The 72,089-nt window shown below is 32.1% G+C and overlaps 4 protein-coding genes, 1 long non-coding RNA gene and 1 pseudogene across 9 annotated transcripts; 1 reads left to right on the top strand and 5 right to left on the bottom strand.

The window, feature by feature from the left end:
* Window positions 1–5,183: 5,183 nt before the first annotated feature.
* Window positions 5,184–13,108, bottom strand: LOC107939625 (sugar transporter ERD6-like 15). 4 transcript variants are annotated; one of them, XM_016872973.2, is made up of 18 exons: window positions 12,739–13,108; window positions 12,596–12,658; window positions 12,429–12,518; window positions 12,296–12,355; window positions 8,341–8,406; window positions 8,182–8,247; window positions 8,035–8,110; window positions 7,887–7,951; window positions 7,533–7,625; window positions 7,363–7,443; window positions 7,193–7,277; window positions 7,055–7,098; window positions 6,906–6,968; window positions 6,764–6,823; window positions 6,388–6,441; window positions 6,199–6,306; window positions 5,852–5,966; window positions 5,184–5,763 (listed from the first exon to the last, which is right to left on the bottom strand). In XM_016872973.2, the coding sequence occupies exons 1-18, from the start codon at window positions 12,928–12,930 to the stop codon at window positions 5,639–5,641; spliced, it is 1,506 nt and encodes a 501-aa protein (XP_016728462.2). In that variant the 5' UTR covers window positions 12,931–13,108; the 3' UTR covers window positions 5,184–5,638. The 4 variants fall into 4 exon arrangements, with proteins under 4 accessions (XP_016728462.2, XP_016728463.2, XP_040960578.1 ...); XM_016872974.2 differs by having other exon boundaries at window positions 6,250–6,306; window positions 12,739–13,066; XM_041104644.1 differs by lacking the exon at window positions 8,341–8,406 and having other exon boundaries at window positions 6,250–6,306; window positions 12,739–13,063.
* Window positions 13,109–15,381: 2,273 nt separating this feature from the next.
* LOC107939617 (sugar transporter ERD6-like 15) lies at window positions 15,382–25,586 on the bottom strand. Its single transcript, XM_016872958.2, has 18 exons — window positions 25,142–25,586; window positions 24,982–25,044; window positions 24,720–24,809; window positions 24,584–24,643; window positions 24,331–24,396; window positions 24,165–24,230; window positions 24,006–24,081; window positions 23,856–23,920; window positions 23,519–23,611; window positions 23,353–23,433; window positions 23,181–23,265; window positions 23,043–23,086; window positions 22,895–22,957; window positions 22,754–22,813; window positions 16,307–16,360; window positions 16,162–16,218; window positions 15,768–15,882; window positions 15,382–15,679 (listed from the first exon to the last, which is right to left on the bottom strand). Exons 1-18 carry the CDS (start codon window positions 25,325–25,327, stop codon window positions 15,555–15,557), a joined length of 1,449 nt encoding a protein of 482 aa, XP_016728447.1. The 5' UTR covers window positions 25,328–25,586; the 3' UTR covers window positions 15,382–15,554.
* Window positions 25,587–48,219: 22,633 nt separating this feature from the next.
* On the bottom strand, window positions 48,220–52,116 carry LOC107939618 (sugar transporter ERD6-like 15). Of its 2 annotated transcripts, none has more exons than XM_016872962.2 (17): window positions 51,702–52,116; window positions 51,541–51,603; window positions 51,376–51,465; window positions 51,240–51,299; window positions 50,934–50,999; window positions 50,768–50,833; window positions 50,610–50,685; window positions 50,463–50,525; window positions 50,128–50,220; window positions 49,961–50,041; window positions 49,791–49,875; window positions 49,653–49,696; window positions 49,505–49,567; window positions 49,040–49,422; window positions 48,903–48,959; window positions 48,706–48,820; window positions 48,220–48,616 (listed from the first exon to the last, which is right to left on the bottom strand). In XM_016872962.2, the coding sequence occupies exons 1-9, from the start codon at window positions 51,891–51,893 to the stop codon at window positions 50,204–50,206; spliced, it is 693 nt and encodes a 230-aa protein (XP_016728451.1). In that variant the 5' UTR covers window positions 51,894–52,116; the 3' UTR covers window positions 48,220–48,616; window positions 48,706–48,820; window positions 48,903–48,959; window positions 49,040–49,422; window positions 49,505–49,567; window positions 49,653–49,696; window positions 49,791–49,875; window positions 49,961–50,041; window positions 50,128–50,203. The 2 variants fall into 2 exon arrangements, with proteins under 2 accessions (XP_016728451.1, XP_040960580.1); XM_041104646.1 differs by having other exon boundaries at window positions 49,980–50,041.
* On the bottom strand, window positions 48,492–50,002 carry LOC107939620 (sugar transporter ERD6-like 5). The gene is made up of 9 exons (XM_016872964.1): window positions 49,961–50,002; window positions 49,791–49,875; window positions 49,653–49,696; window positions 49,505–49,567; window positions 49,363–49,422; window positions 49,040–49,093; window positions 48,903–48,959; window positions 48,706–48,820; window positions 48,492–48,616 (listed from the first exon to the last, which is right to left on the bottom strand). Exons 1-9 carry the CDS (start codon window positions 50,000–50,002, stop codon window positions 48,492–48,494), a joined length of 645 nt encoding a protein of 214 aa, XP_016728453.1.
* Window positions 52,117–59,105: 6,989 nt separating the features above from the next.
* LOC107939619 (sugar transporter ERD6-like 5) lies at window positions 59,106–64,697 on the bottom strand (annotated as a pseudogene).
* A 2,239-nt stretch (window positions 64,698–66,936) lies between these two features.
* Window positions 66,937–69,849, top strand: LOC121223351 (uncharacterized). The gene is made up of 4 exons (XR_005920699.1): window positions 66,937–67,044; window positions 67,193–67,287; window positions 68,467–69,067; window positions 69,149–69,849. It is a non-coding gene; the product is annotated as an uncharacterized lncRNA (long non-coding RNA).
* Window positions 69,850–72,089: the final 2,240 nt, after the last annotated feature.

Raw genomic sequence — 72,089 nt, 5'->3', positions numbered from 1 at the left:
CAATAAAGTTCCCTATTTGTCTCGCCATCGCCTTAGAGAAATATCCTTGAGGCACATCATGAATTTAGACCTAAAAATTTGCAAAGATTAGAGGCCTCCTCAGCGGATCCTCTCCCTCCTCCAAAAAATGAACCAACAATAAATGACTGTTAAAAGTCTATGGAGATCCTTTCAGCACCCTTTCAAGATCCATTCTATGAAAAAATCTAAACAAAAATATTTTCTCACCCAAATTTGAAATTTGGACCCTTTTAACTGGATGCTAGAGATTAGCCATTGTGCTTCTCATCGCTGGAAAATGGATAACACTTGTTGTTAAAAAACACACGACCAAACAAAAATCCTCTTCCGCAGAAACCGGATCTGACTCTCTCTGCACCTGAACAACTTCTTCTTCCTCATCGTCCAATGATAGCGCAACAAAACCTCTTTCCATTCCCCTATATCGTCCAGCCAAAAGTCCCCAAGTTTAAAGAAATCAAGCGATTAATCTGAATGGCTCCACCCAAATCTTAGTAAAAAACCACAAAAACAAACTGAAACCCTAAAAGAAACAAAACCCTGCTAGACACAGTAGACAAAAACGTGCAAGGAAAGCAAATTGTATATTTACATAATTTTTAAACAATCAATGAAGTGCAAATTAATTTTTAAACAATGGCAATATTTTCTTGCTTTTAAGACAAATTATTCCCACTTATTTTCTTCTCATTGCAACTACTTAATTTTCCCATAGCAAGATAATAATTGAAGTTGCTTAACTTTTAGCCTCGAACTTGAGATTATTACTTCCATATCTTACCATTACACTACAGCGGAATTTTGTTTAATAAAGTCTGTAAATAAGTTTTATACTATTTTTCTTAGTAATTGAAAATAACACAATGACCAACCATCAATGGTGTTCTATATTTTAAAATAAGTTTATAATATTTTTCCCAACAACTAAATAAAATAATCGCAATAAATCATGCAAATGCAAAAATATAATTCAAATTAACTATATATACAAGAATATAAATAAACAAAATCATCATATGAAACATAAATGAAATTCCATAATAAAACAAATCAAATTAAAAACATTGATTAAATTAAATAAATTAAAACCAAATTAACATACCTTAAAATAAAAAAAAAACCAACACAAACAAATTCTGATTTTCGGATATTTATCAAAAAAAAAACTTTTCAAAATTTTTTTTGTAATACAACTCTAGTGGGGGACCAAGTAAAATTTGGGGGGACAATTTATAGGTGGGAACAGTTGGAGAGAGTAAGAAAAGAGAGAAAAGAAATAAATGAGGGAAGGAAGGAAAGAAAAATACAAATAGGTTGACGCCAACGCCTAACGGTAGCGCGTTCGGACACACGCGTCAGCTTCTTTTTTCCTTTTTTTATTTTTTAAAAATTGACCAATTTTTTTCTTAATTACGAAATTTATTTCTTTTTTTTTCTAATTTTATTTCTCTCCTTGCTTTTTTTTCCTCAAAAGTTGTGTATGTTAATTTTATTTTAATTATCATGTTGTATTAAAAACATATATATATATATATACTTGTCAAATAAATAGATGCAAAACAAACAAGTGCAATAAAAAATCATCTAGCATAATAGAAAATTCTTGGCTTCCAAATATTTCATTATTATGTAATCATAAATAATTTAAATAGAAAATATTTAGATAATAAATTATTCAAATAACTATTATTTTCCATAATTCAAATCAAATAAACGAAAAAATACTTGAAAATTAAAAAAATTACTAACTCAAACAAATCATGCATCAACTCTAAAGTAAAATAGATTTCATATCATACAAATTTAAAGATTTCTTAAACAAATCAATAATGAAACCAAATCACACTTAAAATTTAAGCATTCTTCATTAAAAAAGTATGAATGAAATGCCATATCTTTCATCTCCATCTCAATTTTTTCTACATGGTCTAAAATTCACCCTTTTCTTTTTTTCCTTTTTCTTCCTTTAGTTCCATCATCTTCTACTTGAATTAGGTCCATCGAGAATCCCATCATATTCAACTTTACTTGATTTGAGTCCACAATAAATTTTTTAATTATGAAAATGACCCAAAAATTCCATACTTTTCACCTGTAGTATTTAACTTTGCTTGAATTAGGTCCATCACAAATCCTGTAACCCAAGGGTGCTTGTACTGGTGCAATATTTGGTTGGCTAACTAGAACCGCTACCACACTTATATTGCCATCAACTTGTGCCCACCATAATGAACACCTCACTTAATATGTACATGTAGATATACTGGTGCTGCCAATGTCAGCGACGGCACCCCGAGAATTTTTTTTTAAGAAACTGACCAATGATTGTGGAATTATTAGGGGTGGTGCCGTCAAAGGCAATGACGACACCATGGTTCACCATAGCAAACGGGTCATTTATATACATGATTCTGAAAATGAGTCACTTTCGTAATTAATAAAAAATTTGGGTCAATTTAAAAAAAACTTTTATATATATTAAAAATATATTTTTAAAGATTACTTTAAAAGGTGGAAACATATAAATTAAATTATTGGCAAAAAAGTTGGCACGTTAATATGTAGATTTTTTTTTGAGTTGATTGTTGTTGGTTCAATGTGGGGTAGATTAAACGATGGGGACATGCACTTTATTGCATTTAAGACCACGTGTTATTATTTGTATTAATTTTAAAAAAAAACTAAATTATATTTTATTAAGCTTAAAATATGTTCTATATTCTGTACTTTTTATACTTTTATTTTAAGAAATGCGTTTGATTTCAGGGAACGGCGTAATTTTTATTTTAAAAAATAATGAAAAAAAACTTGTTCGCCTAACAATTTTGAAAATGATCTTTAAAAAACAAAAACAAAAATATGTAGAAATTAGAGAATAAAAAATGTTTCGGGAAAATGGAAAATGTTGAAAACTAGGAATTATTTTAAGCTTCATTTTATGCATTAAAATTATCCAAATTCAAATTCTTTTAAAACAACTTTTTATTTTTATAACTTTAAATTTTTTTATTTAATTATATTTTATAATTTTAAATAAATTATAATTTAATTTAATTCTTTTTTCATTTTTATTTTTTAAAATACGCATCAACCGCATTTTTCACTATTTTCATTATTGAAAACAAATTTTTATTTCCATTTATCAAACATATTTTTCACTTTTAAAAATAAAAAATGAAAATTGTTTTCTGAAAATGAAAATAGAGAATGTTCTCTGAAACCAAACACACTACTTTTAGTTTTTTTTTTAATTTTTTTTAATTTAAAAAATACAAGTCAAACGGTTAACATCATTAAATTTCTGTTAAATTCAAATTTATTATAATGTTATTTTTCTGATAAACTACTAAAATTATCATTTATGTATAGTTTAAATTACTTTTTAATCATTAAACTTTAATTTATTACAAAATGGTCATTAAATCACTACCCTACATTCAAGACTTATCAGAAATATCATGTGTCACAAATACTACTATATTACTTTTTAATCATTAAACTTTAATTTATTACAAAATGGTCATTAAATCACTGCCCTACATTCAAGACTTATCAGAAATATCATGTGTCACAAATACTACTATTAAATAGTGACATAGAATCCATCTTCCTCCATTAAAAACACAACCACCCCCCCCCCCCTAAAAAAATAGAAAAAGGCTAACTTGACCCTTAAAATAGATGGGTTTTGGTTTGGTTCTCAAGTGACCAAATAAATGGGCATGGCAGAGGTGGGAATACCTTTGTTGGTGTTGTATGTTAAGTTCCCTAAGACTCAGATATGAATCTCCAAGTCCCCTGTTCTTGTAAGAGTCAAAGTTCCAGCTAAAGGACCCAAATACGGTCTATTAGTACAAATTTCCGGTGAAGAAAATCTCGAACACACGAACGAAACTCGAACAGAAAAAGAAGAAATATGATAAGGCTCCAAGGCGTGTATCAAGTCACTATCTTTAAGGTTATATTCGCCCCCACCTATTTTCGATGTGCAAATGAGTTCCAAACAAATTAACCTCGAGGATACAATGAAGCCAATGACTATTTGCGTTTTGCACTAACAAGAGTAGCCCACTACACACTGAGCAATGTATGATAAGAAACTTAATTTCCATAAAAGATTTCTGCGATAATACTTTATATAATAATCTAATAATATTATAAAAATGAAGGAAGGAAAGAGAGAATATTAGAATTTGTTGGTATGTTTTCTAAATGAAATCTCATTCCTATTTATAGAAATTTTTATGTCTCTTCATAGAAACATTTTTCATCAATAGGTGTCTTTCTGAATAATAATGTCTTTAAAATAAACACATAATTATTCATTTAATATTATAACTACTCAAATAATATTATTTAAATAGTTATAATTCTTTTTCAAAAAATTAAATAATATAACTTTTGATTAATTACACCCATTCATTTATAGTTATTGGAACATTATAAATATTTGAAAATGTTCCAACAATCTCCCCCCATTTTCAAAATTTTTTGGATTTTGATATTCTTGGAAATCAATTTGCATAAATGAAGGCCTAAAAAACGCTGTTAAAAACCTGTTTTGGTGTAGTGATTTATAGTTATTGGAACACTATAAATATTTGAAAATGTTCCAACATAGTCCGCTCGAGGTGATTCTACTATAAGGCATCGTCGAACTGCTTTGGCTCTCATTTATGCAAACAGATTTGGACATTGAAGCCTCGAAAGCTCGAGCCTTGGCTCTATGGACATTTGGTAGCAGTGGAATTGCACCGAGAACTGTATAAGGTTCATGAAAGAAAGGTTTTGTTTTTGTTTAGAATTTCTTTCGACTTACGTGACATTCACCTGAATTACTTGTTCACAATAAATAGAAATATTAGATTTGTGTCACACATCACATGTTCAACAAAGGATAATGATTAGTCATAAAAATGTTAGAAATCAACAATGTTAATAATTATTTTGTAACAAATTAAAATTTAATAACTAAAAATTTTAATAATTATTTTGTAAGAAGTTAAAATTTAATAACTAAAAGCATAATTTAAATTATACATAAATGATTATTTTTAATTTTTTTTTAATTTCATGGTTATTAAGTGAATATTTTTTATTTTGTTTCAAAATGTTACAAAATTAAACTATTTAACTTTTTTTTTTCTCTTTTGAGTTCTAAATCATTAAAATTTTAAAAATGTATAAATAACTTGGCGAAATTCACATGTGAACCTAAGAAGACACCGTTTTTCCCATGGCTAAATATTTTTCATATATATGCTAGTCACACCACCCACATACCAATAACCCCATTTTAACAACGTCAACCAATGTTCTAATTGGTCAACCACAAAAGCAAGTGGCTCACTTGTTAATCAAGCAATCCTAATTAAATTTCATGCTTAATAAGTAAGCTAACAGGATCCAGATATTGCCTAATGATAGGGACAGATACACTAGTGTTGCTGGGTTTTAGCCTTGTCAGGTCCCATCGTTACCTATTCGTATCGATGGTATGTTGTAGTATAAGAGCAACAATGTCGCTAAAGAGTTTGGCATATGCAACAGCAAGACAGATCAAGATTTAAAGCAAATTGCTGATGATGAAATAACTTTTGGAAAAGCCGCTGCTGTTTCAGTCTGAAGAGGGAGTAATTGATGCTTGGATTTCCTCCAGTGTTCGTCCTTTAGTCTCGGGTACCATCGTCGCTATTAGGATGAAATTTGCACAGCAAAATGCTGAAAATGTAAAGAATATCCCTGAAACAATGCCAAAAGAAATGCAGTCATTTCTAAGGTCTAAAAGCTTGAGAAATATTATGGCAAAAATGAGTAAGGCATGAATGACCTGCTGAGCTCCATTCAGTTAGCAAGTTAAAGTAGTATCCAACAACCCAACCAGTGGAATTGCCCATAAAATTACAGATGCTTCCTGCTGAACCTTTTACATTTATTGGGAATAACTGTGATACAAGCAAATATAGTTCAATAATCACTATGATGCAAAAATGGATGACCGAATAAATAAATAAAGGCGAACACCTGTGTTACTTAGAGTGAAGTGTGAGTGTCGGATGCAGATATTTATCCGACGGAGGTATATCCAACTTTTTAACAAGTTTTTTAATTTTTTTGGAGGGTTTTTGGAAGATCATATCTTCAAACACATGTCCCGATATGGTTGGATATAGTTACTTGGAGAAACATGAAGAGTTGGAGCAACATAGGTGAAAACAGTTTGCAGACCTCTGATACTAGCAGCCATGGTAGTCCTCCGCCAAGTGCATACGAGCCCATATACATCTGAAAGCATAATCCAATATTTAGAATTGCTAAAGAAAAAGAGGAGAAAAACAGAATGGAAGAGAAAAATGGATGACTTACCAATAAGCCAATGAATGCCAAAATAGGACTACCTTGATCCCACCAATTAAAATCCTGCTCAATATTGATCATTGTATCTGATATGTTAGGACATAGTGAAATGCAGTAATAAGATCAATGGGGGGGCAAATAAAGGCACATTTTTAGTTATAATGACTGAGCTTCGAATGTTTCTCCTGCATCATTGCACGATATCCCATCGCTTACGCTTACATTGATTCAAAATGAGGGAGAGATCATTGGTACTTGTGAGGGCAATAGAACTATCTTATGGGATAATACCTTTGATGTAAGCATACGCGAGGGTGATGAAACAAATCTTGCCACGTGCAGTGACGAGGGGGAGATATCCGAATCCTGGTCATCACATTAGTACCTTTAAGAAGAATGATACTCCTGTGAGGAAGCTACTAAAGCATAATCCAGCTGATGAAACCTGATGGACACAGTTAAATCATTGTTCAGTAACAATGCATTTTACTTGGCAGATCATTACAAAAAGTTTATCCTTGGCTGACCAGTAGGAGTGGTCGCCTTCCTAATTTATCAATTATGGTTGTACCCAAAATACCAACTACTGTCTGCAAAACAGAACAATTCTTTACTTAGTGAGACATTAATCCCATCAATAGAGAATTTAGCTCCCCAAAATGACAGTGAAGCAAACCTGAGTAGCAGCTAGTGTGATGAGTCCTACCATGCTCGATATACCTTTCAATTGTCATAAAATAGAACTTTATATAGTTGAAATTTTCATAAGTTTTCTTTTGAAGTTCTAGGAGATTGTTAAGATCAGTAATATTACCAGCTGAGACAAAAATAGCACCAGAATAGTATGCAAATGCATTTATTCCTCCCAAATTTGTTAGGACCATCATTCCAACAACAGTCTATAAGGAAAAGAAGAGATACATCAAAGGATTATATAGCAAACGTAGAGAAATTGATCAATTTCAACCAAGTTACGTGTCTTACAAGCAATGGCCGAACATACTTCTTTTGAAATATGTCTACAATTCCTCCCCTTGAGGAACTTTTAAGAGACTCCACATGATTCTGTAAAAAGAAAAAAAAAGCTCAGAGAAGCAGAAATTGAACCATTATAAAAGTTTTTACTTTTTTCCTAAGAAAAAAACAAAGGCTACTTTTATTTCAATTGCTTCATCAGAAATATCAGCTTTATCTCCCCTGAGGCACAACAAAGCGGCTTCAAGCTCTTTCTCACGACCAACTTTTGCCTGCACAGAATATTCTCGGTAGCTATAAATCACAGAGCAGATTTGAACCAAAATAGAAAACTTATGATGATCTGCTATGATATATTTGTAGAAACTCAAAGCCATTTTGTAGCTGCAGGACAAAACTAGAGATTTCCATATCAAAACGGACAATATCTTGCAGGTTAGTAATGAGTTTTTCTGTTTTCTTTCAACTCGAATTTTTAAGATAGACACTGAAAAGTAGCTGTAAAATTTAAGAGAAACTCGAATTGGATTCACCAGCCATCGAGGAGATTCTGGTATGAAGAAGATGAGTAGGACTTGAAGCAGACCGGGAATCGTAGCTGTATGTAAAATCATTCAATAACTGTTACAAAACTATCTGATTGCCTAACCAATTTCCAATGCAATTCGAAGTTTTAGTTACCTAACAGAGCCAATGTGCGCCAATGGACAAAGGAACCAACAACATACATGAACGACGCGCCCCAACCAACCATCAACTGCAGAACTAGCTAGTAGTATAAGAACCATGAGGCAATAAGTGTATTACAGGCAATGTTTGATTAATGACCTGCAATATGGTTGTAAACCTTCCCCTGACATTCTTTGTTGTTATTTCTGCAATGTAGATGGGCGCCTGTTTGAGATTGAAACGGTTATCCATTGTGATTCAACATTTAAAAACAAATGGATAAAAAAAATGTATCAAAGAAGACGTCAGATGAGTTACCAAGTAACCGGAAATTCCATTTGTGAATCCTAGTGATATTCTTCCAAGGTTAAGCAACCAAGGGGCCTTTTGAAAACAAATGAAAGCATGGTATTATGAAATGAAAGCAAGCAATTGCGAATTGATCATGACAGCAACCAATCCTGAAAATCCTCTAATGGATCCATCATTGTCTTACAGCTAGAATCCTATATTGAGAATGTGACTTAGATTTGCTGAATAATAGGTTTGCAGGCCAAGTCTTTAGGGATTTTTAATTTTGTCACATGACTTTAGGGGTAAGTAGCAGGATATATCTTCTGTTATTTTTTTAGCTAATAATCTGAATAATACAACAGATTATAGTGTGTTTCCAATATATTTTTCTTTTACATTTTTTGTGTTTCACATGTTTTTCTAAAATACTAATAACTGGTATCTAAGCTCTTATCTTATCGGATATCTGAGTTAAGAGAAACGCATAAACTTTAGATATGGAAGTTGACACAATGTTTTCTCATATTGTTCCACCAATTTTTGATGGTCATAATTATCAAACTTGGGCTGTTAGAATGACAGTCTATCTTGATGCAATGGATCTTTGGGAAGCAGTAGAAGAAGACTATGATGTTCCATCATTGCCAGCAAATCCAACAATGAATTAACTACATTAAGACTCACAAAGAGAAGAGGACAAGGAAGTCCAAAGCTAAAGCATGTCTTTTCTCTGTTGTTTCAAGCAAAATATTTACAAGAATCATTAATTTGGGATGAGCAGATGCAATTTGAGACCTCAAGAAGGAATACCAGGGCAATGAAAGAACAAAAAATATGCAGGTGCTCAATTTGATCATAGAGTTTGAAATGCTAAAAATGAAGGAGGTAGAAACCATTAAAGACTATTCTAACAAGTTGGAGGGCATAGTAAACAAGGTAAGATTGTAAGGTAAGGATTTTTCTGATGATCAAATAGTGCAAAAAATTTTTGTCACTTTGTCTGAAAAATAAGTCTAAAATTTCTTCATTAGAAGAACCTAAGGATTTTTCAAGTATATCCTTGACAGAATTAGTGAATGCTCTAGAACAAAGGAGAAAGATGAGACGAGAAGCATCAATAGAGGGTGCTTTTCGAGCAAAGTTTAAAAATTCGAGAGGTAAAAACAAGAAAATTAAAGATAAGACCTGCAATAATAACAACAATAAGATATATCCACCATGTCCATACTATAAGAAGACAAATCACTTGCCAAAAGTGTTGTTGGAGGCCTGATATCAAATGCAAAAAATGTGGCAGTATTGGGCACTTAGAGTGGGTCTAAGTCTCAACAACATGAAGAGGCAAAAGCATTTATTGAGCAACAAGAAGATGAGTTCCTTTTTGTGGCAACATGTTTCTCTAGTATCCATATTGTAAGAAGACAAATCACTTGCCAAAGAAGTATTAGTGGAGGCCTAATATCAAATGTAGAAAATGTGGCAATATTAGGCACATAGAGTGGGTTTGTAAGTCTCAACAATATGAAGAGACAAAAGCATTTATTGAGTAACAAGAAGATGAGTTCCTTTTTGTGGTGACATGTTTCTCCAATGATTCCTGGTTGATCGATAAAGGCTGCACAAATCACATGAACAATAACCCAACAATTTTCAAAGAACTGGGTAAAACTATCATTTCCAAAATAAAAGTTGGAAATGGTGAGTTTATTCTAGTTAAGGGAAAAGAAAAAGTGACTATTGAAAGTTTAACAAGTTTGAAACACATAATTGATTTTCTATATGTGCCTAACATTGACCAAAATCTTGTTAGTGTTGGGCAATTGATTGAAAAAGATTTCAAGGTCATATTTGAAAATAAATGGTGCTTGATCAAATAATCAAAAGGCAAAGATGTATTCAAAGTAAAAATGAAAGAAAAAAGCTTTACCCTAAATCTAATGAAGGAGTAGGGGTGAGAATTCTATCGAATCGAATCGAAGATTTTCGAGTTAATCGAGTTTTTAAATCTCATTTTATCATCCTAACTTTATTTGAAGTTTTCTCGAATCGAGTCGAGTGAGATGGAATTCGAATCGAATCGAATCGAATATATTTGTTCGAGTTAATTTTTAAAAAATAATTTTGGGTCGTTGTAACCATTGTCACCCATCGTAATAAAATTTGTCCACCTTAATCAAATTTTTTATTAACTTTCATCACTTCATAATTTATTTATTAATTTTTTATATATTGGTTAGCTTCTTTACTTGCTTAGTTGTTTCAATTATCTTCAGATTCTTGTCACTATGTATTTTAGAATTAAAAAATATATTAAATGTAAAAATATGATTTTTTAATAAAAGTTATTTTAAAAATAAAATGTGAAATTGATACCAATATAAAATTTTAACACGAATATTTTATGGCATAATTAATAATTCAATTTTAATATAAATATTCAATATGACTAAACAATTCAATAATATAAATAATATAAAATATGAAATTTAATTTAATAATATAAATAGTAGATATAAATAAAACTATTACTATTTATGTTTAGTGATTTTTTTTTGGATAATTTTAATTTTTTATTTGAGAGTAAAGGGTGAGAAGTAAAAATTTAGGGGAAAAATAAAAAAGTTTTGGGAATAAAAGTTTGAGGGAAAGTAAATAGAGGAAGTAAAATTTTGGAGGGAAAATATTTAAAAAAAATTGGAGGGGGGAGGGTTTGAGATAGATGAGAGGTGAGATGGGAAGGGAATAAAAGTTTTAGGGGAAAAGTGGGAGGGAGTAAAAATTTTGGGGGAAAATAAAAGGTTTTGAGGGTTTTTGGGAGTAAAATTTTGAGAAAAAATAAATGGGAGAGTAAAATTTTGGTGGGAAATGGATTTTGGGTAGATTGGGGGGTTGGGAGGAGAGGGGAGTAAAAGTTTTGGGGGGAAAGTGGGAAAGAGTAAAATTTTTGAGGGAAAAGTAAAAAGGTTTGGGAGTTTGGGGTAAAAATGTAAAATATTATAGTTTGATATTCGAATTATTCGAGTTATTCGAATTCGAAAACTCAACTCGATTCGAACTCGAAATTCGAAAAAAAAATTCGAGTTGATTCGAATAACTCGATTAACTTGAATAACTCGATTCGTTTAACTCGAAATTCGAATTTTTTTCGATTTTTTCGAGTCGAATCGAGTTTTGCTCACCCCTATGAAGGAGAAGCCAACAGCGAAGTAATTGCTAGAGACTCCTCAGTACTTTAATGACAACATAGATGATGTTCCGGTTTGTGACACAATATCTTTATCTAAAATTTATGGAAGGTGTACTGTTGGTGTATTTGAGTCTGCTCAATTTAAAGAAGCTGAAAAGGATGACAAGTGAATTGAAGCAATGAGAGAAAAGCAGTCCAAGGGATTCCAAGTTAAGAGTGAGGAGGAGAAAGTCTACATATTAAATAAGGCCTTATATAGTCTTAAACAAGCTCCTAGGGCTTGGTACAATAGGATTGATGAATATAATTTGAAAGAGGAATAGAAGATTAGTAAAATCAAGTCGATTTTTTGCAAGACTGAAGATCAAATTGCAAATACGTTAACCAAGACTCTTCCAAACCTTAGATTTAAATTTTTAAGAAATAAATTAGGCTTTTGCAATTATTAAGGCAATGAAGAGTGTTGAGAATGTGCCTTAGACTTGGTGAATAATAAGACTATAGACCAAATTTTTAGGGATTTTTAATTTTGTAACATAATTTTAGGAGCAAATTATGTGGCTGAATATTAGTAGGATACATTTTCTGTTGTTTTTTAGCTATATAATCTAAACAATACAATAAATTATAGTGAGCTTCCAATATATTTTTCTTTCACATTTTTTCTAAAATACCAACATCCTAGTTAGCATTGTGATGGAAAAAAACAATGCAAGTTTATATCCAACTTGGTAATAACTAGAGCATGTCGTAAACAAATGCTTATAAAAGAAAAAGCAGAAGAGCTGAAACCTTTGTAAATGCTATGGCAAGCCATCCACCGATGTAGAACAAATTCAAAATCCACATGGTCTGGTTCAAGGCATCGGAGTTAGTTTGTAAGATTTTAGCAAATTAATATTCAATAATTCTTGAGAAAGCTTACCAGTTTCCGACCAAACAAATCTGTTATCTTCCCACTTATTGCAGCACCTATTAGTGATCCAATACTCAGAATTGAACCAAAAAGTGAGAACTGCAGAAACAGAGAACTGACTGTCAAATTGAAACCTCTTAAAAATCGGAACATAAGTAGTGGATGGGTTGTTTTACCTCAGCCACAGAAAGTCCCCAGTCTTCCATGATTGAAGATTGAGTAGGCGATGAATATCCTATCTGCCATGCGATCCAAGAAATTAGTAAGCTCCATCTTTTTTAAAACTGTTAAAAAAACAGCTCAATGAAAAGGCACCTACGGCACAGCCAAAACCAAAGGTAATGCAAGCAGCCATGAAGATGCTAAGACCAAGAATGCTGGTAAAATTGGAAACAGCCACCAACCCTCCATCCCCGACACCGACACCATCATTTTCTTCACTGTAAAAAAGGTTGTCGTGTCCTTGAGTGGAAAGCAAACGCTCAGTTGCTTCTTTTCTTTGCTGCTCCATAGATTGTTCCTCTTCGAGGATGCTAACAGAATCAACAGCGAATTTCAAGTAACTATTTATAAAAGAAAAAAAAAGGCAACTAACTTTAGATTTCAAAATTAGTGCTGTAGGTACATGTATTTTATTCGGGAGGTATCCACTTAAAACTTAACCCACCTCATTATTTTTTATACCATCCAACTCAACATTTATTCAATATGTTTGTACTTGTTATGCAGATAAATATTTTAATCGATATGATATCTCTGTCATATCAATCTAAATATTATCTATATTAATATATATTTAACTGTTCAATTTGTTTTTACATAGAATGAATGTCAAATTTACATATGGAGCATGAAATATAATGTTTGGATTGTTAATATATAACGAGAGATCCACTTATACCGATGTAAAATTTAAGTGGTTTTACACCTTTTTGTAACTTATTATACGTTTAATATTTTAACAATCCAACCAATAAATTTATCAAAATTATACTTGTTATGTATGTAAAATTTTGAATTAATTCAATATTCATATCATATCGATCTAAAATGTTATCTATATTAATATATTTTTAATGGTTGCAAGTTTTTTTATTTACATAAAATGAATAGTTAGAAAATTTTGATTTATACCAAATTTGACATGCATGATCTATATTATTGGAGCACGAAATATAACAATTAAGTTGTTAAAATATTAAAAACATAAAAAAGTATAAAAAGTATAAAATTACTTAAATTTTACACTAATGGAACTCGATCCCTCCCTTGTAAATATATATACAGGGACGAAACTAGGAAATTTTTAGGGGGCTGAAATTAAATTGTATATTTTCACTCTAGTAAAAAATGTAATCTTACTATTTTAATAACCTATATTTTTTTATAATTTTTAAAGAATTAAATCAAAATTTTATCATTTGGAGTTGACAAAGTATAGTTTTATTATTACAATATTAAAATTTTAAAAGACTTGAACAAAAATTTTCTATTTTAGGAGACATGGGTTCGGCACAGTGTATATATATGTATACATTAAAAAAATGATCTTTTGTTGCAATTCAGACAAGGTGCAAAATACTAATTTTTTCTTGAAGATTACTATAAAAATTAAATAATTGGCAGTAGGGTTTGGGAAAGGGGTTGGAACGTCACTTCAATCTTACGTAGATATTTTTTTGAGTTGAAATTTTTTTTGTTTTCTTTTTAGTTCAACCGAGGAGTACATTAAACGATGGGGACATATACTTTATTGCATTTAATTATTTTTTATTATTTAAAAAGTTTTAAGTTATATTTGTTATAAAATAAAATATAGAGAACAAATAATAAATAAAATTAGAGAACAGAAGAGAGAGCGTATTTTATTGATTAATTAGAATATTTATAAATCTTCTCCAAAATATCTATTTATAGGCATAATAATTATAAATGGAATAGATATCTACTTCTAATGACTATAAGAATTTAAAATACATCAAAATTTATCTTAATCTTAATGAACATCCACTTAATAAGATATTCATAATAATATTTTATTAATATGCTTTTTAAGTTTTGAAATTTAATCCTTTCCTTAATTTTAAGAAATGCCTTTAATTTAAGGAAACAATTCTAATTTTCATTTTCATTCTCATTTTGAAAATAAAAACAAAATAAAAAATAGGTACTTTTAGTAAAAATGTTTGGAAAAATTGAAATAGTTAAAAGTGATTTTTTTAAGCTTCATTTTATGCATTAAAATTATCCTGGTTTTAATCCTTTTAAGAGAACTTTTTTTTATAACCTTTAGACTCTTTTTAATTACATTTTATTTTACTATTGTAATATATTTTAAATGAATTATCCTTTATTTAATTTTTTTATTTGTATTTTTAAGAATATTTTCACTATTTTTATTATTGAAAATAAATTCCTATTTTTATTTATCAAACATATTTTCTAATTTATGGAAAATAGAAAGTGAAAATAAAAATTAAAAACAGGGAATGTTCTCTAAAATCAAAGGCACTTTTAGTTGTTCTATTTTTAAAATTTAAAAAATGCAAGAGTAAACTATTGAAATAATCATTTATATATAGTTTAAATTACATTTTAGTTATTAAATTTTAATTTATTATAAAAATGATCATTAATATTATCCATTTTTTAGATTTTGTTCACTGAAATGGTCACAAATACTACCGTTAATTGCTTACATGGAATCCTGTAAAAAAACAGTGAATGGGTCAAAGGGTTGTAGCTTTTGTTTCTTTTTTATTTCCATTCAAAACGTCAATGTCGACACTATCCCACCGCATATTTATAGATGCAGATTCTAAATGAAGAAAAATATAGTTTAAATAGCTTCAAGGATAACCAAAGCAACCACTTCATGATGAAATGTTTTGGTGCTTTTTGGAAGCAATGAAAATAAAGTAATCAACTAATAACCTAACATTAATCAATACAGAGAACCTTATAGCCAAAGCACAAATTCATTCATTACTTGTTTTTTTCTTTCATTAATGAATAACACAGGACAACAGCAGGGAGCAAGCTATGACGCTAAAGAGTTTGGTAACTACAATAGCAAGACAAGTGAGGATTTAAAGCAAATTGTTGATGATGAAATAACTTGGAAAACTTGTTATTTCAATCTAAAGACTGAGTAATCGATGCTTGTATTTCCTCCAGTGTTCGCCCTTTCGTCTCGGGTACCATTGTTGCTGATAGGATGAAATTTGCAGCGCTGCAGGCTGAAAATATAAAGAATGTCCCTGAAACAATGCCAATGGATATGCAGTCATTTGTAAGGTCAAGAAGCTTGTGAAATATTATGACAAAAATGAACAAGGCATGAATCACCTGTTGAGCTCCATTCAGTTAGGAAGTTAAAGTAGTATGCAACGACCCAACCAGAGCAACTGCCCATAAAATTACAGATGCTGCCTGCTGAACCTTTTACATTTATTGGAAATAACTGTGACACAAGTTCAATATGTTGTTGAAATCGATGAATGAATAACTAAACAAAGGCAAAATCTTATATTACTCGGATTCGGGTGTGAGTATTAGACGCTGGTATATTTCTCGTGTAGATATATTTAGTTTCTTCTAAAAGTTCTTTCATGTATTTCCAGCATCATATCTTCACACTCGTCCTAATGTCCCGATGTAGTTAGACATTGGCGTTGGATATGATTACGTTGAGAAAATAAATGAAGAACTAAAGCAACAAAAAGGAAAACAATTTAAGGACCTCTGATAATAACAGCCATGGTATTCCTGAGCCAACTATGTAAGATCCCGTGTACACCTGAAAACATAATCCAACATTTAGAATGGCTAAAGAAAAAGCAAGAAGAAAAAAAAAAAAAACTGGTAGGGGAAAATGGATTACTTACTAATAAGCCAATGAATGCCAAAGCAGGACTACCTTGATCCCACCAATTAGATTCCTGCTCATTGATCATTGTATTTCAGACATCATGACAGAGTAAAATGCAGTGCCAATATCAAAGGGAAGCAATAAAGGAAGATTTTAGCAGTAATGACCAAGATTCAAATATTGGTATGTGGTCAAGGCGTATAAACATATGCAGTAATTCATTATAGAATAATTTTTAATTTAAAAGATGGAGGAGAAGAAAATGATATTTGATTAAGAGTTTTCGGTATAATGTTCTAGGTAAAATATGAGTCGTATTTATAAAAAGCCTAATGCCTGTTTATAATTTATCAAAATAGATACTTATTTGGATAGTAACACCAGGTATCTAGTTTTTTAAATTTTAAATATATTTTTATAATTTTTTTAAATATATTTACAACTTTTTTATATTTTTAGTAAATTTTAAATAATTTGTTACAAAGTTTTATAATTTTTACAAGTGTTTTTTTAATATTTTTATAATATTATTAATTTTAACTAATTTCTTTTCGTTTATCATTTTTTTATAATTTATATGTTTTTTTTATAGATTATATATATTTTTGAATTTTTTATTTTTATATTTTTTAATGTTAATATACATTTAATAAAAGAAAATACTTATTTTTTAAAAAAGACACCACGTGGCACTATATTATTAGTCACCAAATATTTTTCAATGTCGGTTAAAAAATAGATTAAAAACTTTAATTGAGGAAAACTTGAGACACCAAATTAAAAAATGAGTGTACTTTAAGCACCAAATTGAACCAAAAAAAAATTAAATACCAAAGTGAAAAACGGATATACTTTTAAGTTTCAAATTTTGAATTGAGTTTTTTTTTTCTTACTAAACTTGAAGTGTTTTTTTCTTCATCATTTTTGTTATTTGGATTTTGTTATTTGATGATATTTGAAGATATAATTGATGAATTTACTTGAAATAACTCTCTTATCTTTTCTATAATATTTTTATATTATGCATTTTAATTGTTAATGTTTTTTTTTTGTAATTTACCTTAATAGTTGATTTTATGGTTAAAATTTATAGTTAAGTGAATGGATTAATAGGAATGTTGAGTTAGTTATATTTACTTAATATATTGTTAAGATTTTGTTTAATAATGTTAAAAGGGGATATTATTAGTGCCAACTATAATTTAAGGAATTTTTGGTGAGACATTATAACTTGTGTTGTTTGATTGATATGTTTTAAATAAATTGATTTGAATTTTTAATTGCTAAATATTGAAGACTATCATTAACTTACTTGAGAATACTTTATGCACAGGACTCAACACAAGTAAGGGTCAAAATTAGACTTTTTACGTGTGTTTGGTAGGTAGAAAAGTGGAGGGATGGAAGGAGTGAGTAAAAAAGTGGAAGAAAAATAAATTTTGAGTGTGCTTGGTAAGGAAAAAAATGACAGGAAAGAAAATAGGAGGGATGGCCGTTTTTCATCCTAATGTATAAAAATTAACCTTTTCAAATTGAGATGATGAGAAGAGAGAAAATAAGAGTGGAACGCATGCTAGTTTAAAATTATGTATTTTTTAAATATTTTATTTTCTTTCCCATCAATTTTTTATCTTTCTATTTTTCTTTACACTCTACCAAGTAAGCCTTAAGGTGTACTTAGGTGGAAAAGTAAAGAAATAGGAGAGGGGAGTGGAAAAGTGGAAAGAACATAAATTTGGAATGTGTTTGGTTGGGAAGAAAAGTGAGAGTAAAGAAAATAGGTGGGGTGATCATTTTCCATCTTAATGCATAAAAATTAATCCTTCCAAATTATATAATTTTTAATTGTTTTATTTTCTTTCTTTTCACTTTTCAACTCTAATAAGCAATGGAGGAAAATAAAATTGTTTTTTCTTTCTATTTTTTCATCTTTCCTACCAAGCACACCTATGACAAGAAAATTTATATTTTTCATCCTTCTAGTTTTCCACCCCTTCATTTTTCCATCTTTCCAATTTTCTTTAAATGGAAAATATGATCTTTAAAAGAGTTTGATTACTAGAAGATCTCTACTAGTATGCTGAATGTTGAAGATGTTGAATCTGGTGCTCCAAGTGTACGTAGTATATTCATTTGTATATTTGTAATTTTTTTCAAACAAATTGCTTAATAAAATTATACATGAGTTACATTAGTATCTTTTGTATATTGTGTTCAATATTTTTTGCGTGCAAAGTAAAATAGAAACAAATATTAGCTCACTAGTTTTCTAATGTTTAACTAATACTAAGCGGTATTATGCGGTCGTATCGTAATATGAAAAGACAATTTATATTAGTAGACGAACCTAAACATGTCCTTAGTCTAGTCAGAAATAAGAAAACCAATTGAAAGACTAATATGTCTTTTATCAAGTCCAATTAGGGAGATGCTTTGTCTTGAGCATTGGAGTGAATGACTCCTAAAAGGTAGAGACATAAATGTGACTGACTAGACTAATAATACATCGAACTGAACCCCAAGCAGAATAGATCCTGAATTTGTTTTTAGATTTATTCACTTATGATGTTTATAGTGTGGCATGCCTTAATTCTGAAGGGATGATGGACTATGTATGCATGACTCGTATACTTTGATCTAAGTAAAAGTCTATGTTAAAAATAGATAAAGAACCAAAAGATGATGCATTGGGTATACAACTTCTGCTGTATGTAACATCATTCACAATAGTGGAATTTATAGCCTAAGACATAGGTAAATGATATCCTTTCATTTGCATTACATGATAGATGAAAAATAAATATGATCACGGGTCATTCATCTTTGTGATGAATGACTTAATTACTATTTGATAGTAATTGACTTTTCATGAAGAAAGATGTAATAGTTATCATGAGATAGAATAGGATCACATTGGGAGAGCGGATTTATCCCAAATAGATTAAGGATATCCAATTAGAGTAACACATTTATGACAATGTTATTGGACGAGAACTGATCAAATTGTTTTCATAATAGTATCCCATTAGGGAGAGCTCAGTCACGATACTATAGTGGAATGATGTCACATCACAAAATTAGTGCTAGAAGAAATAAAAATAAAATTTAGATTTTAAAGTATAATAAAAATAGGGTAAGTGAACTTAGAATGCCTTAAAAATTATTGTTGTTAAGAAATTAATAAGAAATGAGCCTTAGAATTGGTGGTTAAGTGGTAATCCCTATTTTAAAGGTCTTAAGTTCAAGTTCTATTGATTGCACCCCTATGTTATTTTTTCCCCAATATACCCTTTTATCTCAAAATCGAAACCCTTTGTACACTTTTAGTCAAAATATTTTATTTTCTTATTTTTACCCCCATAAAGTACTAAATTTTCAAACCAACCCAGACTGAAAACTACTTTTTTAGATTAGTCCTTAATTTAAATCAACCCTAATTCTAAACTAATTCCTAATCATATTTCAATTAGGGAAGAAGTTTTATAAATAGCCAATCTTTCCAAAAACCTAAAACTTTTGTTAAGAAAAACTTTCAAAAAAACTCTCAAAATTCTCTCTTCTTCTTCTCCTTTGTCGAACCATATCACTCAACCATAGATTTCAAGGTATTCAATTTCATCCCTCTCCTCCTAGTGATTGTCGATTTCTTCATACAAAAATTAAATTTTTTGTGCCTTCAATCAGGTGTGAGATCTAACTCAAAACCATTGTGTATAAATTGAATCATTAAAAAGTAGGCAAATCTGTTATGCAAACCTTTATGAATGCAAACACCTATGGAATTGTTGTGCGAATCCTTATGTGAACTATTAAGCGAACCTTAGGTGAACTGCCATGCGATTCCTTAGTGGATATCATGCGAACCCTTACATAAACAGGTATACATGCGAACTCTGTTATAAATTGATAGATGAATTGTAGTCGATATGTGAACCTTCATGCAAACACTTATGTGATTGAGTATGGAACCCTTATATGATTTAGTATGCGAACCCCCATATGATTTAGTATGTGAACCTTTATGTGATTTAGTATGTGAACTCTTAGTGAATGTTATGCGAACCCTTAGTGTATCTTATGCAAACCCTTAGTAAATGTTATGCAAACGCTGTTGTAGAACTACTATGTGATCCCTTTAACTGTTATGCGAACCCTATTGTAAAATTGCTATTCGATCCCTTATGTGAAGCTGCTATGTGATCCCTTTAATTATGTATGCGAACCTATATGTATATTGTACCGCGAACCTTCATACAAGTCCTATATGTGATTTAGTATGCGAAGCCTGTATGTGCGAACCCTGTATGTTAGTATATTGATGCAAGTTTTTAATTCGCATGAAAAAATTGTATATGTGAAATTGATATGAATGAATGCATGAATACATTCCATTTGATGATAGTATGGAATAATAAATGTGCTTGACAAGCATAGTATCGATTGTTGATAAATAGCATGATATGTTGAGTTTATGTGCATAATTACATGAAATTGGGTATGAAGGACGAAAGAGTTCCATAGGAGAAAGTGACAATTTAAGTCTACACCGAAAGTCAGTATTGCACGAAATAGGTGGCAATGACATTGAAACTGGGTTAATCGGGATGATAAGTTATTGTAGTAAAAGTCATCGTCATGGATGACAAGTGAATGGTTATCGTCATCTGGAAATCTGAGATGATCAGTTATTGATACGTGTTTTGGAGTGTTGAGCGATAATCGAGAGCGGATAGGATGGATGGGTGGGAACTTAAAAATTAAAATTGCATTGTATCATGAACATAACTTAAAAATCAAGAACTTCTCATAGTACTGTGGCTGCCAAGCAAAAACACAAGACTATCCATCTAGTGATAAGCAATCAAGGCAATAGATTAAATTCATTTGAGCAAATTTCAAAAGGACCTGTGAATTTCTTCCAACATATCTTAGGTTCTGTTGACCCAGGGGTGGAAGGTTGCATAAAAGAATTTTTTAACATCCTTCAAGTCAATTTACTCGACAATACCCTTTATATGCTCTCGAGAGATATCACCAAAGAGGAGATAAAGATAGCCCTCTTTGAGCAAGCTAGTGATAAAGCTCCAAGGTTAGATGGATACACTGCTCACTTATTCAAGGTGGCTTAGAGAATGTTTGAAGTGGATTTTATGAAGGTTGTGTTCTTTAAATCGAGGGACCTTAATCTAGCTTTCAATTCCACTATTGCGGTTCTTGTCCCTACTTCTTAAATGACTACACACTTAACTGACTATAAACTTATTTCTTGTTGCTTCATTGTCGACAAGTGCATTACCAAGGTCATCTCCAATAGAGCTCAGTAGGATGGATTAAGAGTTGCTTAACTACTCTGAGATTCTTAATAGCCATTAATAGGGAATTGATCGGCTACTTCAAGGGTGCAAACGGACTATGACAAGGAAACCCTGTGTCTCTTTACTTATTTGTAATAACAATGAATGTACCCTCTCGATTTTTAGGTGTAGTAGCCTTTTTTGGTGTTACTTCTTACCACCCAAAGTGCAAGAGAGTCAACTTGACTCAATTATGCTTCGCAAATGATCTTCTCATCTTCACTAAAGGGAACCTTAATTCGGTATTGGGAGTCCAAAGGCTTCATCTCTTTTATTCCTTTTCTACTTGAGCTAAATTTTAACAAAAGTGAGTTGTTTAGCGAAAGAATTCAGAAAACTGAACTAGAGTTGATATTGCACACAACAAGCTTTAAGCAAGGTACCTTAGCTATGAGTTCTCCAAAAATTACCATCAGAGACTCGGATCCTCTCATTGAAGATCACAATAATTAAGGATGACTTGTTGGTTTGCGAGAAATTTGTCTTACGCAGGTAGGCTGCAACTAGTCTAGTCAATCTTTTTTAACCTTCACAACTAGTGGTGTCGGCACTTTATACTCCATCAGAAAGTTATCAGCTGCATTACTTAATTGTGTTCAAAATTCATTTGGTAGGGGCAAGTTGACTCAAGCAATAGAGCTAGAGCCTATTGGAAATCTATTTGCTAGCCTAAGTCGCTGGAACATAAGGATTTCATTTTTGGAACTGAACATGCATGCTCAATCACCTATAGTCCATGTTTTTACACGTTGGTTCTTTATAGATTGCATGGGTTCACGCCTATACACTTAAGGCTGCAACATATGGAATGTAATACCACCCTAGAACTGCAGATAAAGTTTGAGAGAGATCTTAATAATGAGATAATTAATTTTGAATCAAAATGAGGTTGGGGGAGGTTGGAGTTGACCAATGTTAGGTTCAACTTACTCTACAATGAATGTTTGGGGCACAGTCAGACCGAAGTAGCTGAAGATGACTTGCATAAGTAATTTGGTGCACTAAGCATATCCCTAAACATGTTATAGCATACGCAAGGGTGATGACCAAATGTCAGCACGTATAGTGATGAAGGGGAGATGTCGGATTCTCGGTCATTATATTAGTACCTTTAAGAGAAATGATAATCCTGTGAGGAAGCAACTGAAGCACAATCCAGCTGTAGACACCTAATAACACAATTAACTCATTGTTCATTAACAATGCATTTGACTGAACATATTATTACAAAATGTTTATCCTTTGCTTACCAGTTGAAGTGGTCGCCTTCCTAATTTATCAATTAGGATTATACCCAAAACACCAACTATTGTCTGCAAAATAGAACAATTCTTTAGTTACTGAGATATCAACCCATCAATGGAGACTTTTGATTCAGAAAATGACTGTGAAGCAAACCTGAGTAGTAGCCAGTGTGATGAGTCCAACCATGCTAGATAAACCTTTCAATTTTCACAAAATAGAATTTTATGTAGTTGAACTATTCAAACATTTTCTTGAATTTTTTATGGAGATTTTTAAGACCTATGGTATTACCAGCTGAGACAAAGATAACACCAGAATAAAACGAAAACGCATTGGCTCCTCCCAAATTCATTAGGATTATCATTCCAACAAGAGTCTGTAAGGAAAACAAGAGGTATTTATCCATGGATTATACAGAAAATATAAAGAAATTGATCAATTTCATCCAAATTACTTGTCTTACAAGCAATGGTCGAAAATACTTCTTTTGGAATATTTCTAGAATTCCTTCCTTTGAGAAACTTTTAAGAGATTCCACATAATCCTGTAAAAGAGTAAGCTGAGACAACCAAAAATCGTGCAATTATTAAAGTTTAATACTTATTTTAAGTAATAAAAATAAGGGTTACTTTTATTTCAGCTGCTTCATTAAAAATATCAGCTTTATTTCCCCTGAGGCACAACAAAACATCTTCAAGCTCTTTGTCACGGCCAACTTTTGCCTGCACAGAAATACCAAATTGGAGATTTGAACTAAAAGAAGCGTCCATGTAGAAACTAAAAACTGTACTTGTGAGGCATCTCTTCTAGGACAAAACCATGAGGCTTCCAGATAAAATCGATCAATATCTTACAGGTTTGGTGCTGTTTAGTAATGAAATATTCTGTTTTCCTATCAGTTCAATATTTAAGATGGGCATTACAACTGAGTTACAAAATTTTATAAAAAAATCAAACTAGACTCACCAGCCATCGCGGAGATTCTGGTATGAAGAAGAGTGGTAGCAGTTGAAGTAGACCAGGAATCGTAGCTGTATGAAAAATCATTCTGGAACAGTTACAAAACTATCAGATTGTCTAACCAATTTCCTACGCCTTCAGGGAAATTTTAGTTACCTATCAGAGCCAATGTGCGCCAACTGACAAAGGAACCGACAATATACATGAACGATATGCCCCAACCAACCGTCAACTGCAGAACAAGTAGTAGTACAAGAGCTATGAACCAATATGTTCAATGCAGCCTAGTGTTTGATTTATGATAAAAAGGTTTACCGACGGTATGACCGAAAATCTTCCTCTCACATTCTTTGTTGTTATTTCAGAAATATAGACGGGCATCTGTTTGAGATCGGAACGTAAATACGATTATCCATCGCAAGTCAACATTTAAACAACAAAGGAGTAAAAAATGCATCAAAGAAAACTAGAGATGAGTTACCAAGTAAGTGAAAGTTCCTACTGTGAATCCTAATGATAGTCTTCCAAGGTCAAGCAACCAAGGGGTCTTCACAAAACAAATAAAAACATCATGTTCTGAAATGAAAGCAAGCAATGACAAATTGATCATAACAGCTTTTACTAATCTTGAAAATCCTCTAACTGATCCATCATTGTCTTAAAGCCCGGATCCTAGTTTATCTCCAACTTGATACATGAATAGTGCATGAAAGAATAAGTAGAAGAGCTGAAACCTTTGCAAATGCTATGGCAAGCCAGCCACCGATGTAGAACAAATTCAAAATCCACATGGTCTGATTCAAGACATGAGGTTAGAAAGTTCGTAAGATACTAGCAAGTTAATATTCAGCAATTCTTGACAAAGCTTACCAATTTCCGACCAAGAAAATCTGTTATCTTCCCACTTATTGCAGAACCCAGAAGTGCTCCAATACTCAGTATTGAACCAAAAACTGAAAACTACAGAAACAGAGAATTCCAGGTGAAAGCTTCACTTATCAGATTCTTAAACCTTAAAACCAATATCTATACTTGCGTAGACATTTTTCAAGGCAACCAATGCAAAGTGCATGTCAGCAGGTAGGTCAAAATCCGAACATAATTAGTGGATGGGGAGCGGGGGTTGTTTTACCTCAGCAACAGAAAGTCCCAAGTCTTCCATGATTGAAGATTCAGTAGGGGATGAATATCCTACCTGCCATGCAATCAAACAAAATAACAAATTCGATATTGGGAAATTTTTAAAAACTTTAAAATTGTTAAAAAAAAAAAACAAGTGAAAAAGCATTTACAGCACAGCCAGAACCAAAGGCAATACAAGTTGCCACGAAGGTGCTAAGACCAAGAATGGTGGTAACATCGGAAACAGCCACCGACCCTCCATCCCCAACACCACCATTTTCTTCATTGTAAACAAGGTTGTCGTTTCCTTGTCTTACAAGTAAAGACTCAGTTGCTTCGGTTCTTTGCCGCCCCATAACTCGTTTCACTTCAAAGACCCGTAAATGTATTATGTAACAGCAGCAATAGTAAATTTCAAACTTCAGAGTTTAAATTAGTCTGGGAATATTCAAGAAAGGAAGTTATTGGTCTCGGAATGGGAGAAAGTGGTGCAGATGCTAAACTTTAGAGTTTAAAAGGTGAACGAATTAATTATTTTTTGGGCAGTTGGGTTCAGAGCAGAGTATGAGATTGGGACATCGATTCCGTCAGTCGTAGATTAAACCATGATGACATACACTAAATTACATACTAAGACCACGTGATTGTTTTTTTATTATCATCATCGTCGTCGTCGTCATCTCTTTGGTTCGTGGTTGGTGAGTGAAATTTTTGAATTACTAGTTGATGAATTTTATTTTTATAATTAAATTTAATTTGATTTTTTATCAAATCGAGTAAAATAAATTTATTATGTTAAAATCTGTATTTATTATTTAAATTAATGATTGAATTGATTCCACGAATCAATCAGATACCAATTCGATTAAGAAATTACTAAGCTATCCTTACATATCATATATATAATATATAAAGTTATATATTGATCCAAACTTGAAAACAAATACGTCTAGATAAGTATTAATAATATTATTTAAATTAAAATGTATTATTTTAATATTTGTTGGGGTCGACCCATATAAACAACAAACAATTAAAATAGAGAAATTTGGGCACAAATATTTTACGTGGAAAATTCTTCAAAAAAGTATAAAACCCATGGGCAAAGGAGGTTTCGGCTTTTCACTAAATGAGTAAACAAATGAGTATAATATGGAGAAAATACCTTAAATGTACAACTTGTACATTACCCAAAACCCCGAATACAAAACTCAAAATCTCAAAGAGCAAACTTGTAAATCAAACCCTAAATCTCATAAGACACTTACAAAAAGGGTATCAAATACTCTCCATAATTATCATAGAACTCTAATAAAAACTCATATATGACTATATCTTGTTGCCTCTAAATAGAGACCCTTTTTTTTTATTGGCATATCAAAACAGGGATATAAGGCGCTTTTAAATAGGCTAAAGTTAGAGTCTAGGTAAAAAAGTCCTACTTGAAGTCTAAAACATGGTTATCAAATTGGAGAACATGTTGTGACGTCGCAACATCCCCATTTTCGTCGTTACAACGTCATCCATCGTGTCGTCCTAATGAGTCGACGCTTCTCATCTCAACGTCGAACTTGTTTTGACCCTTCTTCGATTGTTCACCGATTCTCTTCTAAGGTGTCTGCAACGTATCTGATAAATACTCATCCCATTAAGTGCTTTAGTTATCTAGATTAATTTATACCCTATTAGCACTTTTTTTTAACATTTTAAGGATAACATTTATCTTCATTAATCCACTATTTTATTTGATTTGCAGATCTTTCTTTGCAACTACTCCTGAGATCCTCTTTTGTTTTAATTTATATTTTCTTGCAAACCCACGTGTATGGCATTACCAATACAACCAAATTTCAAATATATATATAATTATTAACACATTATGTATAAAATATATATGATCAGATAAATGTATTAAAAAAACTATTAAGATTTCCCTATATAAATTGATGTAGGTCATTTTAGTAATTAACCTATTAGTAATCCTTTGACCAAAAAACATTCTCATCTGTTTTTTTTTCTTCAATAAATTATAACATAGCTCACAACTAACTCATTATTTTAAAACATATTCAAGGGTTTTATAGATTTAAAGAAATGGAAACTAAGATAAGTAGTTACTTATCACTTAATATATAACATATTAAATTAATTTTGTTTTATTAAAATTTTGAAATAAATTATCATTTTATAAAAAAATGAAATATTTAAGTTAATATATTTATCTTTCATCTAAAACTACCCATAATAATATAAAATATTATCTTAATAATATTAGAATTAAAAAATAAATAATCTTTAAAAATCATTATTTACTTTTATCAAACAACATAATACTATTTATTAATTTACCAAACCATTTTTTAATATGAATTCAGCACTCAGTACTTCATTTTTCAACGCTAAAAATTTCAATTTATCAAACACACCTTAACTAACATAATACTAATTTTTAATTGAGCAATTTTCTGCATTTTAATTTTTCAAGTAGACATGAGTGAAGCTATTTCCCGGATTAAGATTTTTATTGAACTAAACCGATTATATAGTATTTATCCATAAAATAATATTTTTTAATTTAATTATACAATATTTATTTTTTATAGATACTATCAAAATATTATTTTTATATATTATGCTAAAGAAAATGTTATATATATTACAATGTTAATCTTAGATATTTAAAATCAAATCAAATATATAGATAAAAATTAGATTTATTTAATTAAAATGTTTAATTACAAAAAAAAAGTCTAGATTATATTATTTGTTAGTTTCTTCAATTATATTCAATAATTTTATATATTTAAAAATTTTATTAATTGCCAATTGAGTCTTGGCTTGACAAGAATAGGGTAATCTTTCTTAAATTTTATAGTAGTAGTTACATAGGAATCAAACCGCTAAAAGATAATATCCCATAATAATATCCTATAATATCCCATTAGGAATCAAATTGCCAAAAGTAATATCTCATAATAAAATCCTAACACTCCCCTCAAGTTGGAGTATGCCGATCACAAATGCCCAACTTGCTGAGAAGATATTTAAATTGCGGTTTACCAAATGTCTTTGTAAAAATGTCAGCCAAATGAACAGAGGTCGGAACATAAGAAGGTATAATCAACCCATCCTAAATTGCATCCCTAACAAAGTGACAATCCACTTCAATATGTTTAGTATACTCATGAAATAAGGGATTCTGTGCAATATGCAACGCAAATTGACTATCACAAAATAAAGGAATTGCTTTAGAATGATGAACACCTAAGCTCAACAGCAAGGCCTTCAGCCACTTGAGCTTACAAGTGATGGATGCCACTTCAATATGTTTAGTATGCTCGTGAAATACGGGATTGTGTGCAATATGCAGCGTAGATTGACTATCACAAAATAAAGGAATTGCTTTAGAATGATGAACATCTAAGCTCAATAGTAAGGCCTTCAGCCATTTGAGCTCACAAGTGATAGAAGCCATAGACCTATACTCAGTCTTAGTAGAAGAACAGGAAACAATATGTTGTTTCTTCATTTTCCAAAAAATAAGAGATTGTCCCATAAAGACAAACCAGTCAGTAAGCGAATGCCGAGTTAACGGACAAGTAGCCCAATCTAAATCACACCACCCTTTTAAGGATTAATCATTATAGAATCTTATAAGAATCTCTTAGCCAAGAGAGACTTTCAAGTACCAGATAGCATGCAGATCCGCATCCTAATGCTCTTTCGTCGACTCATACATAAACTGGGATAAGACATGAACTGAGTATGCCAAATCAAGTTTGGCCACTACTAAATAAATCAAACCATCCATTAATCATCTGTACGGCTCAAGATCAGACAAAATTATCCCTGTAGCTTGTGTTAATTTATAAGTTTACTCTATTGGTGATCATGCGGACTTTGCTCCCAAAAGACCCGCCTCCGAAATGATATCAAGTGCATATTTCCTTTGACAAAGAAATAACCCCAAAGAGCTACGACCTACCTCTATCCCAAAAAATATTTTAAAACACCAAGATTCTTCATATGGAAGCAAAAACTGAGATACCCCTTAAAAGTTTTCAAAGTAGCGGAGTCGTTCTCAGAAATAAGCAAATCATCAACATAAGCTAGCACATTAATGCGTATAGATCCCTTAGTGTATGTAAAGAGAGAATAATCAGAATATGATTGAAAAATCCATAACCTTTCAGTGCAGTAACAAGCTTCGCAAACCAACACTGAGGAGCCTATTTCAGCCCATACAAAGACTTGCCCAAATGACAACCCATTCTAGGCTTATCAGGAGCAAAACTTGGAGGAAGCTTCATGTAAACCTTTTTATCAAGATCATCATGCATGAAGGCATTATGAACATCCATCTAATGTAACTTCTAATTTTTTGAAGTTGCAATAGCTAAAAAAGCCTAAACAGACACCATTTTCGCCACAGGTGCGAAAGTTTCATTATAGTTAATATATTTTACCCGGTGATTACCAAAAACAAAAAGACGAGCTTTAAGTCTTTTAATACTTTCATCAGAGTTATATTTAATCTTGTCCACCCACTTACTACCCAGTGTTTTCTTTTAGAAGGAACTGTTTTCATAGACCAAGTGTCATTATCCTACAAAGCACAAATCTCTTTTTGCATAGCATCACGCCATCTTGCATCCTTCACAACCTCTTTAAAACACTGTGGCTCGACCCTTGCAATAATAATTGCAAGAAAATTTATGTGTTTTACAGAAGATTTTTCATAATTGACATAATGCGCTATAGGAAATGGAGTACCTGAGAAAGGCTCTAAAGCAGGTGAGGTGAGAGATGGACTTTTCTTTATGACAATATGAGCGAAAAAATCTTAAAGCTTCACATATGGAAATTTCATCCTGCGCCCTCGTCCCAATTCAAGCGCATCATTACCCAAAGCCCTTTGTACCAATGTGTCATTGAAGGAAGAAGATACCATAGGTGTCAGAGAACTCGTACGTGGTGAACTCAAAGGTTGTGGAGTAATAAGCGGAGGAACTGTTGTAGGTTCCAACACCTCTGATTCACCAAAATATGTATAAAAAATTACGTCTGCACTCCCATGGGGTAGAGCAACATTGTTAAGCTTAATGGTTGTAGCATTCCTATCCAAATATGGAAAAATATCCTCAATAAACTTCACACCGTGGGACACAAAGAACTTCTTAGAATCCAAATCATATAAATACCAAACCTTTTTTCCAAAAGGGTACCCAAAAAACACATTTTCGACTTTGACTAGCAAACTTATCACCCTTAAAACGTTGATTATGAGCAAAACATAAGCAACCGAACACACAAAGATCATCAAACAAATGAGGGCCACAAAACAACATTTCATAAGGTGTTTTATTGTGAAGAAAAGGTGAAGGAGTTCAGTTAATGAGATAAAAAGAAGCCAACACACATTTCCCTAAAAAGATATAGGTAATTTTCCTGGAAACGAAAAGTACGAGCTACATTTAAAATATATTGATGTCTCCTCTTCACTCTCCCATTTTGTTAAGGAGTACCAACACAAGATGTTCGGAAAATAATTTCATTTGCAAGAAAATAATTCTGGAGACAAAAAAATTTCGTCTCATTATCACTTCTAACACACTTTATTTTTTGAGAAAGTTGATGATCAAACATAACAATGAATGTCATGAAAACTTTAAAAACCTCATTTTTATTTTCCAATAGATATACCCAAACAACACGAGAGAAATCATCAACCAATATCAAAATATAGTGAGATCCACAAGATGAAGTGTCATAAAACCCTTATAAATCACAATGAGCTAACTAAAAAGTACAAGTGGCTTTCTGTTCACTAAATGGAAAGTTATTTCTAGTATGCTTAGTATGATGACAAATTTCACATGCTTTATTCAGATGATCTCTAGAGTTACTAACTTAAGGAAGTAACTTTACTACTTTCTCGGAAGCATGACTCAATCTTCTATGTCAAAGTTTCAAAGAGGATGAAGTTTCAATCGAAATCGCTTTGACTATCGAAACCTACTAAAAGTATTAAAGTCCATCTCGTCTTTCACCCGCTCCAATCAGCTCCCTCAAATGAAGGTTCTGATCAAATGAAGGTCCTAAATAACACATATGTAGTAGAAAATTGGACAAAACAATTCATATCATCATTCAACTAGGAAACCAAAATTAAATTACAGTTTAATTTAGGAGCATAAAGAATGTATTTTAAATGAATATTGTCTATCAATTTAATAATTCCTTCTTGGGTAGCCATCACTGATTGACCATCAGAGAGTCCTACAGAACATGCTACAACATCTCTCACATTTGTCAAACACATAAGATCACCCATAACATGATTTGAACATCCTATATCAATAATCCAATTATTCTTGGACTTACCGTTCAATCGAGTGGAAGTTGATTGTTTATTATCGAATACCGTTAAAAGTGACTGTCATTGCTCAACGGTAAAATCAGAAAGTGTCGCCCCCTTGGTGATGGTGGAGGAGGATAAGACTCGCCGCCAGCCATTTAGAATGATGAAAGAAAAAAATTGTGTCAAAATCTTTACTTTAATACCCTAACAAGAATAGGGTAATCTCTCTTGAATTTTATTAATAGATCTCAAGAGTATATATATTTATACAATAGTAGTTACGTAAGAATCAAATTGATAAAAGACAATATCTCATAATAATATCCTATAATATCACATTAGGAATCAAATTACTAAAAGATAATATCTCATAATAATATCCTAACGTAACTCGATTGGCATCGACATTGTTGCCATTGCAGAAGGACATGGGTTTGAATGCGTTGAACTGTGTTATCCTCCTATTTAAGGGTTAGGGAGGGACTATGGGTATTTCTAGGTATTATATCAAAAAGAGCAACAAATGATTAGAAAATATAATAAGATTAATATTCCAAAAAATTATTAATTAATAATATATATTATATCATTTTTCAATAAAATTTTTAAAAGATTTGACTAAATTAATTATCTTCACATTGATATATTATCATGTTAATTAATATTATTTTTGTTATTATCATATAATAATAATTTTTATACTATTAAATTATTTTTAATGTTAATTTAATAATACAATAAAAATATTATTCAAAAAATTCTGATTTAAACTTAGTGAAATAATGGTAGTTGTTAAGATAGCCCCAGAGAAGCTAAGAGCAAATACTCCAAGTAAAATTTTATTTATTGTTCAATTCAATTTCAAGCAAATGACCAATCTTACCATCATTATTTCTTCTCCTCCTACTCCTCCTCCTTCCCATTATTATTATTATTATTTCTTGTTGAAAATATTTATTTTTATGTATGATGTCAGCAAAGTTGATTTTTTATTTAATATTAACTTATTCTCATATACCTTCCGGTGTGCTAATAAAAGAAAAATTTGTGACTGTCTATGTGATGTGTTGAAATACCTCGAAAGCATTTTTTTCCAAATTATGAAATTTACAAAAATTAAAAAGTCTTAGTTTTTAATTCATTTGAATTTAATTTTTTATTTTTCAAATATTGATAAGTTATTTCAATCCGGTAATTTTTTTTATATATTGTTCTTAAAACGTTAATAATGAAGTAAACAATTCAACTATTTATATATAGTAAAAATCAATAATTCAACAACTAATATACAACAAATTAACAAAGATTGAATCTTCATGTTTACATATTTACCAATAAATGAACTAAATTTTCAATTAAGATTAAATTCTAACAAGTTAAAATTAAATGATTGACTTGTCAATTTTCATGAAATAAATAGATAAAACTAAGAACCAACCTATTTTTTCATCTAGATAGACACAACAAAAAGAAATTACATCAAATTTTAATTAAGTAGTTTATTTCTTGTCCTTATAATTTTTAAAAACTTTTATTTCAAGGGTTTTTTAAGTTAGAATAATTTTGGTTTTAATGTCATACATATTACATGTGTTATTATTAGTTAGCTTTCAAATCATACCTTTCATTATTTATTATATATGTTATTCTTAAACACACACCTATATTCTAAATACTTACATCACGTTTGATTGGTTTTAATAGTCATTCCATTATTGATCGATTTGAAGCGCTATAGTAAATCAATTGTTTGGTTCGTTGAATTGTCATTCAATCTTGCACTTTTGGTGGACAAGTTTGGCGTTTGGTGTATCACTATGATACTTTGGGTCTTCGTGTTCTTAGTGTGAAATATTTTCCCAATGGGGATGTCTTCCACCCGAAGTTGGTTGAGAAATCTTCTTTTGCACGGACGAGTATTTTGGCAACCACTCGTGAGTTGGAACCCAATTTCTTTTGGTAGGTAGGTAATGGTTCTTTTAAAAGGATTTGGTCGCATTGATGGGGAAATGAGGGTTTGGATGGTAGAAAGTGGGGTATTAATGGTTGTTTGTATCGTGATGACTTGGTTAGGGAGTTGCTTTGAGTGGATGGAAATGGGTGGGACCGAGACTTGGTTTGAGGCTTATTTTCAAGGGAGGAGGTGGACAATGTTTTGTCTATTCCAATTGCATCTTCTAGGCCATCTGATATGCTTATTTGGGGTCATTCACCGTGGGGTTGCTATTTTTGCAAAGTCTGATTATATTTGGCTTTTGTATGGTCTATTGGTTTGGGGGTTCACTAGTTCTTTTGGCAAGCTATATGGAAACTTAAAATTTTCCCGAAGTCATGTTTTTTGCTTGGTAGGTCAGCCATGTTTTGTTGGCTATAGTGACTAGGATTGCGTTAACCACACTTGCATATGATGCTAGTTGTGGACGATGTGGGGTGCCTACTGAATCTGTCTTACATGCTTTACATAATTGTCAGGTATCTCTCGACACCCTTACTTTTTCTAGTATTCATAATGCTTTTCTTGATGATGGTTTTTGAGAAAGCTATGCAGTTTTTGGACAAGGAGACATTTATAATGTATCTCTCTAATTGGACTTGATAAACGACATATTAGTCTTTCAATCAGTTAGCTTGTTTCCAATTAAACTAAGGACACATTTAGATTATCTACTAATGTAAGTTGTCTTTTTGTATTATGATCTGGTCACGTAATATCGCTTGGTATTAGTTAAATGTTAGATAATCAAAAAGTCAATATTTGCTTTCATTTTGCTTTGCATGCAAAAATTGTTGAAGACAATATACAAGTGATATTAATGTACTATTTATATTAGTTGGTTTTAATATCATACATATTGCATGTGTTATTATTACTTAGCTTTCAAACTATACGTTTCATTATTTATTATATGTTATTTTTAAACTTTCCCTTGTATTCTAAATATTTACATCACGTTTAGTTGGTTGTAATAGCCATTCCATTATTGATCGACTCGAAGAGTTACAGTAAATGAATAGTTTAGTTCGTTGAATTTTCATTCAATCTTTCTTTTGGGGCGACAGGTTTGGTGTTTGGTGCATTACTATGATACTTTGTGTTTCCGTGTTCTTAGTGTGAAATATTCTCCCAATGGGGATGTCTTCCACCCAAAGTTGGTTGAGAAATCTTCTTTTGCATGGACGAGCATTTTGGCAACCACTTGTGAGTTGGAACCTGGTTTCTTTTGGTAGGTAGGTAATGGTTCTTTTATTAGGATTTAGGGGTATCGATGAGGAAATGAGGGTTTGGATGTAAAAACTTGGGTATTAATGGTTGTTTGTATCGTGATGCCTTGGTTAGGGAGTTGCTTCGGGTGGATGGAAAAGGGTGGGACCGAGACTTGGTGTGAGGCTTGTTTTCAAATGGGGAGGTGTCGCGTGTGAAATGGAATGCGAATTATGCAAGTATACACATCAAATAAAGTAATAAAGTGATAAGTAAGATCGTCTCCACAGGGATCAGATTAGGTATAAATGTAACACCCTTAACCCGTATCCATCGCCGAATTTGGGTTACGAGGCATTACTGTACAGAACATAGCTCAAAACAGGTATTCATTACATTTCATGCTTCAAAATTAAACCATTTTACTTAAAAATATATATTATTCAAAATATACAAACATTACATGCATGATATTCGAATACCTAATTTATAATCAAACATATTCTGCTTTATAAAGCAAGTACACATATTACAACATTTATTTATAAGGTATTATAATGTTCATTTGACATTCATTGACCATTTTCCATGAACTTAATCGAATCAAAACATACCACTTCCATATGCTTTAAATCATTCCAAATTTCATTCACATAATTAAGCTAACTTATCTCATAATCGGTCATTTAATAAATCTTTCATATAACCTTTATTTAACCTACCTTTAATAAATTACCGAACTCAACACCTAGACCGAATTAAAACATTACCTAAATCTTATGAAATAATTCATGTCAAATTTCAAATACTCTAGCATATCCAAAATCTCTATATTCGATTAACAATTCTACTTTTATACTAAATACATCAAATCCATTCCATCAAATCAACCAAGAACACTCAGTATTATACACGTCCTATATCATATTTCGTACTTATCAAATTAATTTCAAAATCATAGCCGAATATTTTCATAAACAACTGTTCACCATTTCTAAACCAAATACCCATGCAAACTTATCATTCCAAACTGACACAATTAACTATTTTTACAATCAATACATGCTTCCATTCATTCATTTCATTACTAAACCAAATTATAAAATCACTCACATATGCAAATCAAACATTTGTCAAGTACTCCACATGCATATATAACATGTCTATTACCTAGCTAATACATACTATAACTTAACTAACATCCATTACTTAATTTATTGCCGATTACATATTCAAACATCACCTTATATGAATACATAATAGTATTTTCTGAATGAACTTAAGCCTTAATCAGTTTCAATAATTAACAATACATATCAAATTCACTCCACCTATATGCTATAACTGAATTTATATATATACCAAAACATTTACCATATTATTAACAAAACATAGCAAACATTTTTTACATGTAAATAAGCCATGACCGAATGACTAAAACCAAACACATCTATCATTTGATTAGTAGCATAAAAAAAACTAAGCTTAACAAAATAATAAGCCATTTTCGCATGGCTCATATTTACATACCCCAAAATCGAATATATTAACTAGACTTTACATGCCATAAGTTCGAATTCAGATTTAATAAAATACCGAAAATAGTTGATAGTGTGATAGACTTCTCTGACGATCCCCGAGCTCGTAACCAACTCCCAAAATCTATAAATCAAAAAACAAATACACACAGTAAGCTATCACAGCTTAGTAAGTCACAAGCAAATAAACATTTAATCATGTACATAATTTAAGCTAGTTAAGTAGGAATAAGCCATTATAATTTCATAGACAATCCAACATATCATCTTATATATCAAAGCATATATAACTTGTAATAACTTTCCTTTGGTCGAATACTCAATTGAACCTTAGTATATTTAACCTTTACTTTCAATAATACAACTACATCATTAGGCCGAATATACCTACTCTCACATATATATACACATAGTTCACATTAATATATAGCATCAGATCATCAATTTAAACATTCAACTTACCTTATTTTCATAATTTAGTATGAATACATACCTGAGCCTTTCTAACTCGATTTTACACTCAATCTTAACTATATCATTTCCCGTTTAACCATTCGGAATTTAAAAGGATACTCGAATAGTCAAACACATCAAACAATGCCAACGTCCCAGACATGGTCTTACATGTAATCACATAACGATGCTACTGTCCCAGATAGGGTTTTAACTGTAAACACAAGTCAATGCCAACGTCCCAGACGTGGTCTTACATGATCACACATAACAGAATCCTATGTCATGACATATGTATCCTAGCTATTCCTAAGGTTCGTATGAGACTTTTGAACATCGTAACTCGATCGAATCAAGCTCGTAAACATAGCTCCCAAGCTTATAAAAATTCGACAAACATTTATATATATTCATAAAATTCAAATCAGCATATAAGATTCATATATATTCAAAATTAAAAGCATTTATTTGCTTATAAACTTACCTCGAATATCGACGGACGGAATAAACGACTATTCGATTATTTTTGTTTTCCCCCGATCCAAATCCGTTTTCTTTGGTTCTTGATATAAACATATTCAAATTAAACTTATTTAAACACAATTTTATTCAATTTATTCTAAAAACACATAAATAGGAAAATTACTATTTTGCCCCTGACATTTTACACTTTTTACAATTTAGTCCCTATTGCATAAAACACAAAATATGCAAAATTTCAAGGTCCCATGCTTGGGCCGAATTTTACCCATGATTATACAAGTCCATATATTTCATTTATTTCACATTTTAATCCCTCAATTTATTATTTTTACAATTTAGCCCTAATTACTCAAAATCATCAAAATTTCCAATACAAAACATATTAATCCAAAACATATCTTTCATAATCTATCATCTAGCATCACAAACATCATAAATTCATCAATGGTTTAACTCAAAATATTCATCAAAATCAAAAATTAAAGCATGGGCTAGCTAGTATTTGAAGCAATGATCTCAAAAATATAAAAATGATCAAAAATCGAGCTAGTTACATACCTTAATCAAACTTAGCTATGGCCGAATGTGGCTTTATTTTTCTTTTCTTTAGCTAGTTTCGGCTGTCCCAAAGATGAACATGCATGTATTTTGTGTTTAATATTTATTATATTATCATAATTAATATAATTACTAAATTAACCTTTTTATTTTCATTTAAAATCCACTAACCATTGGTTTTTATGTCCATCCAATATTTCAATGGTATAATATCAACATAAATACCTCCCACTAAAAGAACAAATCAATTTAGCATTTTAACAAATAGTTAGTAACTTTTACTTTTTACGCGATTAAGTCATTTTATTAAATCGGACACTCAAACGATAAAAATTAAATCACGAAAATTTCACAGATATCAATTCACACAATATAAACACAGATAATAATTTTTAATATTTTTAATATTTTTTTGACTCAGATTTGTGGTCCCGAAACTACTATTCTGATTAGGGTCGAAACCGGACTGTTACAATAAAAGTGATCAAGTTATTATAACGAATTATGATTAATGCTATCGCAAAACCAAATCGCAGTGGTGAATTAATGTAGTAAGGATGTGTGCAAAATGTATATTGAATAATACTGAAAAATGTTAAAGGAATGCAAGAGTAAAAATGCAATGGCAATTATGAGAATAATTACGTAAATAACCTGTGAGCAAATAAATAAATAACTAAGAATACTATGGCAAAAATACTTCGGCAAAGGATTAAGGGTCTACGATGTTGATTTGGAAGGTTGGGATTTCTAAGAATCTACATTTACTTTCAGTAATGCCTCAGCAAAATCATACTCAATAAACTACTCAGAAGAGACCTAAAGTGACTTGTTTCTCTTAAGAGCTAGATCTCAAGTTACCTAGCCTGTGTCTATAGGCCTTAGCATGGTACCCTGCACTGTTTTGGCTTCATTTTATACAAACGTTGCTCTATGTCTAGATTTTGCTGCAAGCATTCGGTCAAATACCCACTTGTATTATTCAATTCCAGTCAACTAATCTAACCTTTTCAAAATTAGATTTAGTTTATAAGTATATTGCACACTCATCTATGTCTAGAGAATGTACGCATGCAATTGGAAAATAAAAAACAATTGAATGAAATAGTAGATTAAATCAAATATATACTTTCAATCATTAATAAAAATAAAAGTTTCATCATGTAATCCCAACCCTATAAGATTTAGCTCATGGGTTGGCAACTAAAATTCAAGTTTAAAATAACACCAAACATCGTTTTGATCAAATCAATTCTCGGGAGAACATATTAAGAAATAATGGAAGAACTTAGAAAGATGGTCGTCACCAAGTCAATCTACAATCTAGGAGCACAGTGTCCTATGGTAGCTGAGAGGGACTGCCTTCGATTTCCTCCTTTCGTCTCTACTCAGTCGCTACCCTCTATTGTTGCCTCTGGATCTCCACACCCTTTAGGGTTTCCTCCTTTGGATTTTTATAAGCTTTTCTTCTTAGGGTAACTCCAACAGCCCACGATATCTTCTCCTCTTTTTTAGGTAGATTTTTCTTGTACAAGTAGAGTTGGGTTGAAACTGGTATGTGTTGAGTGTTGACTTGGTCATCTTCTTCAAATTGTCATGACATTCGTGTTTGCAAATTGTCCAACCTTTTGCCTCGATAAACCTTCACTCATTTATTTTTTTCTACATATCATGCACCTACCAAACAACTAAACACAACCCTACCACATGCAATTAGAAGTACCTAACATTTAAACACAGTCCAAACTCCTAATGCAATGATAAAAATACCAATGAAATTTCCTAAAATAAAACTAAATATATCAAGTACAAGCAATTAGTTAGGTCTAAAGGCATGAAATATAACTCTTTCCAAGAGTTATCAGGAGGCGAACAATGTTTTGTATATCTCAATTGTATCTTTTGGGCCATCTAATATGCTTATTTGAGGTTATTTGCCACTAGGTTTGTATTTTACAAAGTTCGATTATAGTTGAATTTTGTACGTTCTATTGGTTTGGGGCTTCACCGGTTCTTTTGGCAAGCTATATAGAAACTTAAATTTTTTCCAAAGTCATGTTGTTTGCTTGGTAGGTCAGCCATGTTTTGTTGGCTATAGTGACCAGGATTGCCTTAACCACACTTGTATATGATGCTAGTTGTGGATGATTTGGGGTGCCTACTGAATCTGTCTTACATGCTTTACATGATTGTCAGGTATCTTGCGACACCCTTAGAATCTGTCTTACATGCTTTACATGATTGTCAGGTATCTTGCGACACCCTTACTTTGGCTAGTATTCATAATGCTTTTCTTGATGATGGTTTTTGAGAAAGTTATGTAGTTTTTGGATAAGGAGACATTTACAATGTATCTCTCTAATTAGACTTGATAAACGACATATTATTCTTTCAATCAGTTTACTCGTTTTCGATTAGACTAATGACACGTTTAGATTATCTACTAATATAAGTTATCTTTCAGTATTATGATCTGACCACGTAATATCGCTTAGTATTAGTTAAACATTAGATAATCAATAAGCCAATATTTTCTTTCATTTTGCTTTGCATGCAAAAACCGTTGAAGACGATATACAAAGGATATTAATGTACTATTTATATTAGTTGGTTTTAATATCATACATATTGCATGTGTTATTATTACTTAGCTTTCAAACCATACGTTTCATTATTTATTATATGTTATTTTTTAAACTCACCCTTGTATTATAAATGCTTACATCACATTTAGTTGGCTGTAATAGCCATTCCATTATTGATCGACTCGAAGCACTATAGTAAATCAATGGTTTGGTTCATTGAATTGTCATTCAATCTTTCACTTTTGGGGGGACAGGTTTGGCTTTTGGTGCACCATTATGATACTTTATATGTTATTTTTATATAAAGTAATCAATGGTTTGGTTCGTTGAATTGTTATTTATTATATGTTATTTTTAAACTCACCCTTGTATTCTAAATACTTGTTATTTATTATATGTTATTTTTAAACTCACCCTTGTATTCTAAATACTTACATCACGTTTAGTTGGCTGTAATAGCCATTCCATTATTGATCGACTCGAAGAGTTACAGTAAATGAATGGTTTAGTTCGTATAATTGTCATTCAATCTTTCTTTTGGGGGGACAAGTTTAGTGTTTGGTGTATTACTATGATGCTTTGTGTTTCCATGTTTTTAATGTGAAATACTCCTGATGGGGATGTTTTCCACCCGAAGTTGGTTGAGAAATCTTTTTTTGCATGGACGAGCATATTCGCAACCACTCATGAGTTTTTATTTCAAATCTCTTCAGTGAGGAAAATCTCGAACACACGAACGAAACTCGAACATAAAAAAAAATAGGACAAGGCTCCAAGGCGTGTATCAAACTATTATCAAATTGATCAAGTTTGACAAAGTTGGAAGCCAACTCCCTTAGTGTTCCATTTTCATGTGTTGTGGTAGTCATCATGAATATTATAACTTTAAAATTGATCAATTAAAATATGCAAGTCTAATTGGTTGTCTTATGTACATAATGACTTGTACAAGACCAGATATTGCATATGCTGTTGGAAAAGTGAGTAGGTACACAAGTAATTCAAGCAGTTTGCATTGGCAAGCTTTGAATAAAGTACTTAGGTACTTAAAGAAAACTATTAACTATGGATTGTGTTATAATGGATATCCTCCAGTTTTAGAAGGGTATTCAGATGCTAGTTGGATTACAAGTTTGGAAGATCATGCATCTACTAGTAGATGGATCTTCATTCTTGGTGGAGGAGCCATTTCTTGGGGTTCCAAGAAACAAACATGTATTACTGATTCCACCATGGCAGCAGAATTTATTGCATTAGTCGTTGCATCTAAAGAAGTAGAATGGTTAAAAAATTTGCTTTATGATGTACCTTTATGGCCTAAGCCAATTTCACCTATTTCTATCCATTGTGATTGTGAGGCTACTCTAGCAAAGGCATATAGCCAAGTATATAATAGAAAGTCTAGACACATTGGATTAAGAAATAGTTATGTCCGACAATTAATCTCTGATGGAGTGATCACCATTAATTACGTAAGGTCAAGTGAAAATTTGGCGGATCCTTTGACAAAAAGTCTTGCTAGAGATGCAGTAAAAAGGACCTCAAAAGGGATAAGACTCAAGCCCATTAATTAGAGTCACCCATGATGGAAACTCGACTCAGCGCTTGGTATAACTTTAAGTCTTGAGTTCAATGAGATAAAGTACATAATTAATATGTGACTGTTAACACTATAACTAAATCCATCCTAAGATTAAAGTGCTATGTACCGTAATGATAATGAAATGATGAGTAATGTACTTTTAATGGACCCATAACACAAATATGTTAAAATGTATAATTACGAGAACACTCTTGATGGAATCTACCTATGTGAGTGGAAGTGTGGCTGCTTTTAGGAGCTCAAGGGCTTGGCTCTGACAACACTAATGAAAAGAGGACACAAACACATGGCCATAATAGTGTCCCTAGATTCTATGCATTGATCGATGTTGAAATCATTGTGTGAGATGTGTTCGGTTAATCAAATGGAATAGTTGGTTCAAAGCTTAGTCTACCATACGATTTCAATTAACTTTAACATATATTCACTAAGTGAAGGTTCAATCGTAATAGACCTTCATTTATGCAAATTGATTTCCAAGAATATCAAAATCTGAAATATTTTGAAAATGAGGGGAGATTGTTGGAACATTTTTAAATATTTATAGTGTTCCAATAACTATAAATGAATGGGTGTAATTAATCAAAAGATTATATTATTTGATTTTTTGAAAAAAAAATTATAACTATTTAAATAATATTATTTGAATTGTTATAATATTAAATGAATAATTATGTGTTTATTTTAAAAACATTATTATTGAGAAAGACACCTATTGATAAAAGATGTCTTTATGAAGAGACATGAAAATTCCTACAAATAGGAATAAGATTTTATTTGGAAAACACACCAACAAATTCTAATATTCTTTCTTTCCTTCCTTCATTTTCTAATATTATTAGATTATTCTATAAAGTATTATAGCATAAATCCTTTGTAGAAATTGAGTTTTTGTTATACATAGCTCAGTGCGTAGTGGACTATTCTTATCAGTGCAAAACACAAATAGTCATGGGCTTCATTTTATCCTCGAGGTTCATTTGCTTAGAACTTATTTGCACACTGAAGATAGGTGGGCGCGAATATAACCTTAAAATTGTTATTTCAAATTGATCAATTTTCCTACCAGCATTAGATACTAATTTTATTTGAGGATCCATGGATGTAGATACTGGTATACTGTTGAAAAGATCAAACTTTTTAAGCACATATTCAATGTAATGTGATTGTGATAAAGCTATAGTACTTTTATCTCGGGTTATTTTAATCCCAAGAATAACATCTGCTACACCTATATCCTTCATAGCAAAGTTGTTTGACAAGAATTTCTTTGTGTTTTCTATTTGTTCCAAATCCGTGCCAAAAATGAGCATGTCATCTACATATAAGCAAATTATGACACCTTTTCCATTTTCAAATTTGCTATATATGCACTTGTCAGATTCATTTATTTTATAGCTATTAGCTAAAACAACCTTGTCAAACTTTTGGTACCATTGTTTTGGTGCTTGTTTAAGTCTATATAAAGATTTAACAAGCTTACATACCTTATGTTCTTGTCCTGGAATAACAAATCCTTCTAGTTGCTCCATGTACACTTCCTCTTCCAATTCACTATTTAAAAATGCAATTTTAACATCCATTTGGTAAACAACCAAATTATATATAGAGGTAAGTGATATTAAGAGTCGAATTGCAGCAATTCTTGCTACTGGAGCATAGATATCAAAGTAATTATTACCTTGTTTTTGTATAAAAAATTTGGCTACCAACCTTGCTTTAAATTTATCAACAGTTCCATCGACCTTCATTTTCTTTTTGAAAATCCATTTACAACCTATTGGTTTGGAACCTGGTGGAAGATCAACTAAGATCCAAGTTTGATTTCCCATTATTGAATCCATCTCATCATTTATTGCTTCTTTCCAAAAAGTAGAGTCTTGAGATTTTATTGCCTCTTCAAATGTAATAGGATCAGATTCCATATTATAACAATAAGGTATCTTATTGCATATACTTTCACATTTTCCTTCTACAGGAAACATAATGAAATCTGGTCCAAAATCTTTGACCTTTTTAATCCTCTTACTTCTTCTTAATTCTTGACAAGATTCATCATTATTATCAATTTGTTCCAATAGAATCTCATTCTCATTTGAAGAATGAATCAATTGTTGTGGCTGTAATTGTCTTGATATAAAATTAATTCTATTTTCATCAAAAATAGCATCTCTTGATTCAATAACAGTATTAATTGAAATTGGATCATTTGGTTCAATTACCTTGAACCTATATGCCTTGCTATTATGTGCATAACCTATAAATATGATTCAATTCCTCTTTCACCTAACTTTTTACATTTAGGTGTTGGAACTTTGACAATAGCTCTACAACCCCAAACCTTCAAATAATTAAGGTTTGGTTTCCTTTTCTTCCATTGTTCATATGGGGGTTATTTTAGTTTCCTTATTAGGAAATCTATTCAATATATGACAAGCTGTTAGTACAGCTTCTCCCCAAAAACCTTCTCCAAGACCTGAATATGATAACATTGAATTTGTTGTTTCAATCAAGACTCTATTTTTCCTTTCAGCTACACCATTTTGTTGTGGTGTGTAAGAGTCTAAAAATTGATGGACAATTCCAGTGGATTCAAAATAACTTGGATTATAGTATTCTCCACCTTTATCCGATCTTAAGCACTTGATAAATGATTCACACTGAAGTTCAACTTCAGATTTATAAACTTTAAAATTATTAAGCGCTTCATCTTTTGAATGCAATAAATATACATAACAATATCTAGAACAATCATCAATAAAAGTAACAAAATATTTCTTTCCATCTAATGTAGGAGTATTATGCATATCACATAAATCACTATGTATCAAATCAAGCAATTTTGTTTTCCTTTAAACCTTAGGGAAAGGGTTTCTTGTAATTTTAGTCAACATACATGTATTACATTTTTCAATATTATTATTAAAAAAGGAATTAAATCTAACTTATAGATGTCATTCAATTCTCTACAATTCAAATGACCTAATCTATAATGCCACAAACAAAAAGATTCAACCATATAAGCAGAAGTAGTATTTTTATTCTTATTAATAATATTGAGTTTGAACATACTCTCATACATATACCCTTTCCCCACAAAAATTCCTTCCTTAGACAAAATAAACTTATCTGCCTCAAAAATAAGTTTAAAACCAAACTTATTCAACAGACTTCCAGACACTAAATTCTTTCTAACTTCTAGTGCATAATATACATCATTCAAGGTTAAAACCTTTCTAGAAGTGAATTGTAGTTCAACAGACCCTTTGTCTTTGATTGCTGCGGTGGAAGAATTTCCCATGTACAAGACATTTTCATTTTCACATTGTGCGAACTTTGTAAACATGCTTTTGTCTTTGCACACATGTTTGGTTGCTCCGGTATCAATCCACCATGTATTATCATCTTGTGCCATATTAATTTCAGATATCATTGCAACAAACTTTTCGTTATTATCAGCCTTAGAAGATGATTTCTTCTTTAAATATTGACATTCATTCTTGAAATGTCCCGACTTTCCACAATGATAACATGAGCCCTTTTGTTTCTTTTTGAACTTAGGTGCTCTATCAGTCTATTTTAACTTTCTCTTGAATAGTCTAGTAGTTTGTAATTCCTCCGTAATATGCACTTTGGCATTTTTAGAATTTAGGTTTTGATCTTGTTTTCGATATTCTTCTTCAATACGAAGATGATTTTCCAAAGCCTCAAGAGATATTTCCTCTTTCTTATGTTTTAGACTTCTTTTAAAGTCTTTCTAAGATGGAGGAAGTTTGTCTATTATGAAGGATACAACAATCATTTCATCCATTTTCATATCATATTGCTTGAATTGATTCAACATCTTTTTAATATCATGGAATTGTTCCATAACAGAACGACCATCAACCATTTGATAATTGTTGAAACGACTGACAAGAAATTTCTTACTTGTTACATCTTCGGTCATGTATCTTGTCTCCAATTTGTCCCATAATTCTTTAGTGGTGACCTCGTTTTGGGAACAAACCATCAGATAAACCATTCAATATGTGGCCCACACACATGTAATCAACATTGTCTTATTTTTCTCTTTCTCGGGTTGCAGCAACAGATTCGTTAAATTTTTGTCAAACAACTTTGATATGAAGGATATGGGTGTAGCAGATGTTATTCTTGGGACTAAAATAACTCGAGATGAAAGCACTATAGCTTTATAACAATCACATTACATTGAAAATGTGCTTAAAAAGTTTGATCTTTTCAACTGTATACCAGCATCTACACCCATAGATCCTCAAATAAAATTAGTATCTAATGCTGGTAGGAAAATTGATCAATTTGAAATAACAATTTTAAGGTTATATTCGCCCCCACCTATCTTCGGTGTGCAAATGAGTTCCAAGCAAATTAACCTCAAGGATACAATGAAACCAATGACTATTTGCATTTTGCACTAACGAGAATAGTCCACTGCACATTGAGCTATTTATAAAAAAAACTCAATTTCTACAAAGGATTTCTATCGTAATACTTTATAGAATAATCTAATAATATTAGAAAATGAAGGAAGGAAAGAAAGAATATTAGAATTTATTGGTGTATTTTCCAAATGAAATCATATTCCTATTTATAAAAATTTTCATGTCTCTTCATAGAGACATCTTTCATCAATAGGTGTCTTTCTGGATAATAATATCTTTAAAATAAATACATAATTATTCATTTAATATTATAACTATTCAAATAATATTATTTAAATAGTTATAATTTTTTTTAAAAATCAAATAATATAATCTTTTGATTAATTACACTCATTCATTTATAGTTATTGGAATACTATAAATAATTGAAAATGTTCCAACATAAGTTGCCTTAGTTAGGGAGTTGTTTCGGGTGGATGGGAAGGGGTAGGATCGAGACTTGGTGTGAGGCTTATTTTCAAGGGAGGAGGCGAACAATGTACTCTCTATCCCAACTGCATCTTCTGGGTTGTTTGATATGCTTATTTGGGGTCATTCACTGCGGGGTTGCTACTTTTGCAAAGCCCTATTATAGTTGGCTTTTGTATGATCTATTGGTTTGTGGCTTCACCGGTTATTTTGGCAGGCTATATGGAAATTTAAAATTTTCCCTAAGTCATGTTGTTTGCTTGGTAAGTCAGCCATGTTTTGTTGGCTACGGAGACCAGGATTTCCCTAACCACACTTGCATATGATGTTAGTTGTGGACAATGTGAGGTGCCTACTGAATCTGTCTTACATGCTTTACATGATTGTCAAATATCTCGCGACACCCTTACTTTGGCTAGTATTCATAATGCTTTTCTTGATGATGGTTTTTGAGAAAGCTATTTAGTTTTTGGAGAATGAGACATTTGCAATGTATCTCTCTAATTGGACTTGATAAAGACATATTAGTCTTTCAATCAATTTGCTCGTTTCCGATTAGACTAATAACACATTTAGATTATCTACTAATGTAAGTTGTCTTTCTGTATTACAATCTGACCACGTAATAACACTTAGTATTAGTTAAACGTTAGATAATCAGTAAGCCAATATTTGCTTTCATTTTGCTTTGCATGCAAAAACTGTTGAAGACAATATACAAAGGATATTAATGTAACTGATGGATATTTTAGTAAACCAATTTATTCAAAATATACAAGTATACATACACGAATATACTACACTAAGGGCATTAAATTCCAACAATTATTAACTTTTTAGAAAAGCATTTATCATTTGTGACTTCGTATCGAATTGTTTTAATAAATTAACTTTTTAATGTTTTATATATCTAAATTATTTTAAGGGTACTTTTGTCTTTTTACATTTTTAATAAAATCAGCATAAAATTTGCATATGTTGAGATTTTATCCCATGCATATAAAATAAATGAAAAATAATATATTATAAACTTAAAAACATACTAAGCTGGGTTAATCTCAAATTTTGAATTTAATAGAGAAATAGAAGGATAAATATTCTAATTGTTGAACCACAAAAGCAAGTAGCTCATTGGGTTGCAAAGTATACTTATTTATGAAGCTCATTCGAAATTTATAAAGGTTTAGCCAAAAATATTAAACTCGAAAAATAGACTTAAATAAAAAAAATAGATCTGCTAAAAATATGGGTCGAGATTGAGCTTGAACATTTAATACTCGAGTTTGGCCCGATCCATTTTTAAGTTAGTAACATTTTATATTATGTTATTCTATATATTATGTAATTTAAAACACATAAAAACTAAATAAATAGTAATATATAGTATTACTATAATGTAAAAAAATAAATTATGTTAAAGATGAGAATATATAAAATTTTAATAAATAAAATATTAAATATTAAATTAAAAATAATATAAATATATTTTTAAAAAATAATGTGGGTAGATTTAAAATAAGATCGAATTAATCATTTATAAATATGACTAGACTTGATAAATTTTAAGTAGATATTTTTAATTAAAACTGAACTTAAAAAAACCCCAAAATATATTAATATCATATTTAAATCCAATATGCATTAAATAAAGGTGAGCTAATGCATAAGCAGCATGGTTCTGATCTAGCATTTGATAGAGACAAAGACAGATACGATAATGTTATTGGGTTTTAGCCTCGTCACGGCCCATTGTCACCTATTCATATCGATGGCATGTTGTAGCTGGGAGAAAGCCATGACGCTAAAGAGTTTGGCATCTACAGCAGCAAGACAGATCAAATTTTAAAGCAAATTGCTGATGGTATTTCAAACTGAAGAATGACTAACTGATGCTTGTATTTCCTCCAGTGTTCGTCCTTTAGTCTCGGGCACCATTGTTGCTGATAGGATGAAATTTGCACAGCAAAAGGCTGAAAATATAAAGAATGTCCCTGAAACAATGCCAAAAGAAAAGCAGTCATTTGTAAGATAAAAGAAGCTTGAGAAATATTATGACAAAAATGAACAAGGCATGAATCACCTGTTGAGCTCCATTCACGTAGGAAATTAAAGTAGTATGCAACAACCCAACCAGTGAAACTGCCCATAAAATTACATATGCTTCCTGCCGAACCTTTTACATTTATTGGAAATAACTGTGACGCAAGCAATTATTGTTCAATATGTTGTTGAAATAGATGAATGAAAAACCAAACAAAGGCAAAACAATTTGTGGACCTCTGATAATAACAGCGAAGGTATTCCTGCGCCAACTATGGTAGATCCCGTGTACATCTGAAAACATAATCCAATGTTTAGAATGGTTAAAAAAAAAGCGAGAAAAACAAAGTGGAAGGGAAAAATGAATTACTTACCAATAAGCCAATGAATGCCAAAACAGGACTACCTTGATCCCACAAATTAAATTCCTGCTCATTCATCATTGTATAGGCAATAGAGGTATATTTTTAACCATAATGACATGTAAGTATATAGTTATGGAAAACAAAAGCTTCAAAACGTATAAACATGTCACTTGGATTCAAACTGAGGGTGAGGTCATTGGTACTTTTGAGGGCAATAAAACTATCTTAAGGGATAATCACTTTGATGTAAGCTTAGGCAAGGGTGATGACCAAATGTCTGCACATTCAGTGATGAAGAGGAGATGTCCGATTCTCGGTCATTATATTAGTACCTTTAAGAAAAATGATAATCCTGTGAGGAAGCTACTGAAACACAATACAGCTGTAGACACCTGATAAACACAATAAACTCATTGTTCGTTAACAATGCATTTTACTGGACAGATTATTACAAAATGTTTATCCTTTGCTTACCAGTAGGAGCGGTCGCCTTCCTAATTTATCAATGAGGAGTATACCCGCAATTCCAACTATTGTCTGCAAAATAGAACTACAATTCTTTAGTTACTGAGACATAATCCCATCAATGGAGACTTTTGCTTCCGAAAATGACAGTGAAAACCTGAGTAGCAGCCAGTGTGATGAGTCCAACCATACTAGATAAACCTTTCAATTGTCACAAAATAGAACTTTATATAGTTGAACTATTCATACATTTTCTTCAAGTTTTTATGGAGATTGTTAAGACCAATGGTATTACCAGCTGAAACAAAGATAACACCAGAATAAAACGCAAACGCATTGACTCCTCCCAAATTCATTAGGATTATCATTCCAGCAACAGTCTGTACGGAAAACAAGAGGTATAGCAATGAATTATACAGAAAATATAAAGAAATTGATCAATTCCATCCAAATTACTTGTCTTACAAGCAATTGTCGAACATACTTCTTTTGAAATATTTCTAGCATTCCTTCCTTTGAGAAACTTTTAAGAGATTCCACAAAATCCTGTAAAAGAGTAAGCTGAGACAACCAAAAATCGTGCTATTATTAAAGTTTAATACTTATTTTAAGTAATAAAAAATAAGGGTTACTTTTATTTCAGCTGCTTCATTAAAAATATCAGCTTTATTTCCCCTGAGGCACAACAAAACTTCTTCAATCTCTTCGTCACGGCCAACTTTTGCCTGCACAGAAATACCAAATTGGAGATTTGAACAAAAAGAAGCAACCATGTAGAAACTCAAAACTGTACTTGTGAGACATCTCTTCTAGGACAAAACTGTAAGACTTCCATACGAAAACGATCAATATCTTACAGGTTGGTGCGGATTAGTAATGAAATATTCTGTTTTCCTTTCACTTCAATATTTAAGATGGGCATTACTCCTTAGCTATGAAATTTTATAAAAAATCAAACCAGACTCACCAGCCATCGCGGATTCTGGTATGAAGAAGAGTGGTAGCAGTTGAAGTAGACCGGGAATAGTAGCTGTATGAAAAATCATTCTGGAACAGTTACAAAACTATCAGATTGTCTAACCAATTTCCTACGCCTTAAAGAAATTTAAGTTACCTATGAGAGCCAATGTGCGCCAACTGACAAAGGAACCGATAACATACATGAACGATATGCCCCAACCAAGCGTCAACTGCAGAACAAGTAGTAGTCCAAGAGCTATGAACCAATATGTTCATTGCAGCCTAATGTTTGATTTATGATAAAAAGTTTACCGCCGGTATGGCTGAAAATCTTCCTCTTACATTCTTTGTTGTTATTTCAGAAATATAGATGGGCATCTGTTTGGGATCGGAATGTAAATACGATTATCCATCATAAGTCAAACATTTAACAACAAAGGAGTAAAAAATGTATCAAACGAAACTTGAGATGAGTTACCAAGTAAGTGAAATTTCCAATTGTGAATCCTAGTGATAGTCTTCCAAGGTCAAGCAACCAAGGGGTCTTCACAAAACAAATGAAAACATGGTCTTATGAAATGAAAGCAAGCAATGGCAAATTGATCATAACAGCTTTAACTAGTCCTGAAAATCCTCTATTTGATCCATCCCTGTCTTAAAGCCCGGATCCTAGTTAGCATTGTGATTCGTCATGGAAAAGGAAATGCAAGTTTATCTCCAACTTGGTACATGAATCATGCATGTTGTAAACGAAAAGCTTATGAAAAAGTAGAAGAGCTGAAACCTTTGTAAATGCTATGGCAAGCCAGCCACCGATGTAGAGCAAATTCAAAATCCACATGGTCTGATTCAAGATATGAAGTTAGAAAGTTTGTAAGATACTAGCAAGTTAATATTCAGCAATTCTTGACAAAGCTTACCATTTTCCGACCAAGCAAATCTGTTATCTTCCCACTTATTGCAGCACCTAGAAGTGATCCAATACTCAGAATTGAACCAAAAAATGAAAACTGCAGAAACAGAGAAGTGACTGTAAAGTTCAAAACTCTTAAAATCTGATCAAAATTAGTGGATTGAAGATTGACCTCAGCAACAGAAAGTCCCAAGTCTTCCATGATTGAAGATTGAGTAGGCGATGAATATCCCAGCTGCCATGAAATCAAACAAAATATTGAGTTGGTTCTTGGGAAAGTTCCATAAACTTCAAATCTGTTTTAAAAAAACCTTGCAGTGAAAAAGCACGTACAGCACAGCCAGACCCAAAGGCAATACAAGCTGCCACAAAGATGCTAAGACCAAGAATGGTGGTAACATCGGAAACAGCCACCGACCCTCCATCCCCAACACCAACACCACTGTTTTCTTCATTGTAAACAAGGTTGTCGTTTCCTTGTCTTACAAGCAAAGACTCAGTTGCTTCGGTTCTTTGCTGCTCCATAGCTCGTTTCACTTCAAAGACCCGTAACTGTATTATGCTAACAGCATCAATAGTGTGTATATATATATTCCAGAAAGGAAGTTAGTAGTCTCAGAAAGGGAGAAAGTGGTGCAAATTCTAAAAATTGAATAATGAATGAGACCTTGAAAGGTTCGTTTAAAAGGTGGAGAACGTGGTAATTAATTTTTGGGCAGTTGGGTTCTGAAGAAAGTTTGAGTTTGGGACATCCTTTCTATCACACTCGAATTAAGGTTCAATTAGCAACAAAGCCAATATTTCAAATATTGAAATAATAAAAATAAAATTTATAATTAGCCATTTGAATAACTCAAAGAAATAAAAACTATTTAATTTCCAACTTGAAATATAATCTATTATTTTTAATTGTTTTTGAATAACAATTAATATTGTGGGAATATTTGAGTTGAGTTAAATTATTTAATGCAGGTGGCTAAACACGCACTTAATTAAAAAAATGACCCATCAATAATTTGGTCAAGAGCGGTAACAGATATTCCTTTGATTAGGATAAGCATTGGTTTGGTTGAGTTCTCAAATTTGCAATGAGAAAGAAATACAAATACTTTCAGTTTAGATTTTGTTTTCTTAAATAAAAAATATTGTAGTCTATATTTTGAAATTTCATTTTAGATATATAAAATTGAATAAATACAAATATTGGTTGGTTGGGTTTGAAAACTAAAAATTAACATTGATTGAATAAATTTATTTTTTCTTTCTTTCTCTTCTCTTCTTCATAGCACAATTATTGGTAAATGCCATTTAAAAAAAAAACAGATTAATCATTTTTGTACATTATTTTAGGAGATAAGCCATTTAGCGACGAGTAAGTATGTACTTTTTAAATTTAAGTTATTTTGAAATTGCAGCTCAATCAATAATTTTAGTATTGACTTTTGATTGTTATAAAAATTTTAAATTTAAATATTGATATATTTATACATTTTTTAAAATAACTTAATCGAGGCAATAACTCGCCAATGTGACCATTGTTATGTAAATTATTTTATTTTAAAAATTAAAAGGTTGTGTACATATAACTTAAGTTATGTTAAAATTGATCGGGCTAAAGAAAGATTTATTGTTCAGCATATTCTTTTTATCAGTGTTTGATTACTATAACAAGATATCACTTGCAAGTTAATATTTTGTCCAAAGATAAAATATTAATGGAGTGATCGATATCTTGAGATACAATTTACCTTTATTCAAATTACTTTGGTGTAAATTTGAAGTCTCATGTGAATTTTTTTATTGAATCAACTACTATTATACCTGCCAACATCAATACATGTATTGGAACATTTAGGGGCATTATGTTTGATAAAATTACCACGGTTAAGGAATTTATGATAACACTGAAAAGAGGCTTGTCAAGAATGAAAAGATTAAAATTGGTATGTTCTTAACAAATCTAACTTTAATGAGGTATATAAAGGAAAATACAAAAGAAACAACAAAAGTAATTTACTAAGGATGCTTGTTTCTCTTGTGGTACAACAAGTGCACTTTTTAATTCTATTTGTTTCGAGGTTAATTTGATTTCAATACCTAGACACACTTGATGAATAGATTCTGGTGCAATAACTTACATCAGTGTGTTTATGAAAAGTTGTCAGAACTATTGAAAGTCTAATGATGGTGAAAGATACATCTATGTAGGCAAAAATAATTCGGTAGAAGTTGAAGCGACAACACTTTTTAGATTATTATTAAGAATTAAATTTTATGTGGATTTGAATAAGACTTTTGTTGTACCGCCTTTTAAGCAAAATTTGACTTCCATTTTAGTATTGGACAAATTCCTTTTTTATTATTCATTTGAAAATGGAAAATTTAGTCTTTTTCATATTTCAAATTAGTTTATTCCAGTTCCTTATCAAGTTATGATAATCTATATTTGCTTAATATTATTGCTTCATTTAATGAATCATTGCATTCCGTAATAGGTTAGAAACGAAAATTGACCATTGAAAATTTGATTCGTTTTGGCACAAGAGATCAAGTCGGGTCTTTAAAAGGAGAATTGATAACTTGTATCCGACAATATTTTAGATCTCTTTGATTTTTTTCGAATAGTCTAAAAGATCTAAAGGTCACAAATTTTATAATCCCACTACTAAAGGTTATTTTTAAGATGTATAATGCTTATTCTTTGAGGATGTTGAGTTGGTGGGGTGAGAGAGAATTAAGGACATTGTCTTTGAAGAAGAATATATTGATATTTCTTAGCATACTCATTTAATTGTTATTGTAAATTATCAGGAACTGTAATTCCCTTAACCCGACCCAATTCACCGGGTCTGAATCTTGGGTATTACTACACAATACTTAACAAAATATTGAAATAGTTGACAAATACTCTTTAACAAAAGCAATTTTATTATTATTTTAACTAAAAGCCTTAAAATCTAAAAACAAAACTCTTTAACGAAAATAATTTTATTATTATTTTAACTGAAAGCCTTAATATATAAAAACAAAAGAAAGTATAAAATATTACATCAGGCCTTTTTCCAAAATTTTACGATACAACATTTATTAAAGACAGACTCTTAGGGTGAAAGCCCACAATACACCACTTTTCCACTATATGCATAACAACCCACTTCGTCGCTACCCTGGCGTACTTCTGGCGTCGCCCCTCCTAGCACATTCTTTTACCACAATACTTGAAACAAGAACAAATTTAGTAAGTTCAAGAGAACTTAGTAAGCTTTATCACAAAAATACCTTGGCAGATACTTTATCTTATTTGAAAAACATCTATGCTCCGACTACCCTTCTGAACCAATTACTTCCATTCCGGGCGGATACTGTTACAGTTTCAACTCACACTTACATGCCAACTTTCATACTCTTAACTTACCAATATACCATCAAAAGAATATACCTTCAGAGCTCACTTAATACAAACCAACTCTTCACACATATATTCATTCCAAAACACTTGTTCACAGATTCTAATCGCTGGTAGATACATACATGTTTGGTGGATACTCACTCAAATTTGCATACCATCAATTTACTAATCAAATCATACTCTGGTTCAATATTATACAAACTCTCACTGATGATGTACTATACAGATCATCCAGATGAATTATATACAACCTTATCACATACCCCCAAATAACTCAGAAAATATGATAACTCGGTTTCCATAAGATTTCAAAAGAAGGTATGATACTGTTCAAATATGACATATATCAACTACTTATATTCCAACACTATACAACACAGTCGAATTCAAATAAACAATTTCTTATGTCTCTCAACTGCGAATATGCCCATAGTCAACTCTAACAGATTATCATGATAGATACCCTTCTTAGCATACAAATACACACTTCTCTTCAAGAACTTTCTTAAAAACTTATCAAGTTACTTTACAGATCTAATTCCATCAAATAACCTCGAACATCTCATAACCTTATCTTAGCAATACATATTACAGAAAAATCAAGATTTACCCAGACTTACCATAAGGGTGGATAAGTATATTTTGCCAGATAGATTTATTAAAGTACGCCGCAAAGGCCAAATAGAATATGCCACGAAGGCATTATACATAATCACATGTTTACTGTCCTGACGAACTTTCACAGAAGGTGCCATGGATTCTCCCTCATGGACTTGTACATATGTTCATGTATTGTGACCTGCCCATTCAATTTACACACCATCGAAGGCTACACCATGAACATTTGCATATCTTGCCATGGGTCTTAACGACATGATCTTACACACATTCATGTACCGTAATCTGTCAGTCCACTCTTTATCTTACTAGAAGCTACACCATGAGTGTTTCCAAATCCTATCAATATGTCATGGGTCTCAACCTCATAGTCTTACACTTGTTTTTATATGTGATCTGCCAATCTGGTTAGCAATATCACTACCCTAGCAGAAGCTTCACAAAGGGACATTTCTCTTCATTTACTTACCTAGATTTATTTGCATTGTAGGCTGACTGATACTTTTCATATCTCAAACTTCACCTACATACTTATCAATTAACATTCATTTTCAATAGAACTTATTACATATCATCATAACATTTATCCCCTATTTACTATACTCGTACACTTACCGGTTATTATAAATATCATTAGCTTCTATATATATACATTTTCTTCTACTTGAAAAGTCTACATAAGAGAGTGAGTTAGCGTAGAGACTCTCCTTAACTCACCTACTACAGTTCTAAGCTCCAGTTTCAAATATCCTTATCGAACCAGCAGCAATAACTGCTTATAGAGCATAGGACCACCATTAAAACTCATTTACACACAATTTACTATCATCACAAAACCTAATAACCCCCATGCAAAGCCTTATACTTACAACTTATTGTTCATATACCACATACAGGCTCACTCTTTCAAAAACATCTAACATGCAAAGATGTAATACTTACCTAGAGATGAAATGATCACCGATTAAGGCAAGAATCCTTAACTTTCAGCTTAACGAGGAAAATAAACCATTGGATTTTAAAAAATCAAAAAGTACTCTCGAAGAAAGAAGAATAACCTCTCTCAGAACCCTTCTCACCTATATAAATATGACCCATCCTACCTAGTGGAACTTAACAAGTGCCACACATTTCAGAATTTGTTTTTCTTAATGGCCTACAAGCTTCAAAAGAAACATAAACGAGAATTCTATAATAATAGATATTAGACTAATCAATCTAGTTAATTCCTAACCAAGTAACTTTACAACCTAACTGCTACAATACTTTAGAAAAACAAGGCGTATTATACCTTTGGTGATAACTCAAATCATACTTACCCCTTATTACTTAACACTATCTTTTCCTTTAAATAGTAAAACATTCTGAAATAAAATCTTCACTTGCTTACACTGTAGTTACTACACGCCCACACCTATGCGCCGAAAAAAACATATGGGCAGCTTGCACTTCGCCAAACAAATTATTTTGCCACTATCCGCCAGACTTGAGGTGTGACAGGAACAAACCATTATACTTGATATTGTTTAAGTAGAAAATCTAGATCAAGACAAAGTCGTTGAACCTTTCAGTCAAATAACAAACTTTATAACTTCAAGAGTAAATGTTATTAAGAAGGTTCATTACAGAAAGAATTATAATATGAATTTAGTGGAATATTTTGACCTTGAGCTGCATTAGATGACTGCTAGGACAATGATTTTCCAATGGTAACATTGTTGAGATGATTTATTTGGTGCAAATTAAACAAAAACTTTTGTATCTGGTGATGCAAAGTCAACGAATTGCAAATTAAAGAAATACATTTATGGGCTTAAGTAGGATTCTCGTTAGTGGTATTACAATATTCACCAAGTAATTATCTTATTCAATTTCAGATGGTTTTGATTAATGATTTTATATATCACAAGTTCAATGAAGTAAGTGTAATTTCAATCAACGCCTCAAGAATGGTTTTGAGATTACGAAAATGCATAAGATTCTTTACAATTCAGTAGTAGGAAGTTTAATGTATGTTCAAATTTTTATGCATTCAGATATTGCGTATATTGTTGGGATGTTGTGTAGATATTTGAACAATTCAAGTATGGATCATTGAAAAACAACCAAAAGATTCATACATTATCTTCAAAAAATAAAGCATTACATGCTCACATATCAGAGGTCTGATAAGTTAGAGATTGTTAGGTTTACAAAGTCCAGTTTTGATGGAATATGGATGCAAAATTTTGTTACTAGGCTACAAATTGTGGCAATAAATGACAGTCTTTTATTCCAATAATAATATGAGGACATGAAAGTCAAGGCACATAGACTCTAAATTCCTAATTGTTAAAATAGGAGTTCAAAGCGGTCAGGTGTCTATAAAGTATACTGAGACAAATTCCATAATTGCGAATTCACTTACTAAAGGACTACCACCCAAGGTTTTTATGGGAACACTGCTCATATGGATGTAACATCATTTCCGGATACTAATTTGATTTTAGTAGGAGTTGTAGTTTTAAATAGTTTTTGTTATAGACACATTTTTAGTTATTTCAGTCCTTTATTCCAATAACAACAAGAGGACATCAAAGTCAATGCACATGGACTTTAAATTTCTAAGTGTTAAAGTAAGAGTTTAAAGTGATCAAGTGTCTATAAAATATATTGAAACAAACTACATAATTGCGGATTCGCTTACTAAAGGACTACCACCCAAGGTTTTTATGGGGACGCTACTCATGGGTGTAACATTGTTTCATTATATTAATTCGATTTAGTGGAGTTTGTAATTTAAAATTTTTTTTGTTATAGACACATTTTTTATTATTTCAGTTTATAAATATTTTAAGATTATTTTCTTCAAAAATAAAGTTTATTTAATTTTATGATCACTTCGATTTGGGTAAAGTTTGATCCCACTAAGGTTTTAAATATTACAAATATTGCATATTTAGATCAACTGCCGGTAGACAGAATAATTACCCTTCTTAAAAACCCTAAAATTTTTTTAATTTTTTTCAAAATTTATACAAATCAATATTTCTCAATATATTATCTTAACCTAAAAAGATGAAATTTAAAAAAAAAGTTGGAAAAAAATTAAGATCAAATTTCTTCAATTAATGTTTCATGCAAAAGAAACTTGATTTTAAATGAAAAGCGTTTCCTTCAAATGAAAGCTTTTTGGAGTATATTTTAATATTTACTTTGATGAAAAATATAATATTTTTATTTACGTAAATTTAGTATTTTTTTATAATCTAAATGCTATTTAGGTTTAACTATTTTTTATTATAAATTTAATTTAATTTTTATTTTATTTAATTTTCACTCAATGATATATTATTTACGTGAAATTGATAATTTGGAAAAAAAAATTAAATATGTTAAATTTTAATTAGTTGGTTTAACATTCTCTATCGATGTTAACACCATGTTGAATATTAATATGAATATATTAATTTAAAATAATTAAAATTTGTATTGCTGGTTTAAAAAATATTAAAATTTGTAAAAGAAGAAAATATATATGTTTATAATTTAAAAAATTATTTATTTTAAATATTTTAATTAAAGTTATATTAAGTTGAAGAATATATTAAATATAGTTGAGTGTATAATAATATTTTATTATCTTTAAAATTTATTGATGTGATATTATTTTATTAATCTTAAAAATTATACTTTTTTTTAATATTATTTTAATATAATTTATTCCTGTATATATTAAGATAAAGTGTTTATAGGAGCAGTCAAAGTAACATTTTGTAAATTTCAATGTGGAAGGGCATTTCCCAACCAATTAATATGTCTGTAATTCTTCGAGTGTTCGCCCCTTGGTCTCCGGAACTAGCTTTCCGATGAATACAGTTCCGACAGCACCCATGAAGGCAAAAATAAAGAAAGTTCCTGAAGTCAAAATATATTTAAACCCAAATCAAAATCTCAACAAAATAACAAAAAAAGAAGATGGAAAATAAGTAAAGAAAGTTACCAGCAGAGTTCCATTCAAAAAGAAAAGTGAAAGTGTATGAAACAACCCAAGAACTAGTCCAGTTTATCAAATTCACCAAGCTTCCTCCTGAACCCCTTATATTTGAAGGAAATATCTGAAATAATATTGTATATATACATATAAACCCCCATCACTAAATTTAATCCTCATTTATGATAATCTTTAGTCATCAAAATGATTTTGGGAAATTTACCTCAGACACTATAATCCAGGGAATTCCCCCCATGCCAAGGTCAAAACTAAGAAAAAAAACCTGGTTACAATAAGCAACAATTAAATATTCCGTAGTGAACAAATGTGAACTGTGACTTGAAGATTGCATATAAGTATAGTAGCTTTACCAATACTCCAATAATCACCAAAGTGGCAGTTAAATATCCTTTCTAGCATGAAAATCCTGCTCATTTCATGGCGAAGAAATAAAATTGATGTAAAACAAAAAAATGGGCTACAAATAGCAAAATCATGTAAGAGAGTCTAGTTAAGCTGAAACCTGCAAGAAGAATGATAATCCTGTAATGACACGACCCAAGCATGATCCACCTGCAGACATCTGAAGAGATCGGTGCTAATTGAATGTTTAAATACTGATGAACTTAGAGATATGATTGGAAAAAAGTTGTTTGAGACTAACCAGCAGAAGTGGTCGTCGTCCGGATTTATCAATGAAGAGTACTCCGATAATAGCCATGAAAATCTGCTAAACAACATCTCCCTATGCAGTAGAATACACCAGTACAATGTTTTAATCTGATATCAAATGGTAATTGTCATTTTCTAACCTGAAGAACAGCTACTCCAATAGATCCAACCGTGCTGGGAAAACCTATTAAAGATCAAGAATCCCTTTGTCTAGAGTTTTCAATCTATGTTTCAACAACCAAATTAAACAAATATGGTTCCGAAATTTACCTGCTGATTCGAAAATAAAACTTGCGTAGTATGAAAAACCATTTAGGCCTCCAAATTGCTGGAACATCAGTCCAGCACAAACCTGGAATAATTTTTGCATACAGATCAAATAAGCATCATTATGCAGCTTTTGACAATAGAAACAAATCTATGTATCTCATTATCTCTCACAATCAATGGATAGGCATATCTCTTCTGGAAGAGATTCAGAAGCCCTTCATCTGGAATCTGCTCTATGTATTCTGTGTACAACTGTTACATAACAAAAAGAATAAGTCTCGTTCCTATAAAACATAGGTTAAGAGTTGGAAAAACCAAGTTCTTTAGGAAGTTAAACTTTTTGGCTTTGTAAACTGATATTTTGTATTGGTTCAAGAAAAGATGAGATTTACTCTAATATCAGTAGCTTCTTGAGAAATATCAGCATGTTCACCACTATGGCGCAGCAGAGCAGCTTCAAACTCTTTCGTTTCATTAGTCTTGGCCTGCAGTTGGTTAGCAGTATCAATTGGACACATTAATGAATTTTCATGCCATATTGTTTCGAATACTATAGCCTATACATGCATTAAACCCCACTAACCAGCCATCTTGGAGACTCCGGAATAAAGAACAATCCTATTAATTGTAGCACACATGGTATGACTCCTGAAAACAAAATTAATGTCAGCTTTTTAAGTAGCTCAAAATTCGAATCTCCGGCTTACGAAGAATGTCATCAACTAAAAGTTTAAACTATATCAAAAGAAGTTACCTATAAGGGCCGAGGCGCGCCAATTGATCAGAGAACCCATAATAAACATGACTGCCTTGCCACAGCATAGCATTAACTGTAAAAAACTAACATATATCAGCTAAAGGAAATCTGCTCTCAGGAATCAAAATATTGAGGAATCTGTATAAGAGAAGATTGAGAAGACCCCTTTCACCATACCAGTGAATCGTGTAGCAAGTTATGGAAGTTACCACATAACAAATAACCCCAGATCCACATCCAACTAGAAGTCTTCCCAGGTCAAGCCACAGAGCATCCTGTCAACATTGGGTTCCATTTCTTTTTATTAATCAGTTTCATCACTGCCTTGGACTGTTTGAGATTTTCTGAACGACAAACCTTTGAGAATACTATAGCAAACCACCCTGTGATGCAGAAAATTTCTGAAATTCCCATTGCCTGTTTAGATATATAATGTATCTAAGTTGTTAAATTACTTGCATCAAGCAGGAAACTGGATACCAAGCATCTTTAACATATGTTACGATTAATAGAAGACTTACGCCTCATCGGCCTACGAGATCTGCAATCTTCCCACTACATCTGCTCCAAGCATCCCTCCTACTGTTAATATGGAACCAAAGACTGCATACTGCATCAGTGAGTGAAGTTAATCACTGACCATAAATATTATGAAGAAAAAAACTAAGATAAAGGCAAACATGTGTTTATTCTACTTTGATGCTGTGATTCAATATTTTCATCTTAATATTAAATGATCAGATCACTTTCCCAAAGATGATATTGAGAAAGTGAAACCCTAAACCATAGTTCAAAAGCTACTCTGCATTTTTTTTACCTCAGATAGAGAAAGGCCAAGGTCTTCCATAATGCCGCTTTTAGCCGGTGATGAATACCCCACCTGAAAATGGATCTCAAACCAATCAAATACGCCATTAACACATTCATTCCTTAACATAACATATAGCCCCAACCCACTATAACATATCAAGTTTCAAGCTTGTGAGGCTGAGATACTGATGATAAGTATCTTCATCCTTTACCAATTGATATAAGTTAAGATTTTCTTTCATCATTTACAGGCAATATGAACCAGATATTGCTACTATGGTATTAAAGATAACAGTAATTGTGACAGAAGTTGAACCATTTTACTATTCTTACAGCATTTCCAAAAGCATATGCACCAGATATTGCTACCATGGTGCTAAAAACAACAGTAATTGTGACAGAAGTAGAAGCATGATTATTATATCTAATAACCCTATCTCCTATTAGGTACAGCATTCTTGAATACAAAGAAATACGAATTACTCATGGAAATTGCTTAGTATTATCTTGTATTGAATCACTATCATGCTAATGTTTTTATACTTGAACTTGAGTAAGTGCTGTTAACAAACTCTACTAACCTAAGTAACAGAATGATAACAGATTAACAATATATGTTCTCTAACATTCAACCAACTTTCCCAATAGGTAAGACCTAAAGTAAATTCCGAAATCGAGTAAATGTTGAGACCGACAAAGGTTTTGTGAGGATATCAGCAACTTGGTCACAGCCGGGCACTTTACTGACAACTAGTAAACCACTAGCCACCTTTTCACGAACAAAAAATAAGTCAAGTTCGACATGTTTAAACTTAGAGTGTAACACCGGATTAGCTGCAACTGCTACTGCACTTGAATTGTCACACCAAATAGCCGGAGGATCAGTAGAATGAACTTGTAACTCTGTTAGTAGAGAAACTAACCAAGCAATATCACTGGTAGCTGCAGCTAAGCTTCAATATTTAGCCTCCGCCGTGGATCGAGAAACAATTTGTTGTTTCTTAAAACACCAAGAGTAGCCAGTCGTAGAACGGCGATCATCAAAATCGAGACCCCAGTTGGCATCAGCATATCCAACTAAAGATAGTCTATCAAATGGGCGAAATACCAATACATGAGTAATAGTGCCATGTAGATACCTCAAAATACGTTTTAATGCCACTAGATGTACTGTAGGAGGTGCATGCATGAATTGACACACACAATTAACTGCATAAGCAATATCCGACTGAGTTAAGACCACATATTGAAGAGCACCTACAAGGCTCCTGTATTCAGTAGGATCAGCAAGGCGATCACATCTTTAGACAACACCGGGGAATTTACCATCGGCGTGTGAACACTCTTTGCATTAGCCAAAGAACTCCGATCAAACAGGTCCCGAATGTATTTGTGCTGGCATAAGTAGAGGCTTTATTGGATAATCGATTAACTTCAATACCCAAAAAATAATGGAGATCGCCCATATCTTTTAGAGAAAATTATTTATGTAACTGCTAACAAAATAGCTTATCTCATCAGCTGAACTACCAGTAATAATAATATTATCTACATAAACCAAAATATAGAAGACAAACTTGGTTGTAACTTTACAAACAAGGAAGCATCAGATTTTGATAAGACAAAATCAGTAGAAATAAGAAATTGTTTCAATTTGTCAAACTAGGCACGGGGAGCTTGCCATAATCCGTACAATGCCTTTGTCAGATGACAGACTAAAGGTTCGCCATTTGGTCCATACTGAACATAGCCAGGAAGTTGCTGCATGAATACTTCGTCAGTGAGCTCGCCATTTAAAAAAGCATTGTTGATATCAACTTGACGGAGTTGCCAACTATTGGTTACAGCAATGGATAAAATGATTCGGATAGTGGTCGGTTTAACCATCGAACTAAAGGTTTCCTTAAAGTCACATACAGGTATTTGTGAACACCTCTTTGCTACCAACAGTGCCTTTCGTCGATCAATGGACCCATCAAGATTCTTCCTGGTTTTGAAAAGTCATTTGCACACAATCATTTTCCGTCTAGGAGGCAAGGAAACAAGTTCCCAGGTGGAGTTAGCCATTAAAGCATCAAATTTAGCTTGAACAGCTAGTTTCCATTCTTTATGAGCAAGCGCTTCTTCAACAGTGCGTGGCTCAAAATCAACAGCTTCAACGAATAAAGCTTTAGGTTTAAAAATTCCTTCCTTAGACTAAGTAACCATAGCATGAGTATTGTTCAGATGAGCAGAAAACACAACGGTTAGATCAGACATCCCAGCAAGATGATCAGATCCTACTGCAACTGACGAATCAACAGGAATGGTTTGGAGTGGACTACACGTAGTTGGCGAGCCATCAGATTGCACAGGATTGCTACTTGGAGTAGGATCTAGAGATATAGTAGGCGATGAGTCAGTGACTCAGCTAGGTATGGCGGTGGATTGAATAGAAGAAGATCGAACAATAGGAGCATATATGGTGACACATGGAGAAGATTGAACGGTAGAGAGATCAGGCGAAAAGAACAAAAATCAACTCTCATCAAAGACAACATGCCGAGAGATAATAACCACACCTCCTGGTGTGAGACAGTGATAGCCCTTATGTTGAGAGCTATACCCTAAAAACGTACATGGCTAGAAACGAAACTCTAGTTTATGATGCACAAATAGACACAAATACGGGAAGCAACAACACCCAAACACCCGTAAGTGATCATATGTAGGTTTATGACCATAAAGGGCCTGATACGGAGACTGACCTTTCAGAACCAGAGTCGGCAGACTATTGGTATAATGAACAACACTATAGAAAGCATAACCCCAATAACGCATCAGTAGATTGGCCTAGGCTAATACAGTAAGACCGGTCTCCACAATATGCTGATGTTTGCGCTCAGCAACACCGTTCTATTCGAATGTATATGGACAGGAAAGACGATGAAGAATTCCATGACTAGCCAAAACCGACGTAAAGGCACGAAACTCATCGCCCAAGTCACTCTAAAATTTCTTAATATTCTTCCCAAACTGAGTGAAAACCATCTACTGAAACTAACGAAAGCACTCAACTGCCTGAGATTTACGTTTAATCAGATCAATCTAAGTAAATCGACTACTCATGTCAATAATCAAAACATAGTACAGATTATTTCCACAAGCAACAGAAGCCAGGCCCCACAAATCAGAAATAACTAATTCAATTGATTCCATATATTTAGTAGTGGAGGGAAAAAAGGGTAATTTATGTGACTTCTCTTTCTGACAGGCAATACAAACATTATTGAGACATTTCTTATTGAAAATAATTTGACACTTATCAAGAACAAGTTAACTACAGCAGCAGAAGGATGACCAAGTCTCTTATGCCATAGTGCAAAGACATCAGTATTTAAAGAACACTCCTAAAGGCTAGTGTTGTGAATGGCAGGAATAGTATCAGATGAACCAAATGGATTGGTAGAAAATTGATATAAATCATCACGAGCTTGGCCCCGTAGCAAAATTTCTTGTGTCTGGATGTCCTTAATAACACAATAAGATAGATGAAATTTTAAAAAAAATACATTATTGTCATTAGCAAACTAAGAAACAGACATAAGGTTCTTTCGGATACTCAGCACACACAAGACATTAGAAAGATGTAATATCCTATTCTTTGTAGGCAAAACAAAATTCCCAATAGATGAGATTTTAGTGAAAGCCCCATTCTCCATTAAAAGAGTGAAAGTACCTAAATATGGAGTGGACTTGTTCAAACTAGAGGCATTCTGACAAACATGATGAGTGACCCCGGAATCTGGATATCAAGACAAAGTTCCAACAGGTATAGGAACATAAGAATCAATATTATCAAAATTAGACTCATACTTAATACCGGTCGAATAATCAGACGCATGAAAATCAGAGATACGGAGGAAACCAATACACGGCGAAGAGTCACAATCAATAAAAAGTACATGAGGTTTGGTCCGCCATGGGACTCCGAGATTATGATTTGGCAAAGGAGTTGGGCCCTCAAGTCCAACATAATGAGCTGATGGCCCAAGAGAATCAGGCCTAAAATTTAGCCCAACAGCGACCTACTTATTAGGCCCAGTTGGCCCAACAGACTGGCCTGCACCATGCGAACGCTGAACCTCAGCAGATGGCCCAAATCGTCGCTGGCCCAATGTGCTCTCCATGCAAGGTCTGTGATATGGAAAATAAGCAGACTTGGGCCACTAGAGCAGTCCAATGTCCGTGTGGGCCACCATCTGACGCAAATCCGTGACCCACCTAATTTAGTTTGTCATAGACAAAGGGATTTGTATCCCTATACTGCAGCGCAGTTTCGAAACCCTAAAATAAGGGCTATCCGTCCTAATATGTGCCACCAGGAAAAGGACCGGGCTATCTCCCATCGAGCTCGCATAGTTCCCAGGCCCTCCAAAACTAGCATATCAACCATCAGGCACCTCCTGTCCAATCTTAGCAGACAAAGGTCGCACCATTGTTGAAGCATTCGAACCACCATACTCTAAGTTAAACCGATAGAAACATCATTGTGCAAGATGGCCATAACGGCCACAAATCCGGCATTGTACTCGTTGACAAAAACCACGCCCTTGTAAGCCAAAAGAATGACCACCGCGCACGTCACCCCGACTAGACTCTGTCCTTGGAGGAGTTTCGACGAGATTGGCATGCATTGGCGCATCATTCATCGTCTGTGTTTTGCGACTTTCGATCTCTAACAGTACATCGACCAATTTCTAGAACGGAAGGGCCTCCGATGAAAATGACGCCAAAGTTAACACAACATCAAACTCAGACGACAATCCTGCAAGAATAATTTTTACTTTTTCAGTCTCTGAAACACTAGAACTAGAGGCTTCAAGCAAAGCACAAAGGTTCTGAATTTTTGCAATGTATTATTTAACAGAGAGCTCACCGTTTGTTACGGAGTGCAATTCATGCCAAACACAAGACACCTTAGCACCAGTAGATGCCGTGAACAGTCGATTCAGAATAGTCCAGACATTACAGGTCATCTTAGCGGCTGTAAAACATGACAGTAGAGACGCACTAATCATGGAAAGCAACCAAGTTACGAGGAGTTTATCTTGCTGAACGAAGGCGAAAGCATCGAGATTAGGAGTTAAAGCACCATCCGGAGATGCCATAGGCTTCGGCGGAACAGGTAATGTACCTTCTGAAAACCCTAGCAACTCATAGCCCTCAACGATTAAACGAATATGTTGCTACCATTGAACAAAGCTTTTCTCATCAATTTTTACTGTATCATGGTGAGGAAAGGACTGAATCAAACGATAACTTGAAAATGGCAGGCTAAAATTATCAATGGAAGTGGAGTCTATTGAATTAGCCATGGATCGACAAAGGAAGCAGGCACCAGGATCTCAAGCGACTGATACCATATTAGGTACAATATTCTTGAATACAAAGAAATATGAATTACTGAAGGAAATTGCTTAGTCTTATCTTGTATTGAAGTACTATCATGCTAATGTTTTTATACTTTAATTTGAGTAACTGCTGTTAACAAACTTTACTAACCTAAGTAACAAAACGATAACAGATTAACAATATCTGTTCTCTAACATCTCCATCTATAATACTGGTCTCTGCCTCATCAGTAATCAGTCTTCTCATCACAAGCCCTTCCAACATTTCATTTTCCTCCATGTTTTGCTTTCTTGGTCACCGTGGAAATAGAAACTGCCCACTTTTTTGAAAGTCAAAAGGGAAAGTATTATTGAAAAAGTACACTCAATTATTGGAATAGAACTTTTTTTTATCTCAAGTAGTATTAAAACAAAGAGATATTGTAATGCGAAATGATTAAAGTTTTCAGCTGTCATTTTCAAGGGTTCCAAAGTTTCAGTATATCATTCAAAAAAATATCGCAGTAGGGTAGCCAAGAACTAGGACTAATTTACTTTAAAATACCATAAAAGAAATTATCAGAATAAACTTTTTTTTGAAAAATTATTGGAATAGGTTCATTTTACGAAAACACTTCCAATTAGGAACGTTTTCAGATTGTAAGCATTTTTCCCCAACAGTAAACTTTCAACAGCTACTTTTTCCGACAACTATTTAATTAGACCCCATCCCCTAATGGTCCAATTTTTTCCCTATATAAATCCTCTCATTTCATTTTTCTTCCAATTCAATCTCAACTCTCCTTCACATTCTCAAATCTCTCTCAAATTCTCTTAATTCACTCTTAAATTCTCACTCAAATTTTATTTCTCTCTAATTTTCTTTTATTAAAATTATCTTAACGTTTTTGTAAATTAAATTTTCTATTAGAAATTATTCGGTTTTTTTTTTAAATTAGAAATGGCAAGATCTCTAATCCATTTTGATGACATTTTCATCAATCAATTACAAACGGTAAGAATATTTTTTATTGTATTTTATTATTGTTTATTTTTTATTTTCTTGTTATATTTGAATTTAATAGTTTGTATATTTTTTACCAAAATAGGTGGAAGATCAAATTTTTTAGATTTATATTCGTAATCTACCTATTCCTCCATAACCCTTGATTGAACCCACTTGAGAGAAGTCGACTTTTCGCACATGGCTCTTGTAGGTAGGGATGTAAGTTGGACCCGACACTCATAAGCACATTGGTGGAAAGGTGGAGACTAAGGTGCACACATTCCATCTTCCATGCGGTGAGTGTACTATCACTCTGGAGGACGTGCAGTTACAACTTGGATTACGAGTGGATAGGCTGATAGTGATTAAGTTAGTTTACGCAATTAATTGGAGAGGCATATGTGCCAGACTTTTGGAAAGGTTTCAAAGACGATTTTTGGAGGCAGGATCAAAATGGGTTGGTTAAGAAGAAACTTCGATGGGCTCGATAAGGATTTGATTGAAATTTAAAGAGAACAACATGCTAAGACGTATATCTTTTTTATCATCGGGGGTAACCTAATATTAGATAAGTCACAAAATTTCATTCATCTAAGTTGGCTACTGAAACTCGTCAACTTTAAAGAAACGGGCAAATTTAGTTGGGAGTTTACCGTGTTGGTGACCTTTTACCGAGAGATGTGTTGGGCGACGCAACCACAGAAAATTAAAATTGGTGGTTGCATGCTACAACTGCAGTCATGGGCGCGGTATTGACTGCTATTTTTACGTCCTTAAGCGAACTACCCTTATACATTCTTACTCATAACAAGGTAAAATTCATTAGATAATATATTTACCACAATAAAATTAATTAAATTTTAAATTGTTCTGCTAACAAATTATTTCAATAGGTGGAACCATAGACCGAGTTATGCAAGAATACCGAATGAGCTTCAAGATATACGACTTCTGTTATACCAACGACCGGAAGTGGAGGTATGCATTATTTTTAAATTTGAATTATATAATATTAACGTAGTTGATTTGAGATTTAGTAGTATATATAACTAAAATTTGGATTAATTTAATATAATTTGAATGGACGCCATATGAGAATCCCGCAATTCAAGAATGCATCTCGTCAGAATTTTTGGTGAATCCCAACATCTGGCACGCAAAAGGTGCCATTGGTAGTGTACGTTATCATGGAGATGCACAAGTCAGATAGAGTGTTGCGACAATTCGAGTTCAGACAATCAATTCTAGTGGCATCTTAAGACCTCAATGACCTATATCCTATTAACTTACGGGGGAAGACGGATGAGAATTGGATAATATTTCACGCCCAATATATCAACATGTGGAACAATAGGTACGAGCCTTTACCTACCCACGAGGCCATTGTCGCTTCAGAGTTAGCCTACGATCCAAAGTACATGCAATTGTTTAGAGTTTATGGTAAGCCATGCGTGATAGAGAAAGAGGTGAGGGGATGGCAACCACATGCGAGGAGGCCACGAAAGGCGCCTATACATCCAAGGTTTGGTGAGGTGGGTCCATTGTCAGCATCTATGTAAGAAATGACATCGATGGCCACACCACCCTCTGAATAGTATGTCTCGTCTTATTCTGGTGCATATACTTGTAACGACCACATTTTAACTTAGAGTTAGGTACAATGTTGGACCAAGTTAAGAAATAGTAGAAAAATTTTGAATTTTACTAAATAAAGATTTTTAATATTAAAATAGGTAGTATTTAGACTTGATAGGATATTAGAAAATATTTTTCGAGATAGGACAGATTTAAATAGAAGCTTAGACTAAATTGAAAGAGTATAAAAAAATTACTGTTGTGGAAGTACAATTTTAGAAAGTTAGGAGATACATAGTGGTAGTAGAAAGGTAGGAAGGATTAAAAAGAAATTTAACTAAGTGAAGTATGAGTCATCCTAGAAATTGTAAAAGATGAGTTGGAATAAAATGGTAAATAGCCAAGTAGATATTTAAGGTGTAATGATGATGGGTAAAAGTGTAATGATGGATCTTGAGGTCTTATTAGCAAATTGACCATTGTTGAACCATCCAAGCTCCAAATCTTCATTTTTCTTTGAAATTTCTTTAGTAAAAGCTAAAATGAAAACTAGTGAGCCGCTTTATTTCATGAAGAAATTTCCATATATGGGTTAAAAGAGAGAAATACATGAGTTAGGGTTTTGAATTTTCAAAAAGTTAAGGTAAGGATGATGGAAATTCTCATAACATACATGTTTATTTTCATAATATAGCATAGAAAATTTATTTACTTTTTAGTTTTAACTTATAAATGTTATATGTTGTTATGAAATTGAAGAAAAATAGAAGAAGTTTAAGGACAAAAGTGAAAGGAAAGGAACAGAAGTGACAAAAGAGTAGAAGGGAAGAAAAATTCATTCATATAGATTCAAATAGACCAAATTCGGAGTTAGAACGAGGAAAAGAGAAAATGTAGGATTAGTAGATTTTACGTACACGATCATTTGTCGAGGTAAGTTCGTGTAACTAAATTGTGTATATTTATATGTTTGAATTAAATGTTGTGTATGTGAATTTTATAATTTCCAAATATATGAAATTGTTTACATATCAGACAAAGCCCGATAAATATTAAATCCTGTTTGAATAATGGAATTCGATGGATACAGGATTTCCCGATTGGTTATGGTCCTACATGTGTTGCGGACACACCTCAGCTCCTACGAGCATCCCGTTATAAGCCCTCTCGTTATACGGTTCCTGCGAGCATCCTGATCGGTAGTGATTCTGCATGTGTTGCGGACTACCGTACCTTTTTGTGATCGTCCTATTCTATAATCGGTTGTGATCCTGCATATGTTACAGACACAAACGCAGCTCTTTGTGAGCGTCCTGATATGGCTCGCTTGAACTTTCTGATACATGGCTATCCGGAGATCCTAATTAATGGCTCTTCGTGAGCTTCCTATTATATAGCCTGGATAAGCTCTCTGATAGGCTCTTTGTGAGCTTCTCGATTAATGGCTTTTTATGAGCTTCCTATTATATGGCTGGAGAGAGGATTTCTCGATTATGTGCTTTAAAGAGCACTCCTGAATATGAATTGACGAATTTCAGATTTGTACACTTTGAGTGTACTACCTGTGTATCCATCGATATTTTTAATGATTCAACAGACAAAATTCTAACATGAGAAAATATGAACATGAAATAAATTAATACACGTATCTGCCTGAAATACATGAAAATGATGACACATGATATATGGAAATACGAGATGATAATATATGAATAGGGAATTTGTATGATGAATATGTTCATCCATAATTATAAATTTGTACACCTTGAGTGTATTACCCGTGTGACACTGACATTTCAAATGATTTAATGGGCAAAATTCTGACATGAAGTAATCTAAACTTGAGACGAATTATTATGAAAATATACTTGAAATACAAGGATATGATTTGTATATGTTATATGAATACATGATGTGGAAAGTATATGAACATGAAAATCTAACTATTGTTGAGCCTATACTTGTTTCTTGATATTTATATGAAATATATGACTAACAAGGGCGATGAAGATATGTGTTAGGGCTTGTGATCAAGTTGATTGAATGTGCCTTATATGTTTATATTGAATTTAAATGAGTGGTAAGTTAATTACCATGTTATACGAACTAAGCATTTCATGCTTACTCTGTTTTATTTTCCCCTGTTCTATAGTAATTCAGAGGCTCGTTGGATTGGAAGCTTGGCGGAGATCACTCACACTATCTATCAGCTTATTTCGATACATATATGGTAAATCAATTATGGTTACAATGGCATGT

This window comes from Gossypium hirsutum, chromosome D11 (genome assembly GCF_007990345.1).
Source record: "Gossypium hirsutum isolate 1008001.06 chromosome D11, Gossypium_hirsutum_v2.1, whole genome shotgun sequence".
Classification (NCBI taxonomy): Eukaryota; Viridiplantae; Streptophyta; class Magnoliopsida; order Malvales; family Malvaceae; genus Gossypium; species Gossypium hirsutum.
This window is presented reverse-complemented; position numbering and strand designations above follow the sequence as displayed.

Coding starts and splice junctions, on each gene's coding strand:
- LOC107939618 (XM_016872962.2), bottom strand. CDS start 51,893: ATGGAGCAGCAAAGAACCGAAGCAACTGAGTCTTTGCTTGTAAGACAA. Junction 51,466..51,540: donor TGGGACTTTCTGTTGCTGAG/GTCAATCTTCAA, acceptor CTGTTTCTGCAG/TTTTCATTTTTTGGTTCAAT. Junction 51,000..51,239: donor TTGCCATAGCATTTACAAAG/GTTTCAGCTCTT, acceptor TGTTTTGTGAAG/ACCCCTTGGTTGCTTGACCT.
- LOC107939617 (XM_016872958.2), bottom strand. CDS start 25,327: ATGGGGCGGCAAAGAACCGAAGCAACTGAGTCTTTACTTGTAAGACAA. Junction 22,814..22,894: donor GAAGGCGACCACTTCAACTG/GTAAGCAAAGGA, acceptor TTGTGTTATTAG/GTGTCTACAGCTGGATTGTG. Junction 16,219..16,306: donor TGGCATTCATTGGCTTATTA/GTAAGTAATCCA, acceptor TTATGTTTTCAG/GTGTACACGGGATCTTACAT.
- LOC107939620 (XM_016872964.1), bottom strand. CDS start 50,002: ATGCTAGAAATATTTCAAAAGAAGTATGTTCGACAATTGCTT. Junction 49,568..49,652: donor TCACACTGGCTGCTACTCAG/GTTTTCACTGTC, acceptor TCTATTTTGCAG/ACAATAGTTGGAATTGCGGG. Junction 49,094..49,362: donor GATTATCATTTTTCTTAAAG/GTACTAATATAA, acceptor ATGAATGAGCAG/GAATTTAATTTGTGGGATCA.
- LOC107939625 (XM_016872973.2), bottom strand. CDS start 12,930: ATGGAGCAGCAAAGAAAAGAAGCAACTGAGCGTTTGCTTTCCACTCAA. Junction 8,407..12,295: donor TTGCCATAGCATTTACAAAG/GTTTCAGCTCTT, acceptor TGTTTTCAAAAG/GCCCCTTGGTTGCTTAACCT. Junction 8,111..8,181: donor GGTTTACAACCATATTGCAG/GTCATTAATCAA, acceptor CTAGTTCTGCAG/TTGATGGTTGGTTGGGGCGC.